General features: G+C 38.4%; 2 protein-coding genes across 2 annotated transcripts; one reads left to right on the forward strand and one right to left on the reverse strand.

Annotated features, from left to right (window-relative positions):
* The first annotated feature begins 34,984 nt into the window (after positions 1-34,984).
* Positions 34,985-36,094, forward strand: LOC129729141 (uncharacterized). Its single transcript, XM_055687624.1, has one exon. It carries the CDS (start codon positions 34,985-34,987, stop codon positions 36,092-36,094), a length of 1,110 nt encoding a protein of 369 aa, XP_055543599.1.
* Positions 36,095-38,770: 2,676 nt separating this feature from the next.
* LOC129729142 (uncharacterized) lies at positions 38,771-40,399 on the reverse strand. Its single transcript, XM_055687625.1, has one exon. The coding sequence runs from the start codon at positions 40,397-40,399 to the stop codon at positions 38,771-38,773; it is 1,629 nt and encodes a 542-aa protein (XP_055543600.1).
* Between the last annotated feature and the right edge of the window lie 31,690 nt (positions 40,400-72,089).

Here is a 72,089-nt window from a genome sequence, read left to right on the forward strand (position 1 = left end):
CGCATAATTTGAGTTAATCTGCCTGGTGGTCAGCTTTGTTAGTCTCGCTCGTAAGCAGCATGCAACACCTCATGTGAGGTTCTCGTTGCTACCGCTATCACACACTAAGAAACTCTCCATTCAAGCTATTTCTCGTTCATTTTCGCTTTCTTTCTTGCTCGCATTCGCTCCCGAGATCATATGCACACACTCCCGTCTTCTCTCCACGTGTGTACTCGTGTGTACCTACTCCCCTACTCGCGAGAACGACCAGCTGAAGACAATTGTTTCAAGATGCTTCGCGATGGTTGCAGAGGGAAAAAAAAATAATAGGGTATAGGTCTACTTCGGCAGCGATTTGCTGAGGCTGGTTTTGCATTAAACTGCTGTAAAAAAAATTACCAAAGCAGTCCGATACCCACAGCTTCTCAAAAATGTGTCGTATCCCAAAAATTAGAACAATAGCACAAAATGACATTTTTTGCCCATACAAATATTTATGCAAAGTTACAGCCAAATCAAAAATGGTCAATTAAATTGGTGGTCCGATTTTTTATGGAGTTGCTCAATAGTAAAGTTGAGAAAAAAATGTAAGAAGAAAATACTACATACTACTACTCACTAAAAAAATATTCAAACTTTTCACATTTTCTTAGTAGAGCAAAGAGATATACATATAACCCGATAAGTTTGCCACGAACAACAGTTGGAGAGGCAAATAGAGAGAGGAAAAGGAAGAGGGAGATGGAGAGGGAGAGGAAGGGGGAAAGGGAGAGGGAGAAGGCGAGGGAGACGGAGACGGAGAGGGATAGAGAGAAGAAGAGGGAGAGTCAGAGGGAGAAGGAATACGATAACTCCTGATAGCTTCACATAAAATTCGAAGACCTAATACTTGCCGTTAGCAAAAAGCTAAAGAGCTTGCAAGTGATGCTCAATTCATAATGCGACCGCCTTTTCAATATATGACCACGGTACGGCTGTAAGATTACTTATACCACAGTTTCAATTGTTCCAATGTTTATACCACAGCGAGAATAAAATTAATGAGCTAAAATTTCAAAAAACCACGTTTCTTTCAAGATATCAGTTTTAAATTAATCTCAACCAGCAAATCAATGTGGTTCTAGAAGAGAGGCTGGCAGCACAGCTGCAATCTCTACTCTGAAACCTCTCCGTTCAAGTAATTGATTTCTACGTGATTTCTACGAAGAAAATTGTTGTTAAGTGTTAAGATGTGTTCTGTGATCAGGGCTCAACTTTTTCGAAACAAAACAATGAAACTGATTATTCCGTGCTATCATTTCGATTCGAACAGTTTCATTTTCACTTGATTCCTTCGGCTGCTGTCATCGAATCACTTCTTTCTCTCTTTCCTGTCTGTTGTTCATCGGATCGTTTCAAATGAAACTGATGACTATTTAAATTGAAGAAAAGAAAGACTCTTTCATTTCCTGCAGCGTCTCAATTGAAACTAGCACCGCAGCGCGTCGTTTGATGATAGTTTTCTAATACCGCAAGCCGCAATTAAAACGGCAATGGCATCCAATAAATACGTCACGCAAATTCCGATAAAAATTTTGGAATTTTTTTCGCTGTTGATCACTGGCGCTGCATAACCACTTCGGGTTGTGAAACTAGTTTCGATGTTCTCCGTTTCATATCGTCACGGTTTTCTTTTCTCCCTCGTTCACATATTTGCGTCTCCGTTAGCGCTCATTGTGATTTTCGATTGAGAATCGTCATGTGAAAGTGACGGTGATAATCTTTTCTTTCAATTGAAACGCATTTGTATTAGTTTCTAGCCCTTCAGTTGTCAAATTCAAAGCAAGAGCTTCCGAGTAGTTTTCGTGTGACTTACGAAGAGCTTGAGAATGATACGAAAGCTTTTCAACTGGAAGCGACGGGTCAAAGCGTCACTATAACCTGATAATTGTCAATTGAAAATGACTTTGTCAGGCTTTGCCTGTGATGCTTTGTTCACGTTAAAAAGAGGAGATTTTGTGATTTAGTGAATGCTTGTGATAAATTTATCAGAATTTCGAAACTACAAAATTGCAAGGCCAGCAAAATTGTGTAAGTATGAGTGTAAACTATATGTACTGTGCGAACAGCATGGTAATGTGAGCGAAAAGAACAGCAAAGCAATACTTAGAGAGCGTTGAACGAGCGTTGCGCTGTGATGTGTCGCTCATGGATGGAAATGACACGAATATAACGCAATCGTTGTTTTATCTCGATCTGCACAACATATGATGTGTAACAGATTGCGACTTAACTTGAATCCTCTCAACAATCTAATAAAATCATGATTTGGTGCATTGGTTTACGCCTTTCGCCTTTCGTTAGGGGAAGAAAGGGTAGCAGAGGTGTGGTACGGTGAGAGGCTAAGTGTGGTGAAAGAGGATACTTCGGCTGCGGCAGAGTTTATGCGAGAGTAAAGAACTATTCGCTTCATGTACATTGGACGAAAAACTTCATATACCGAGTTGTGCACATTGAGTACCAGTCGTAAGAAGGAAGGTAAAGAGTGTGCACTAACACCGATACTTTGTTATTCGCATACTGACGACGATGTCAACCCATCTTAGGCCTGAAACATGCTGAACGCCAACGCGAGCGATCGGGCTATTCATTAACCTACGACGAGAATCTCGAGAAACGTTTGGTGCTGGTCGGCGTCTGCTTCGTCAGGATAATCATCATCAATATGATTCATATGAATATTAGTTATTGTGTCAAATATTTAAAAAGTACATAGACTATGTATCTTAGTGGTTGGTAATGGACTTTGGAGTTGTGGGGTTGTCTGTGAGCCCGCGTTTGGATTTTTTTGTCACATTGTGTGGCCGGATTTGTATCATAGAATCCTATATACTTCTGATAATAACTAGAATAACAACCACACACACTTGTGTGTGGTTCTCAACAACAGATTTAATGTTTATTGGTTTGACTCGATTGTAAAAAAGTATGATAACTTGCATATCTCTCAAGTAAATTCCACAAATTTGTGAAAGGCTGCTACTGCCCTCCGATGGTGTGTCGGTATAAATCAGATACACATCGTGTATTTTGTAATTCACATTTTCGAATAAGTTTTACTTTCATGACATAGAAACCGATAGAGCTCATGACAAACATTAGTTCTCGTACTGGTAGATAATGTCGCAATTGTCTATTGATGTCTATTCTACAATTCACTCATTTATATAACATGTTAAATTAACAATCATGCAAAGTGCTCACTGCTCAGATTATTTGTAAGCAAATCACAGTTGCTTCATTCCAATTTAAACTTCTGTATATTCGGCACAGAATTTGCAAACTAGGGTATAGCACAATTAGTTAGCGCTATGATCCTACTGACACTAAAAGTTTCTCCAAAAGCATGATACGAACAACTGGCTTGGTACACTGACATCGTACTTTGAAAGAATCTGTTAGGCCTAAGGTTGTTGGTTCATCAGCTCCAAGTAGAGTTGCTGATAGGCTTATGTTCAAAATATCCACTTCATAGCAATTCAATGAGTTAGTAGTTAAGCACCGATAACGTTTCGTCACTCCAACAAGACTTTTCTGCTACATTTAAAACGTTTTTATTTAGGGTAGACAGGATTCTAATACACAGATTAGTTCAAATTGTAATTTATAATATAATATCAGAATAAAACTGCAAAAATGTACTTCGAAAGATGGTAGCGCTAATGACAAGTAACGCCACAATGAATAAAGGCTAATAGGATAAAGAAATAATAAAGCACTTCTGTCAGTAAAAGAATACTGAGAGGGCTTATTTCAACCAGAACCGAAACAAAAACGTCAGCCCTTTGTTTCATCACGGCAGACGCTCTCGTTCCGGTGCACCATAACCGTAAACCCTTGCGACGGCTAAACTGTTACGATAATTGCATTCCGATATCAAGCCTGATCCACTCGATTGGTCCCGTGTCGTGTGCCCTCGGCACATTTGTGTAGTTCATCGTGCAGAAATTCACCGGGTGAACAGTTTTATGAACCACGGGTGATTTTTATTGTTATTTGGCATCCTGACTACTGACGTCAGATTTAATTCGATTTGATCGCATACCGCATCTGGTTGCATGCTGCTGTTGATTCAGAAGAATCATGATTTGATTACACGTTGAACGTTATCGTTTTCAATTGTTTTATTTTTATTTGCCCCCGCACGAGGACAGATGGCTGACTGATTTGCTAGCGGAATCGTTTGATCATCGAGAACTATGTACCTACTCCGGGACAAGGAACCTTCGCATACGTGAACACGGTGTTCTAGAGGGAAGAAGAATAATGAAAGCCAACATTATTTATTAGCTTTAACCTTCATACCTACGCTTTGATCGCCTTTCCGTTCTGCCTGATGCCTCCATCATTGGGTTGGAGTTCACTGTTGCTATATAGAAAGCTTCTTTCCCCTTCCTATGGGAGAGCAAAAACCAAACGACGTTGCATTCAATCGATAAAAATGAGGGAAAATTATTAATGGTTTATGGAACCGGCGGAGAATGGCCTTCCTTTTATTTATGTTCCTCACAGCGAAAGCAATCATTATTCACCGGAAGGATAGCACCGATGATATAAAAGAAGCTTTCAAGTGGTAGCTTTTCGCTCTGGTGGAAATGCCGGCGTTTGCGTAGCGCTTTCATTAATGATGACGGAAGTTAATGAAATCCGCTGCACTGATCGATCACTGGATTTTTTGCATGAGTGGAATAATAGGCGGAACCGATTAATCAAAAATGTTAGCTGTAGAAATAAAGGCTTAAAGCTAAAATTAGGTTGAAAAAAAGTATCCAATTTGTTGCAAAGTTTAACAGCGTAATTTGAACACTACAGAAAGCGAGAATCACCAACGCCGAGCGGATTTAAGTTAAAACTTTTTGTATGCACAAAGTTGGGTCAGTTTTACATTGGAGCATAAAATAAGCTTCCCCTCTCCTCCATAGTTGAAGGGGCTTTTCAGGAGACTGTTGCAAGGAGTTAGAACAAAAAGCAGCCCAAGCCAGCTCACTAATCCATTTGCCAACAGATTTCGAATAATTTAAATTTATATTGAAATTTATACTACAGCGCTGCAAATGCTCTGGATGGCGTAAAATACTGGAAAAAAAGAGTTCTGCCGCTCGGTGCCCAGTGAAGCACTGAAAAGATGAGGCGAGAATAAGAAAGATAAATAAAATAAAATACTATCTGCACAAGAAACACAAAAGATGGAAAGTTTCAACGAAGGGCCGGCCCGTGGTTCACGGCAGCCCCATCCATTTCGGATAGAACGTACAGCAACAGCAGGGCCGAAGCAGCTGGGCTAGCCAGCAACGAAGTTTATGACGGTGGGCAGCGCATAGCAAATACGACGGCCATGGTCGAGCAGCCTAGCAGCAGCAGCAGCAGCAACAGCAACGGATAGAAAGTTCTTGCCGCTTGATTCTCGAAACGAAAGCCTGGAAATTACAACAATAGTATATTATCTACTCATTTCGCTTTTAACCAAGCGCAAAATATGCGCTTTAAATTACAATCAAAATACCGCCAGCCGGTGAAGGCATGCGAAACAGTTTACGGGATTACACAACTAGAGGGAGGTCAACTTGAACTTGATGGTATCTCAGCTCGACAGCTGGAAGTGATAGTTATTAGGTAAGACTATGCTCAATGGAAGAGACTGCTTCGTAATTTCGCCACCGTCATTCAGGATTTTCAAACTTTAATGTTGTTGAGAAGCTCACGGTGTCACTATTAAGTTGCATTTTCGCTTAGTAAATCATGAAATTATATTGAATCCGAGAAGCTTGAAAGTAATGAAGCGGTTGATCGAATATTCTTACAATAAGCCAGCAAGGATTGAAACTGCCAAAAGTAGCAATTTTCAGGACATTCGTTCCATGCACATGACACTATGCTGCTGTTCTCATTTCGAAACCGTGTAAGACCGCGTGCACCAGGGACAGCCGTTGAGTGCTACTGAGTGACATAGGAGGGCGAAAAAAAATATTCCAAATAATACGAAAACGTGACACGTCCGCTGCTCATTCGGGTACTCATACCAGCTCGGGTGCAGTGCTTCTGTAATGGGAAGCAAGCTATATACTGCATAATACTTCACCATTTTCCTACCTCTACGCAGGTATCAAAGCGTAAGGCAGTACATTCGGAGTAGGAGCACTGTTGGAAAACTTTACAACATTGGACTTTGAATTTAAATTTGAAAATTTGACTAACTATATTTAATTTTGGAAAATAAGAAGGATTCGTTAAAATTAAATCTTCAATCCCAGGAGTCACATTAAAAATTTCTTAGTTTGGATTTCAACTACGACATTCAAATTTTTCTATTTCGGGCTCAGCAATTCAGTTTTTACACTTCTGAACTCGTTTTTCACATTCTGGGATTTTTGTCAATTAATTTCGAGTTTCGAATTAAGAAACTACAAATCATGTTGCGTCACCATTATTTGGTGGATGTTTAATGGAGGCGCATTATGATCCTTTATATATTCATCATGCAAACAGCAGACTTTTATCGAACCACAATTATAAAAATGTAGGTTTTCTGCTTTTAAATGATCTAACTTTATAAAAGTTACCGTAACAACGTTATTTGAAAAAAAAACCCTACCAGCTTTTTTCACCGTGCAACATACGTCCTCCAGCTGTAAGTGGAATTTTATCGTGTGTACGTCCTGTTTCCTCGGTTAGCCAACATGGAATGCTGGCCTACTGTAGGCGCTGCTCTGGACCTCTGGTTTGTGCAGTGGCACGCTGCATTTGCATGCATTTGGCACACATCAAATGCGCAAGCACAACACCAGCGCCGGAGTGAGGTGACACTTCTCTAGCCGAACAGCGAAGACCGGTCTGCCGCCTTCATCCATCCCGGATTGAAAGTGGCGTACATTATTCACTGGGACTGGGGCATATATTTCTTCTTTGCACCGCGTGCCACTCGTCTCGTAACTACCAGCTGGCTGGACTGTTCAGCTGCAAGTTTGTTTTGGCCGACTGACCGGCACTAAGAGCATTGGAACACACTCTACCCAATATTGATCCCATTTTCACTTGGCATGTTGAGAGGGCTGTATCCAGAAAGTGCCCCTGCATTGGATCTAATCAAGTTTGCTACTTGAAGCCATTTGATTTTTACGACATACGTTTGTCAGAGGTAGGTCAGCAATCGATGCCACTTCTGCCATTGTTGAATGTTATCTTGAGAGGAAAATTAGTTACTTGGAAAGACCATTCCAGTTAAGGTTTGATCGGTTTAATACTAAACTTGTTTTTTTCTCAGCTGATTATTGAAACTAGCTGCCCAATTTCGGACGTAACATACCCTCAGTTGACAGCACTAATTACGGCTGCAACAAAGTAAATGTGGGACAAAAGTTCTTTACCGGAGAGAACGTGCTTGCATATAAATCATTTTGAATAAATTACAAATGCCTGGTATGGGGGAAAAATGAAGGTAAATTTATTCGAAAAGTTGCTCCCACTCAGTTTTTCTCACTTTGCTATGAGAGAGTAGTTTTAGTCTTTTGAATGATGCGGAAAGAAAATAGCAGATTGGTGGTAGTATGAGACTTTATACGGAAAGAAAAAAATTCTAAAAACATGACAACACGGCAGCCAACGAAGAACTTGGCCGGGCTATTATCAAGTCTTTGTTTAGCCTTCAGCCAGGGCCATGCATCGTAGCGCAAAATGACGTGTCGAGCATAGAACGAAGGTATTCAGATAGTGCAAAGTAGAGAACTGCAATTAGTGTTCATTCATTATTCAAAACCTGCTTATTTCTTATACAAATGAAGGGATACCACACTGCGTGGGATAGACGGGTCACTGCCGGTAACGATAGTAATTGCTTCGGTGGTTTTCATATTCGACATAAAACATTTACTCTTTTTTGTGGTATGAAAATAAATTGATACGTTGTAGATATTACTGTTATTTTTTTTTTCTGTTGTGGTTTCACCTTAACTGAATATACGTACCTCATGATTTTAGTTTGCTTCAAACATTAGCAAATAAAATTAGAGTTTGATAAATTCTGCGCGGACTAATTTTCAACTCTAAATAATAAATTTGTAGTAGGTGATTGTAGATGGAACAATAAACGAAAAATTGGGAAATTGAATTTTGTTCACCTTGAATAAACAAAACTTACAAACTACTAACCGGGATTCTAAACATAGATGGTTCCTATTAGTCACCGGCTCTGAAAGTGGTATGTTTCTCCCCATTTCATCTAATTTTCGTGATTTTTTAAGTTTTGTAATTTTCATCCGAAAAATTACAGAGAATCGATATGTGAAGGCTGCATTTAGATTCAGGTTGTTTAAGTGGTATAATTTTTCCTTATTCAACCTAATCTTGTAATTTTTGTTATAAAATCCATATGACATTATTCCACGTTGAATTTTCTGCTCTAACATGAACTCATCTATTCTACAAAGCTTCGGAGAATCGCAAAGTATTTGTTTCATTGACGTTGCGATTTCAATTCACAGTTACAGTCGCCCTAACTCACAGCTCAAAAAAAGAATAAGCTCCTGGAAATCGAATGGTGAAGATTACATCCAGACCGTGTTAGTAGTTTATTTTGTCACACTCCACGTAATTCGTGTGATTTTCATATTAAAATCTATATACAGGTCGGACTCGATTATCCGGAACATCGAAAAAAATTTCATTCCGGATAATCGAGTTTTCCGGATAATCGAAACTCAGGAATAATAAAAATCGAAACTCAGGAATTCGAACAATGAATTTTTTGCTCGAAAGGGGACGATCAATTAATGGCAATTCGTGTTCCTTTTTTCCCACTCTGCATTGTGGAAAATTTGATACATGGTTACCGCTACAATTGCCACAACGAAAATTTTTCCTCTCACTGAAAATATATTGTGAGAAGAATTTCCACGAATTAACATTTTGGATCTATGTAACAAATTTCAATCATTTCATGATTCATGATATCGATGGCGAATACAAAATATGCAAAAAATCCTCATCGATGTTGCTTATCGTAAAATTTCTGACCCGTATTTTTCTGATTGGCCCTATCTGCAATACAGTGACCCAAAAAATCCACTTTTTTCAATATTTTTAATTTTTTTACATTTGTAACATGTGAGCTGTCAATTGAAGCCAATTGAAGGTACTTATTGAGTTTTTAAAAGAAAACTGCCGAAAAGTGCTTCGGAAAACAATTATCATATAATGAATCGTCATGCGTCTCCCTGCCTAATAAATACTGGAATACTTGATTTTTTGCAATGGAGATACCTGGTGGCTCATGGATGGCTTGTGATATATTAATTGTCAATTAAAATTCAGAAAATTCTATCTTTAAACAAAGTCATATACGTCCATAAAAATATAATATTACATAGGCCTTCCTCGCTTTTGCCTTGGTTCCCGAGCACGGATAACAATAACATGGACGGAATAAATTCCACTGCCTACATTTTTTGACTCAGCAAAATGTTTTGTTTCGTTTCTCATTCTCGAGTTTGCGTCGCCCCGGCTACATTGCAAAAATCTACGCGCTACTCGAACAAAAGGCTGCGTATAGAAAATTTAACGTCTTTCTTGTTCGTCACACGGTAGCGAGTGGTGCCTACAGTATAGCTGTTAGAGTTAGAGGTACGCGACATCAGGAAAAAAGAGCTGATTACGACTCAGCTATCAGACACTGCGGAGCACCTTACCTTTATTCTGCATACAGCAGCAAGAGGTACCATCGTATGCTGCAGGATGTTTTACTGGCACAGCTACCGGAGGGCACAGCGCTGAGGAAATTTATTATGTGCGACCAAGGAAAATATTCAATGATACCAGTGGTGCGATCATCAGCGTATTGTAACACGCATTTCCAGTTGAAATTTATTAAATCGATTCTTTTCAGAACTATAATTGGTTGAAGATATGAGTTATGAGAATTTTTGCAACTACTGCTAGTGTAAAATTTTCATGTATTTCTCAATAATCATTTTTACAATAACGACGAGGTACCAAAGGAAAACGACAGTGTTGCCTATGAACAGTTTGAGGCAGTTAGATATAACCTTTATTTTAAGAATTTTCACTGCAAAATTGAATGATTTTCTGGTTCAATTGTTTCTTTGTACCCAGTCAAACACCGTTATCGGTCCAATATTGATAACGTAAATTAGCTAATCTAGAACCAGGGTATTTTTTCTGTGTGGACTCATCACTGCGATCAGAGATTAGATCTATTGTGATTTTGCCCAGCTGCTCCGTACTTCATATTATTGGCAGTATTGCTGTTGAAGTTAGTGATACGTTTATCGTTTCATATCCGTGCTTGTGTGTAAGTTTTACCTTTCCGTTTCAAGCTAACTGCTCTACTATACCGAGCCTCTGTCCATCCTTACAATATCGCCTAGTTACAATTCCTTGGAGAGAACTTTCATACGTTACTCACACCAGTTTTATTATAGGGGAACTGCTCCATTATTCATCTCAGCCCATATATTCATCTCTTACAACATGAAAACACAATTGAAAACAGAAAAAAACGCATATTTTCTAACTAAATCGATCTGCTAATTCATGGAATGGATTCTTCTTAGTTCACTTTAGATTTCTCATGAAGTAGAATCCTCAAAAACTCACTTAAAAGCTCTAAATTTGATATAATAGTCAGGCATATGCACTCGAAAACTCATTTATTTCAATCACCTACCTCAGAAAACAATATCCGCGCATTGTTCTGTACGGCTACAACGGGACTCGTTCAGCAGCCAACCAAAGTTTTTCTAATCGCTAGTGGACCATTTTTTATTTTAATCACTAAACAAAATCACTCACTACACTAAGAATACTTTAATCTTTGAAACGTTCACCTCAAATTTCCAAAAACCAGCTTGAATCAGCAGAAAGATATGAGATGAATTTCTACAATTCCTAAATTTCAACTGTATGTATTTTCATCTGTTTTCACTGCCTTGAAGAAAATCAAAAGTTGCCAAATCGGTTTCTGTTAACACGAACAAATCATACTGAAAATGTTGAATTATTCCGACATAATTGACATAAATGGACAGCACTGCAGTGGTTACCTAGGTTACCATATTTGCACGTAAACAACTAAAGTGGATAAATAGGTAACCTCCTACGACGGGTTGCGGCTACGTTCATTCATGATAATGTGATTCATTCATGATTAATAGTGCACTGCAGTGTGATGAATATGGGGGCGTCGTAAGATGAATAATTGAGCAGTGATTTAAGTTTCGAGATGGATATGGAAGCGTTGTGCAAAATGGTTTGTTTTACAAAATTCAGGATAAATCTAGCTAAGTTTACTAAATATACAATACTGAACGATTCTATAAGAGCACGTAAGCGTATTTTGTTTATTTGTTCAATGATTTCATGAAAATTTGTTGTTTAATCCGTGCATACTTCGTGAATATCGGCTTAATAAGATGAATAATGGAGCAGTTCCCCTAATAGGAACTATTTTTTGTTAGAAGGAGAGCCAACGGGGGTACTATAGAGTTCAGATTGAAGGAAAGGTACGTGGTGGGAGTCCTGAGAATAAACCCATGCTAAAATCCTTTGACAACCAAATGGCCTGATTCAACTAAGATTCGCTTACCAAAGCTGACTCTGTAGCCTTGCGACTACGGAGCTCCGCTAGAACCAGGGTAATTTTCTCATCAGAAAAGCACAAATTTTCGTTTGGTGCTCATGACAATCGCTAAGTAGCATCAAAGGTGTTTTGTTCCGTTTTTCATTCTCGAGTCTGCATCGCTCTGCCTTCATTACAAAAACCTACACTCAACTCGATACAAAAGACTGCGTGCAAAAAAATCAACTTCATTCTTGATCTTAAGACGATAACAAATGGAGCTCTTATAACTCTTGAAGATACATGGTGTAAAACGGGCGTATGGACATATGTTAAATATGTTAAATATTTGTCCTACGCCACCATTCCACACAACCCCTAGGGCTATGTACCTTGAAGTTTACTGTCGAGTCGCTTTGAACATTATCGTCGCTCGGTGTGAGTTAAAACTCGTTCTGACATCTATTATAACTCACAAATCGAATACCTTAGAGGCTCTAGAAACGACTCTAGAAATAACTTGATAAACACCTTTTATGACACATTATTTGCACAGGTTGATAGCGGAGGGATCACCCTAGCCTTCTGAACGTAAACCACGCTTGGGAGAGTTACTGAAGCTGAACCTTTACCAAAATGAAAAGACGCTCCGGAAAAAACAATAAAAGCAAATAGGACCTTTTGAAATGTTTAGCTAGAATTTATTCCAGTGGTACCAATCAGCAAACATGGCTAGTGAGTCTTGAAGCAGCCGACAATCCTTTTCTATGCGCACTTTAATGTAGAGTTTCAAATCGTCAGCACAAAGCTTGAAATCATTTTTCGAAATCTAAGTTGCATCGTTGAAAAACAAAATGAACATTACCGGGCCAAAGTTACTACCTTGAGGCCCTCCCGATTTGTATGAAAACGGTCTTGATATGAAACAGTCAATATTAACGCAAAGTTTACGTTCCGTTAAGTGAGATTCAAGCCAAAACACTAATGGCGAAAAGACACCTAGACGAAACAGTTTGCGCAAAAGTATTTTGTGATCAACTTTATCCAACGTCGACTTTAAGTCCGTATATATTGCATCAACTTAAACTTTTTTCCAGGTTTGAAACGTACTCTGATGTGACATTTACCAGATTAGTTGTTACTGATCGACCTGGTATGAATCCATGTTGGCCGACAGATATATAGCATATGATAATTCAATAATTCCATCCAAAAAAATCGCTATAACTGTTCCTTATCGATAAATATTTAAAAAAGGATTTAAAATTACCTTTTTGGTCGACCGGTTTCAGGCTACGATCTTACCCATCAGCTGGACAATGCCTGACTAGTTGCGTGCAGAAGTTAATATTTTCCATATATCACATTTCCACACTTGTCACGTATTAACAGCTTCATCAGGTGGAAGAGGGAGGACAATATTGGGGGATCGCGACGCGTATCATGTCATGAATATTAGTGCTAACAGAGTTCTTGCGTTGGTAGAAACACAATTCCTGAACATTTGTAACATGCGAACATGTGACCCAATTTGAATTTTTTGGCGTCAAATTGAGAGCATGGGATATTGTATATAAATGTAACATTTTGGAGAAGGCAATTTCTTTTATTTTGGATAAGAATTTTTTTATTTCTTGATTTTGTTACGAATACTTTAAAATATTCGAAACAATATCAAGAGATAAGGACTCCTATTCCTATGGTTTTGAACGATACAGATATTCATTTCAAATCACAAAGCTTTCTGGATTCAAACGTTTTCAAGTTATTTTGAATTACAGTTTGGAAACAAGCAAATAAGCAATAAATTTTCCCAAAAACGAGTTGAGTTTTTCCATGAAATTTATTTATCATTGAAACTTGACATTATTGCAAAAATTAAATGATACAAGAAAAAAAAACATAGATGTAGAAATGTAAGACTATGCTTCAAAGTTGAATTTTAGGATTTTTTTCAATTTTATATATTAAAATATAATCAAACTCTAGTGATTCTATAGTAATTTCCGATCTTAAACCTTCTAAATGCATCCGTTTTTAAGATATTTTAATATTTGGTTTAAGCGATTTCAGCTTTTGCTGGAAATATGTTTATTTTGTTGGAAATATATGCTAAAGATAACACAATTCTTTCTCTGATAGCAAAGCGTTTTGATAAATTATTCAGAAGTTATCGTTATATTCACTTTTACGACTATTTATCTTCATGGGTTGAATAACACTCCAAATAGCAGCAGAAAGCGAAAAAAAGTTGCCCTGATGCTCAAAATAGTTGCTTTGAAAAGATTATAGCTTTCCCACCATTTCTGTGATTTTTGGTGCCTCTAGTGTATGCAAAAGTACGTCAAAGTGAACACAGTAATTGCTCACCGGGTTCGTCGCTTCTAATTTGGCTTATGGGAAAACTCATTAAAGTCTGCAAAAATGCAAAAATTTTCTTTGTAAGGGGCAGCAAAATTCACAAGAATGGTTTTGAAGCCATAATCTTTAATTTATTTTCCAGTTTGAGCTCTAGGTCAAAACCTGTAATTACCAGTGTAATGCACAAGGCTAATGTAACTTTCAAATTACTTAACCGCTCTTTTTGCTGTGGAAGAATGAACTGTGTTCTTTTGAACACACATTTTAATGAACTGTAAAACTTAAACGTCAAGAGCTTCATAGTTTGAAATTACTTAGAAGAACATTCTTCCATAGCCATAGTGCACATATTCAAGTTCAAAAACATCTGTAAGGTGAAATTCAAACAGAAACACTTCTATAAATTGCATCTAAAGAAACTGCTTGGGTCAAAATAGTTTCGATCATGTTTTTGCAGCTTTGGAAACAATGTGCGATGACCATATGCTTAGAATCGTTTCGTTAACCGTTTTGATGTCTATGTTAGTGAAACTAAAAAATAAATAATTTCCACATTTTTCAATTTTATATTTCTTCAAATAATCAGGATGCAATAGGATTCCTATAGTAAATAATAGGATTCCTATAGTAAATAAAATAATTCCATACTCATAGCTAAATATGGCTAATTCCAGTCTTTAAGGTGGATCAAAACGCTACTATGTTTTATGTCCGACGTTTCGGCCTTTTGACTTGGCTTTCTTCAGAAGATCTACAAATTTATTAGAACATTTTATGATATACATTAGGGTGCCAGCGAAATGGTCTTGTCACCGACCATGTACATTTGGTTTATTGACCTAAATAAATGTTCTGTTCAAAATTTCAGCTCAATCGGACATGATTAAGGGGTGCCTCAAAGTGGTCAAAGTTTTGATGTTTTAATCCTCCTAGGCATCCTTATTAGGCATCTTAAACATAATTTCCTGTTAGGAACAGGGTTGATATTTGTTGACATTCTTGAGTGAAAGTGAAAAAGAGCATCCATAAACGTTATTTTTTTACAATCCTTTCAGAGTTCTCGCTTCCCGCTTTTTGCATGGAAGTGAACTGTCAATACACCTCATTATATTTCATGCGATGGAAGCAAGACAACAAAATCAGTTTATCAGTTAACGAAGATTGTCAAGCATCGGTCAGTGTCAGTGAAAAAGTGTTTCGGTGAGGTTCATTTTGGTTGAGTGGACTGTTTGTTTCTCTTTTTCGCTTTGAAGTGAAGATCATTTGGTTAGGTTTGTCGTTAAATTTTATTCCGTAACCGTGAACGATGCGCGCTATCTATTTCATCTGAGTATAACAGCACGTTACTAGGACGAAAATCTAGTGTATCTGAAAGAGTGCTGCGATCATTGGAAGTGAAAATTGAAAATGATTGGCTGTAATTTTCGAAGAATTTTGCTGGGGAAAATGACTTTTATCAGCACTGGTTAGGAATGTTAATTTTCGAGGGTCAAAACACTGCAATTTTGACACCCCCAAATCATGGCTGATTGAACTGAAATTTTTCACCGATTATTTTTTCAGACGAATAAACAAAATGTACATGGTCAGTTCTTGAGAGAGCTTCGTAGCCGCAAGGTTACAGAGTCCGCTTTGATAAGCGGGTGGTCGTGGGTTCGAATCTTAGTAGAATCAGGCCATTTGGTTGTCAAAGGACTTTAACATGGGTTTATTCTCAGGCTTCCCACTACATACCCTTCCTTCAATCTGAACTCTGTAGTATCCCTGCTGACTTTAATCCTAACAAAAATGAGTCCCTCTTATAATAAAACTGGTCTGAGTAACGTATAATAGTTTCTCTTCAGGGAATTGTGATTATGGCACGATCTTGGCTGGAGGAACGAGGATAAGACTCCTTCCTCTTGACAAAAAAAAAGTTCTACTTATAATAAAACTGACCAGAGGTAAAGCACTAAATGCCTCTTCAGGGAATTGTAATTGTGACGCGATGGATGTAGGTAGGAGGAACGAGGTTTCGATAAGGCTCCTTCCTCTTGACATAATAAGTCCCTCTTAGAATTAACCTGGCCAGAGAGGAACGTTAGGTGAAGTCTCACTCCAGGGAATTATGATTTGGCGATATTAGTAGGATAGAAAAAAGCTCGGTATTTAGAGCAGGAAGCTTGAAACGGAAGGGTAAAATCTCACACACACAAGCACGGAGATAAATGAAAAAAGCGTATCATTCATTTCAATAGTGATACTGGTCAATAATATAATAAGTATAAGTTCGGAATACATAAAACACATGGGCAATATCACAATAGATTAAATGTCTCTGGTCGCTGCGATGAGTCCAAAAAGAAAAAGGAAAGGTTGGTTCTTTAAATTCGATTTATCCATACATCGCATTGCCACCCTAATATACATAGTATATTTTTCAAAAAACTCTAACATTATTTTGCCCAAAACAATCATCTAAAGTAAAACCGTTTTTCGTTCAGCGTAAACAACTTTACGATTGGTTGTCATAGCTATCAACAAGTTCTCCTTCAAGATACCTTTATTGAAAGCATTAGCTAATTTTTAAATGGTAGGAATTTTCAGATAGTTCTGAGCTCCAACTAACTGTAACGTTTCAATATACTATACTTAGATCATTTGATACGGATTTGCTCATTGTTCATGTTATTTAAATTACAGTTTGAAAGGCACATTTGAGACCTTCAATATAACGTCAAAATTTCAATATAGGTCAAATGGCTTAAATTTTAAAATTTTGGAAAAAGTTTCTTTTTTGGGTCACTCTACTACACAAGGAGTCAAACAAAAAATTACGGATTTCAAAACTGCGATACAAAGCAGTTGGAGCTGTTTTGAGCATGATCGGCGCAAAAAAAACGGATCGGACTATTTTCTTTGAAATCGCTGATTTATTATCATCTTTAATGTGGAGGGGGGATGCAGAAAATATTTCAAAGTCGGATATTCCATACATTTACCGAAGCATTGCCTCGTTTCTCTAACCTAGACAACAAAACGGCAGACGAAACTATTCCAAGCATATGGTCATTGACTAGCAATGCCAGCCAATCGGCATCACATTCAAGCAAAACTTTTAGCCAGAATATTTTTGGTACATATTGAAAGCAGCGAACGGATTCTGAGCTCAAATTGGAATCATTTTCTATGTTGGCGTTTTCTGGCCTTTAAAATGCGCTCCTGGCGATTCTAAGCTCAATTCGGGATCATTTTCTTTTTCGGCGTTTTCTGGCCTTTAGGAGGCGTTTTTTGCGATTCTGAGCGCAATTTGGGATCATTTTTTTTGGCCTTTTAAAAGGTGTTTTTGACGATTCTGAGCTCAATTTGGGATCAATTTTTTAGCCTTTCTGGCCTTTAGAAGGCGTTTTCGGCGATTCTGAGCTCAATTTGGGATCATTTTCTTTTTTGGCCTTTTCTGGCCTTTAAAAGGCGTTTTTGGCGATTCTGAGCTCAATTTGGAATAATTTTCTTTTTTGGCGTTTTTCTGGCCTTTAGAAAGCGTTTTCGGCTATTCTGAGCTCAATTTGGGATCATTTTCTTTTTTGGCCTTTTCTGGCCTTTAAAAGGCGTTTTTGGCGATTCTGAGCTCAATTTGGAATAATTTTCTTTTTTGGCGTTTTTGTGGCCTTTAGAAGGCGTTTTCGGCTATTCTGAGCTTAATTTGGGATCATTTTCTATTCTGGCGTTTTCTGGCCTTTAGAAGGCGTTTTCGGCGATTCTGAGCTCAATTTGGGATCATTTTCTATTATAGCATTTTCTGGCCTTTAGAAGGCGTTTTCGGCGATTCTCAGCTTAATTTGGGATCATTTTCTTTTTCAGCTTTTTCTGACCTTTAGAAGGCGATTTTGGCGATTCTTAGCTCAATTTGGGATCATTTTCTGTTTTGGTCTTTTCCGGCCTTTAGAAGGTGTTTTCGGCGATTCTGAGCAGCATTTGGGATCATTTTCTTTTTTCTGCCTTTTCTGGCTTTAGGAAGCACTTTTCGGCGATTCCGAGCTTAATTTAGGTTCATTTTCTATTTTGGCGTTTTCTGGCCCTTAAAAGGCGTTTTTGGCGATTCTGAGCTCAAATTGGGATCATTTTCTATTTTGGCGTTTTCTGCCCTTTAAAAGGCGTTTTTGGCGATTCTGAGCTCAATTTGAGATCATTTTCTATTTTGGTATTTTCTGGCCTTTAGAAGGTGTTTTCGGTGATTCTGAGCTTAATTTGGAATAATTTTCTTTTTTGGCGTTTTTCTGGCCTATAGAAGGCGTTTTCGGCGATTCTGAGCTTAATTTGGGATCATTTTCTATTTTGGCGTTTTGTGGCCCTTAAAAGGCGTTTTTGGCGATTCTGAGCTCAAATTGGGATCATTTTCTATTATGGCGTTTTCTGGCCTTCAAAAGGCGTTTTTGGTGATTCTGAGCTCAATTTGGGATCATTCTCTTTTTCAGCCTTTTCTGGCCTTTAGAAGGCGTTTTGGGCGATTCTGAGCTCAATTTGGAATCATTTTCTATTTTGGCGTTTTCTGGCCTTTAGAAGGCGTTTTCGGTGATTCTGAACTTAATTTGGGATCATTTTCTATTCTGGCGTTTTCTGGCCTTTAGAAGGCGTTTTCGGCGATTCTGAGCTCAATTTGGGATCATTCTCTTTTTCAGCCTTTTCTGGCCTTTAGAAGGCGTTTTGGGCGATTCTGAGCTCAATTTGGAATCATTTTCTATTTTGGCGTTTTCTGGTCTTAGAAGGCGTTTTCGGTGATTCTGAACTTAATTTGAAATAATTTTCTTTTTTGGCGTTTTTCTGGCCTTTAGAAGGCGTTTTCGGCGATTCTGAGCTCAATTAGGAATCATTTTCTATTTTGGCATTTTCTGGCCTTTAAAAGGCGTTTTTGGCGATTCTTAGCTCAATTTGGGATCATTTTCTTTTTTAGTCTTTTCTGGCCTTTAGAAGGCGTTTTCGGCGATTCTGAGCTCAATTTGGGATCATCTTCTCTTTTGGCCTTTTCTGGTTTTTAGAAGGCATTTTTGGCGATTCTTAGCTCAATTTGGGATCATCTTCTATTTTGGCCTTTTCTGGTTTTTAGAAAGCGTTTTTGGCGATTCTTAGCTCAATTTGGGATCATTTTATATTTTGGCGTTTTTCTGGCCTTTAGAAGGCGTTTTCGGCGATTCTGAGCTCAATTAGGAATCATTTTCTATTTTGGCGTTTTCTGGCCTTTAGAAGGCGTTTTTGGCGATTCTTAGCTCAATTTGGGATCAGTTTCTTTTTTAGTCTTTTCTGGCCTTTAAAAGGCGTTTTCGGCGATTCTGAGCTCAATTTGGGATCATCTTCTTTTTTGGCCTTTTCTGGTTTTTAGAAGGCGTTTTTGGCGATTCTTAGCTCAATTTGGGATCATCTTCTATTTTGGCCTTTTCTGGTTTTTAGAAGGCGTTTTTGGCGATTCTTAGCTCAATTTGGGATCATCTTCTTTTTTGGCCTTTTCTGGTTTTTAGAAGGCGTTTTTGGCGATTCTTAGCTCAATTTGGGATCATTTCCTTTTTTGGTCTTTTCTGGCCTTAAAAAGGCGCTTTCGGCGATTCTGAGCTCAATTTGGGATCCTTTTCTTTTTTTCGGCCTTTTCTGGCTTTAGGAAGCACTTTTCGGCGATTCCGAGCTTAATTTGGTATCATTTTCTATTTTGGCGTTTTCTGGCCCTTAAAAAGCGTTTTTGGCGAATCTGAGCTCAATTTGGGATCATTTTCTTATATGGCCTTTTCTGGCTTTTAAAAGGCGTTTTTGGCGATTCTTAGCTCAATTTAGGATCATTTTCTTTTTTGGCCGGATTCGGACGTCAAAATTTTCGCTTGTGCAATGATTTTTCGGAAGTAAATTTGTTTAATATCGCGAAGTGAGTGTTTTCAAAAATGTTTGTTATGTTGTGTTTGGTGCGAAACTTTTACTTTATTTGTATCGTAGTGCCGTGAAGATTATTCGACGAAATAGCTGAATTAGCATATGGGATTGGAGCCACGGTCGTCTGCAGCGGGTTTTGTCTTCTTTTATTGCGTCCGAAGTTGTCGCGTATTGTCGTGATTTATAATACGTGGAGGGTATAATTCGTGTTGTAGCAATAGTTGAGAATGCTTCGTACAAAGTCCAGTGTGTTTAAAGGGTATTACGAATGAAAGGATTGATGAACACTGCTTTGAGAAGTGTATCGGCTCGTAAAAAAACTAATTTTAGTGGTTCAATTGGGACTACCGAATCCTGTGTAATAGAGGAAGTGAACATTTAAACGATGCGGCTAAAGATAAGTATAGTGAACATGCGGGAGGTAGTTTAAAAGTGATATTTTTGTTACTTTCAAAATTGTTCATGCATAGAAAGTGACAATTGGAACGAGCGTCGCTTGCTTTCCACATTTAGGCTTGCATGAAAGCTTGTGTGAAGGTCCGAGTGGACAGACAGTGCTGCTGTTTCCATCGTAAAAGGGCCAAATGCAGTGCAAATAAATGTCTTTTTTTTTGCTTATATTTTTCAATTTATCGTTATTATTTAAAGTTTAATATTCTTATTGTAGCAATTGCGTAGGCGACCGATTCACACATTATTTATTACAAGTTTAGCAATTTGTCATCAGATTTGAGGTAATATTTTGGTACATACATAGGTTATATTTTGGTACGTATATATGGTAAGATTATTCATTTTACTATTTGGCACTCCTCTTATCAGTGGGACAGTGGGATCTAGAAAGGTTCCACACAGACACATATTTAAAGCAGCGAACGGTTCATTGTTGAATTTGGTTGCAGCAGCCTTATAGTATGAATAACACAAAAACACTTCAACAATGCGACGATTTCTTATTGGGGTCTTCCCGTACAGATTCGTACAGTCTTCGAATTTAATTTAATTTATTATCCTTGTATTGAAAAGTTAATCTGCAATACACTCTCAGTATGCGAAAACCAATATAAAGGCGAAGAGTGGAAATTCTTGAAAAGTTCATTGAATATATGAGTTTTGTTAATGCGTGTGATGCCGATGTGATAGATTTGGCTGCGGTGAATTTCCATCTAGTTAAAGAGAACTAACAAATTTTGTAATTGTTAAACTTGGACTAACTTAATAATTTTTTTACAAAAAAAAAAAACAACGGCAGTACTATCTTGTACAATTGTGTATGGTCGATGGTTTTAGAGTCTTTGTATTATGCAAATTTATGGCAGTTAACGTCGGCCGGTTTACCCATACGGATGTGTACGGCTTTCGTAGCAAACTGAAGAGCTGATGCCATCATATCACGAAAGCCGAAATTACATCAACAGCACCACCATCCTGTACGCCTTTTGTATAAGTAAGCTACACAGTGTGAGTGTTATAAAGAGTTCAAAGTCTGAATTTCATATGATTCACCATCCATAGTCAAACTTGCGCTTGTGAACATAGGTACAAATTATTGTACTACTCTTTTAGGTTTTTTATATGAATGCTATAGAAATTGTCTTGTTGCATAGAAGCGCCTTTGAAGACTATATTTTTAGAATCTTAAAATATACACAGAGAGAGTCTGTGAAGAACTTATAAACGAGAATAAAATTGTCATAAACATCATGTACATATGCAGCCCCAGCATAGTTTAATAACAATGACGTTGGTCCTGACAATTTTATCATCAAAGGATTGTGAATAAAGAAATGTTTAAAGTTAGGAAGCTTCTTTCTAGGTTACCAAAAAATTTTAATACAAATCACACTGCCTTTGATTTCACGATGAACGGTTTATGTGCTGAAAAATGATGTCCAAGCAAATCGGTAATATTAATTTAAGTTTCTTTTGGTTCTAAATAAAATAGATAAATAAAACTATAGGTCCATAAATATTAGATGAATTTTGCATACTTTTCATTACACTGCACAAATGAATTTTAAGCATTTTCTCTTCCAAAACTCGATCGAAAAATTGCCAGACTTTCGGACTTTTGGACAAATAATTTCCCCATAATTTAACAATGATATTACCTCCGTATTCTGAGGTATTCACAGAACAATATTAACTTAAAGAATTTTAATTTTCAACGAAAATTTGAAATATCAATCTGTTAATTTTCTGAGTATATTATCGAATTTATACCTAAACTGTTTGGATGTTAGTACACAGCTCAATCCCATTCTTAGACTTCTCTTTAATTCACCCAACTCCCAGTTATAAATTCGCATGCAAGTTTTTCTACACCAAGACGCTGCCAATATTCCGTGCAATCGCAATTCGAGCCAAGCAACCCTTCCGTGCCTATGATGAACAAAAAAAAAACAGAATTCAATCGCAAAGCTGAAACAATTTACAGCTTGTTCCGTAACTTTACAATTATCCGGCACGCCACCACAGACCCACACACACTGTCCGCCGCGAGGCAGCCAGCAGCAGCGTTATCTTGGCAACAACAACCCAATCGTTAAGATAATATTCGGGTTCGGTTGGTTTACACAAAACCTAATTGAGCCTATTAGTGCTTTCCATTTATCTGCACGAACGGACATCGTTTGTTTGTATTAGGTGCCTTGCAGGCTCTACATAGGGTGGCCGTCAGTGCATTTCCGATTTCTTCAGTGGTAAATATATGATTATTCCATTGAGTCAACCTAGCGCATGGCTCAACGCTTTATCGCGCGAAGCAATAATCCTTGCAATCTAGACGTTTTCGCTGGAGGTCAGCAACAGTCGTACACTTTACCGACTCATTATTTTTTTAACGAGGCTGCACAACACAGCAGGACAAGCGGAAAACGCAATCACTGCGGTGTAAGGTTGGGCAAGGAAAGCCTATCGGCCTCTTCCGCCTTTCTGGAATCATATTTCTCTGATAACAAGAGTAGGAAATGGTAAAATTTTTACGCCCCAATCAGGGGCTCACGGCACGCGAAGCATTCACGCTTCTGAAAGCAGTACTTCGCAGCAAATACTCCAATGGCTTTATTACACAAACCAAACCGGCAAAGTGTAAAATCTTAATTTCGTTCACCCCATAAAGTCAAACAAAAATTTGCCCATCCTACGTTCGAACATTCATTCAGCCCACTGGGAAGGCAAACAACCAAAGCGACTCAGCACAGTCTTATAAATTCATTCCAATACACAATCATGCCTAAGTAGCTCCCTGTCTGCCACCGACCTCAATTAGGGGAACCGTTTTGCTCTTTACTACTGGTCGTAACTGTGAGGTGAGACTTGTTCCGCCGATCGTCTGGTCATCGAATATTGCCGGTGAGAGTACGAAAGCATGTTGTTGTTGTCCCTTTTAACATTGTTAAATTGTACGGTCTGTTTCATTCAAGAGCCACAGGTGGGACCCCCGTTCAAGCAGCATGATTTTCCTTCTTCCGAAAATCATCGAATCAACGCAGCAATTTTCGCTTAGTAGCTTTCCGACCAGCATTGATAGATTTCGACTCCAACGTTGGCTGTAATTTTTCTACGTTATGAAAAAAAAAACATCTTCTGTCTGGCCATTTCAACAGGACTGCGTGTCTAATGGATATAAATTATCCTGCGCTAGGAATTGCTATGCGGCACCACCACCGGTTCGTAGCGGTGAAGGCAATAATCGCCTCACAGACGGGTCGCAGCTGGTTGCGTGAAGGTGATTACTTTACCGGCCTGCGATTGTTTCACGCAACTGTATTCATGGCCGAGACGCAAAAGTTGTGACCTGAATATTAGATATGATCGTTTGTTGTGACTGACTAAGGGTGTAATACCAACAAAAGTAACAATTATTATCATTTGAAGATATTTAGGCGGCTGAATGTTCATCAATTTGAGGTAGTAAATATCACACTATTGTTTTCCAGCCAATTCCGGGTAGCTTACAATCAAGAAAATGTCCTGGACTTATTGCAGCAAATTCAAATTTTTGTGTTAAAACTACTCAAAAAAGTTGGAGCATGCAAAGCCACATATTCTGCGAAATTAGCGTAAAATATTTTAAAACCTGGATAACGAATATGTTTCAGCTAAAACGTATCTTCTGCGTAATTATATTACGCTGGTTCATTTGTGGTCCACAAAATTAAATAAACCAACAAAATATTTAACACTAATTGTTTGTATGTATTGGTGAAAGAAACTGTAAATTTACTCCAAACTGATTAAATGTATTCGTGTTATTCTTTTTACACTATGCTCATGATAAATCAAAACTAACCATATGCCAATTGGAAGAACGAAATAATTTCGTAGATTCGAACTTTTGCATGTAGGAAATGAAGTTGAACTTCGCTTCCACAAAACTCCTGAAGTGCCCAACCAAACCGCAAGCACCAACAACACACATTAGCCTTTTTACTGTCCTCCTCGGAGCAATTATCACTAACCGCACAACGCGTGGTTGAGGACATTGTACTGCAACAGATTACCCCGTAGAGGGCATAAGGTAAGAAACCAACTCATAGGTTCAATTCTATCACATTCACTAAAGTGACAGTCACCTATTGGCAAAGAAAAAAATATTGAAATTAAATTAGCTTCAATCTTCAAACACTCGCTCTTCCATCATGTTTCCTGGCTTCACTGGGGCTTATTAGGTTTCTCGATGTATAAATCCGAAATATTTTGTGCTTTAATCACACCTGTTACGACAATACCGAACCAAACGATACATATTGCAACTAGCTTCTATTCATCCCCCGGTCAATGCACTTTGCCAAGCGAAGCCCTGTGAACAGCTTTTGGGTGGCACTCTCACACTAAATGACTCTGAGTCATGCGATATTTTCGCTGTGTACCTGTTGAACGCTCTGTTGCATAATAAAGAAGCAAAAATTTCCACATGAACGCGATAAAAGACACACATACACACTGGTAATGTGACTTTGAACAAAAAACAAAAAAATAAAAATTAACAACATATTCCGAAAAATAAGTCATCATCCGGAGCTAGACTACACTGGCAGCGGACGGTTCGATGGCTCACCGTGTCACCACCACTATATCGGGTAGGTACTAATAATCTATTTATGCTCGAACATCGTCAATATCCGTGCATTGCCGGTGGTTTATGAATATGGAAACGTGCTTCTACATATTTTATGGGCACACTTTTACAATGTCGCCGAAAAGCAAGCTACAGATGAAATATGATCATCCCATCGTCCGTCGGTTATCGTCCTTCCGGTTGGGGGAGTGGGTGGTTAGCCTTTGATGGGATCATGTACATTATTGGATTTAAAATTGCAGGTTTCAGCGGCCAGACTAGTGCACCTATATTGCGGATGCACATTCTAAACTAATGGAGCCTGTGGGAAATTTATTCGAGTGCTATTTCTGTAAAGGATTACTTTAATTTCTTGTACTGCGATTCTGTTTTGTGACAAAATTGTGAGAATCTATACATATAAAAATGCTGCTCTGCCTGTCTGCCTGTCTGTCTGTCTGTCTGATTCATATAGGCTTGGACACTACTGAACCGATCGGCGTGAAATTTTGTATATAGGGGTTTTAGGGGCCGAGAAAGGTGACTAAGGCAATTCGAGACCCCTCCCTCTTATGGAAGGGAGGGATCCCATACAAATGAAACACAAATTCATGCACATCTCGAAAACAAACCAAGCAAATGGAACCAAATTTGGCAAGTGGATGTTTTTAGGGGTAAAAAATATATCCATGATGGTTTGACACCCCTCCCTTTTCTGGAAGGGAGGGGTCCCATACAAATGAAACACAAATTCATGCACATCTCGAAAACAAACCAAGCAAATGGGACCAAATTTGGCAGGTGGATGTTTTTAGGTGTAAAAAATAAATCCATATTAGTTTGACACCCCTCCCTCTACTAAAAGGAAGGGGTTCCATACAAATGAAACACAAATTCATGCACATCTCGAAAACTAACCAAGTAAATGGAACCAAATTGGGCAGGTGGATGTTTTTAGGGATATCAAATATATCCATAACAAATTGACGCCCCTCCCCATTTTAAAGGGAGGGGTCCCATACAAAAGAAACATAAATTTCGCACAGCTCGAGAACCAATCCACCAAAAAGAACCAAATTTGGCATGTAAATGTTTTTAGAGGTAACAAATATGATCATAAACTTTCGACACCCCTCCTTCTTCTGAAAGGAGGGGTTCCACACAAAGTTCTGCACATCTCGAGAAATAATCAAGCAAATGGAACCAATTATGATATGTTGAGGTTTCTGAGAGCAAGAAAATTTTTCGATTCCAGACGCCATTGTTAAATTTAATATGGAAACTTCCGGTTTCTATCCGTAAAATGTCTTCAAATATCATTTTCAAATCAAAGATGGTGACTTCCGATTTCTGAAAAACAGCGGGATATGACCAAATACCGTCCAATATGGGTATTTGCGAAATCGTGATGATGCATTGAAACCACAAATCGACCTCAGACAACATTTTGAGTTGTGATATGGCAACTTTTGGTGACTGGAAAACTGCCGAAAATGAACCAAAAATAACCAAATATGGGTGTTTCTTTAACCAGAATGATGCTCAGGGGCCAGAAATTGTCACAAAATGTCATTTTGAAATACAAGATGGCGACTTACGGTTTCTGGAAAATAGCCGAAAATGACCAAATACCACCCAATATGATTGTTTCTTTAACCAGAATGACGCTCAGAGACCAGAAATTGTCTCCAAATACAATTTTGAAATCCAAGATGGCGACTTCCGCTCTCTGAAAAACAGCCAAAAATGGCCGATTTTCATCCAATATGAGATGCTTCGATACCAGAATGATACACAGGAGCTAGAATCGACCACAGACACCATTTTGAATTCTACGATGGTGACTTCCGGTTTCTGGAAAACAGCCGAATATCACTAAATAATACCTATTATGGGTGTTTCTTGAACCAGAATGACGCTCAGGGGCCAGAAATTGCCTCCAAATACCATTTTAAAATCCAGGACGGTGACTTCCGGTTTCTGAAAAATAGCCTAAAGTGACCAAATACCACCCAATATGAACGTTTCTTCAACCAGAATGATGCATCAAGCTAAAAATTGACCTCAGGCACCATTTTGAATTGTAAGATGGCAACTTCTGGAGAACAGTCGAATACTACTACATATGAATATTTCCGTAATTGAAATGATGTATAGAAGCCAAGCATTGACCCTGGACACCATCTTGAATTCGAAGATGACCACTTTCAGTTTTTGAAAAACAATAAATATAACTGAATACCACCCAATATGAGTATTTCCGGAGAGGTCATGTACTAAAGGCAGAAAACGAGGATGTTGTCATTCCGATAAAATCAATTATTTCAAACGATATAAACAAATCGCAAGAAATCAATGAATTTGGAATGTTAAAAATCATTAAATCAAACACAAAAATAGGCGGGACGAAGTTTGCCGGGTCAGCTAGTAAGAAAATAAATAATTGGTGAAACATATTCCTGACGCTAAACTGGCAAAGCACCAATTGAAACATTGCGCTTGACATCACATAGGCCATCGTTTTTGCAGCTTTCAAACTAAAAGTCGTTGTTTCAAACATGTCATTTTGTAAGCTTAACGATATACTTCATGGGATGTTCAGTGTGGTGTTTATATTTAATTAGTTGCTTCATGTAAAGTAAGGACATCCACGTTGTAAAATGTTAATTGCACTTTCGAGGTAACTTTTATTCATTCTGTATAATTTTATCTGTGCTGTAAAGGAAGTATAGTATTACTGCCCCTGTTTCAATAGTTGACGTAACAACCAGTACCATCATTGCGAGAAAAACGCGTTTTTGTTATTTTAACCCAAATATTTATATTGAGATACAATTTCAACAAAATAGTCTGTCAATTTTATGAAGATTGATGTTTGAATAGAGGGCCCATGGATTATACGAGTCTGCCCATGGTAATTAATCCTGAAAAACCGCTACGCCAGTTTATGCGAACAAACATGCATTTTTCTCGCTGATTGTTCGTATAGCTTGGCGTAAAAACTCGACTACTTCCTACTCTGCCTTGCAGTTTAATCAGTTTTATCACACGTGTTTCAGTCAAACGTCAGTGATGGTCCATCGGCAATTTCATTTAGACAAACACGCACAAACACACATACGAACACACACATATACACACAAACACATGCACAAAGACTTACATTTACGCTAAGGTGAGTAATCGTTACATAGAAAAATGCAAACTTGACAGCACAGAGCCAGGACAAACTTTTTTTTGTTCAATTTAGGCCCCTAGATAATGCTAAACCTGTCGGATATGGGTTACTCGTGCCTCTGATTGGCGCATTACATGTGCATGTACATGAATTTTTATGAAAATTAGTATAGGAAAACTTCTTCGCATGTTTCGAGCTATCGATCAATCCACTTCCGGTAGTGTCAGGATTGTTCGGGGCCCCAAATAGAACCATAAAAATGTTCTGGCAAATCGATTAAATTTACCCACCGTAATATACACACACGTGTTTATTATTTCATCTGATGCAAATATCCACTAGTAGGGGGAAAAGACACGGTGACTTTAGACCTTCTTGAGGCTGAGTGTTTGTAAAAATATTAATATACAATACAAGAATTCAATCCCCCTTTCCCCTTTCCCCCTTTCCATGGAATATTTGTCGAATTAAACGACTTAACTTAGACAAACACACAGTAGTTAGACAGTCGAGTAAACCGACTTAACATAGACAATTGCACCTTGTATGGAGTGACGCCAGTTTTTGCAACCAATTGGCAGTTACGCCAAAACGTTTTTCCAATATTTCTCAATAGTTTTAGAACAAAATAGTTTTCTTTTCATTTGTAGTGTATGTATCTTAGGGAAAGGAAGCTGAATCAACGAAAAAGTGCATTTTGGTCATTTTGGCTCTTACGTCAACTATGTAAACAGGGGCAGTATAGCCCAATGCAAACAAAAAACAGAAAACTGAAATGTTTTGTTAGCACAATTTTGAGGATAACAAAAAATTCAAATTTGATTTAGGAAGTAACAATTTTTGACTCTTTAACTCGTTAACGTTAGAATTTTTTAAACTTTTCAAAGAGTTTAATTTTTTCGACTTTTTGACTTATTGAAATTTGATATTTTGGCATTTTAGCTTATTCAGGGTAATCGCTCCTATAACCATCTCAACAGCTATGTTCGTGTGTTTGATATAGGTACACATTTTCATGGTAATCTGTTCAGTAATTTTCGAATCTATAAGACATTCTCATTTCCAGGAAGAGAAGAGGTCTCGAATCAGTTTAGGGACCTTACCCGGTTCCGAAAACTCATCGCCGATCGGTTCAGTTTTTCAAGTCCATACGGATCAGACAGACAGAAATCCATTTTTATAAGTTATTATAAGGCTTTTAATACAGGTTAGAGCGACAGTTTAGGTTCACTCAAGTTGCAGTTTCAGATATGTTTCAAAATAGTTTCAATTTAATGTCGGGTGAGTTTCAGTTCGGTTCCAGTTTACCTTTAGTTAAGATTTATTTAAGTTTCAATTTAGTTCTAACTCAGTTTCAGTTTAGTTTGAGTTTAGTTTTGGATTTTTTCAGCTCGGCTACAATTCAATTTCAATTCAATTGTAGTTTTGTTTCAGCTCAGTTTCAGTTCAGCTAAAGTTAAGTTTAATACAGTTTTAGATACCTCCTCCCCCTCTGTGGACAACTTCCCATATAAATTCTAAGAAAATTTGTATAGACTGTGGACATTACACAAGCCATTATTTAATCTATTGTGATGAGTGTCGGTATTAGTTCAGTTTCAGTTCAATTTCAATTCATTTTGAGTTTAAAGTCACTTCGGTATAGTGAAACTTCAGTTTCCAAATAAGTTTTATTTCAATTTAAGTTAAGTTTCAATTCACTTTCGGTTTAGTTGCAGTTCGGTAACAGTACAATTGTAGTTTAGTTTCAGTACAGTTACAGTTCAGTTTGAGTTTGGTTTCAGTTTGGTTCCAGATCAATATGACTTGACTTTTATTTCATTTTTAGTCCAGATACAGTACAGCTTTAGTTCAGATTCAGTATAATTTCAAATCAAGTTTAGTGTCAGTTCCGTTTCAATTAAGTTTCAGTTAAGCCTCTGTGCAGTTTCAGTTTAGTTTTAGTTCAGTATCAGTTTAGTTTCAGTTCATTTAGAGTTCAATTGTAATTTGGTTTTAGTTTAGTTACAGTTCCGTTTTAGTTAAGTTTGATTTAGTTCAGTAAAAGTTCAGTTTTAGTTTCCGCTCAGTTTCATTTGAGTTTCGGTGCAGTTTCAGTTCAGATTGAGTTCAGTTTCAGTTCAGTTTCAGTTTCGTTTCAGTTAAGTTTTAACTCAGTTTCAGTTTAGTTTCATGTTCAGCTCAGTTAGAACTCAATTTCAGTTCAGTTTTAGTAGCTTCAACTCAGTTTTAGTTTAGTTTCAGTTCAGTTTCAATACAATTAGAGTTTCAACTCGGTTCCAGTTAATTTCAGTCCAGTTTCAGTTCAGTTCCAGTTAAGATTCAGTCCAAATTCAGTTTTGCTTAATTAGTAGTATCAGTTCAGTTTAAGGTAAATTTTAGTTCAATTTCAGTTCAGGTATATTTTGCGCTCAATTTCACTTGAATTACAATATAATTTCAGTACAGTTTCAGATAGGCTTCAATTCTGTATAGTTGAGCCTCCTTTGATTTCAGTTCAGTATCAGCTAAGTTTCAGTTTCAGTATTGACTTTCAGTTTAGATTTGGTTTAATTTTGAGTTAAAGTTTAGTTTTAGTTCAGTTTAAGTTGAGTCTAACGAGTTAGTCAAACTTCAGTTTAGTTTCAGATAAGATTCATTTCAGCTTTAGTTAAGTTCCAATTTAGTTTCAGTTCGGTTACAGTTTAACTGTACTTGAGTTTCAGTTTAGTTTAAGTTCGGTTTCAATTCAGTTTCAGATCAATATGAATTGACTTTAAGTTCATTTTTAGTCCAGTTACAGTCCAGTTTTAGTTCAGATTCATTATAATTCCAGTTGCGTTTCAACCGAGCTTCAGTTAAAATTCAGTTTAGTTTCAGTTAAGTTTCAGTTCAGTCTCAGTTTAGTTTCAGTACAATTTCAGTTTGTTCACAGTTCAATTGTAATTCAACGTATGCGTTAAAAAATGGACCGTTTTCGGATTGTGGTATAAAAATAACTAAGACAGACTTATTCACTTCTGTTCGAGCATCTTGATAGAAAATTTCACTATTTCACTATTTAATTCTATTACTTTTATTTTATACAAAAAGTGATAGAATAAAATAGTGAAAGTGAATAAAAAGTGTAAAGTGTAACTAAGACAGATAATTGAGTTCGATAAATTTTACATGGTAGGTAGTTATGTTTGGCTAAGTCGCTAAAAAATTCTACTCCCTTGCGTGCGGCCTTCCGGCAGTTAACCGGAACGTTCGCCATAGCGGACGAAAACATGCGTAAAATAAATTTTACCTCGGTGCTCACTTCCTTCGTGGGGGAAGCTCAATTTCAATTTAAGTTCAATTTCAGAGCCGTTTTAGTTTTCGTTCAGTTTCAGTATAATTCCAATATAGTTTCCGTTCAAATTCAGTTCAATTTTAGTTCGATTTCAGTTCAGTTTTAATTGAGTTTCAGTTGAGATACAATTTAGTTTCAGTCTCAGTTCAGTTCATGTATTGTTTCCGCTCAGTTTTATTTGAGTTTCAGTATAATATCAGTACAGCTTCAATTTAATTTCGATTAAGTTTTTGTTCCGTTTCAGTTGAGTTTCATTTGAGTTTTATTTCAGTTTCGCTTCAGTCTCAGTTCAATTTCAGTTCAGTTTGAGTTTAGTTTAACTTCAGTTTGGTTAAGCTACAGCTGAGTTTCAGATAAGTTTTTTTTTAAATTTCAGTTAAGTTTAAATTCAATTTTGGTTAAGTTTCAGTTCGGTTACAATTCAATTGTAGTTTAGTTTCAGTTTAGTTTGAGGTTGGTCCCAAATCAGTTTCAGATCAATATAACTTAACTTTTAGTTTATTTTCAATCTGTTAATGACCAGCTTTAGTTCAGATTCAGTTTAATTTCAGTTCAGTTTCAGTTTCAGATACGTTACAGTTGAGTTTCAGTTGAAGTTCTGCTCAGTTTCAGTTTAGTTTTAATTGAGTTTCATTTTAGTTTTAGCCAAGTTTCAGTTTAGTTCCAATTCAGTTTCAATTCTTTTTCAGTTCAATTGTAATTTAGTTTAAGTTTAGTTGCAGTTCAGTTTTAGTTCAATTTAAGTTCAATTTCGATGCAGTTTTAGTTTCAGTTCAGTTTCATTTCAGTTTCAGTACAGTTTCAGCTCAGGTTCAGCTCAATTTTAAATCAATTTCAGTTCCGTTTCGGTTCAGTTTTAGTTGAGTTTCAAGATAGATACAGTTTATTTTCAGTTTCAGTTCTGTTTAGTTTTAAATTAGTTTGAGTTCAGATTTAGCTAGATTTCAGTTCAGTTTCAGTTTAGTTTCAGTTCAGTTTCAGTTCAGTTTTAGTTCAGCTTCAGTTCAGCTTAAGTTCAGTTTAAGTTGAGTTTCAGTTTAGTTTAAGTTCAGTTTCGTGATCACGTGATCATGGGAGCAGCGTAGCCGCAAGGTTACAGAGTCCGCTTTGTCAAGCAAATTGGTCGTTGGTTCGAATCTTAGTAGAATCAGGAGATTCGATGTCAAAACAGAATTTTAAGTATGGGTTCATACTCAGGCTCCCCACCACTTACCCATCCTTCACGCTGAAATCTATAACACCTTCGCGTGACTTCCTCTAACCAAAAAAATAAGTCCCTCTTATTGATAAAACTGGCCAGAAGGACGCACAACGAAACTTCTCCAGGTAATTATAATTGGTGATATTTGGTAAGAAGAACGAGCATCGGTATAATAGAACAGTAAGCGTGTGGAAAGAAGAGTATCACATTATACACAAGCACTGATAAACAATAATAATAAGCATGCCACTTCTAAATTGAGTTTCAGGCGTAGTTCAGTTTCAGTTCTGTTTTAGTTGATATTCATTTTAGTTTCAGTTACGTATTCTTTCAGTTAGGCTTCAATTCAATTTCGGCTTAGCTTCAATTTATTTTTAGTTCAGTTCAATTTAGTTTCTTGTCTATATAACTCGAGTTCTGGCTCAATTCTAGTTTAGTTTCAGGTTGGTTTCAGTCCAGGTCTAGTTTCAGCTTGGTTTCATTTGAGTTTCTGAATAATTTCAGTTTAGTTTCAGTTTAGTTTAATTCAGTTTCATTCCCATTCCAGTTGAGTTAAATTTTCGTTATGTTATAGTTCAGGATCACTTCAGCTTTAGTTAAATAACAGTTCAAATTCAGCCCAGTTTCTGTTCAGTTCAGTTTCAGTTCGGTTAAACTTCACTTTAGTTCCCGTTAAGTTTTATTCTAGTCTGAGTTCAATTCCAGTCCAGGTTTAGTATCCGCTCAGTTTCATTTGAGTTTCAGTAAAATTTCATTTTATTTTTCAACTTTAGACCTGTTTTTTGACTTATTGTTTCATTCTGATATTTTGACTTCATGCATTTTTGACATTTTCCTTTTGTCCTTTTTGTTTTTGTCCTTTTGATTATTTACTAAATCATGTTTGGCCATTTGAGCCTTTTGAGCTCTTGACTATTTGAATTTTTGGTTTGGGTTTCAGATATTTTATTTGTCGTGATTATATTTTGTTATATAATATAATATATATAATATATTATATATTGTAATATATTTTATATTTTGTTTCATGTGACTGTTTGTATCTTTTGACTCTCTGACTCATTGATTTTTTGGCAAATTGACTTTTTTACATTTTTTTGTTAACACTTTTTGATTTTCTGACTAATTCACCCGTTTAGCTTTGCAGATTAAGTTTTTTTTGGTTTTGTTCAGCTGAGTTTTTGGTTTTATAACTTCTTTACTTTTTGACTTTTGATATTTTATCTCTCTGACTTTTTCACTTTTTGATTTATTACCTTCTTCATTTTGGCGATTGGAGGAAAGCAGCCGAAGACCGACTTGGCGACGTATTCTGGATTCGGCACTGGGTCGATAATCGGTCTGTAGCCTTAAAAGTAAAAAAAAAAAAAAAAAAAATTCAGCAGCTCCTTCGTGTATCTGCGGCCCACACCAACCCACCTACACCTACCTGCAATGCCAAAGCTATACATAATGCTACCACAGTTACCATACCACCGGAAACCGAAATTCTTCTTAGTCTCGGTCCACAGTTTGCCCTACCGTACACATCGCTACATGACATTCCTTTCTATCATATCATCGCTGACATAGAAAATATTCTTACGAGCATCCCTGAGAAAAACATTAGAGAATACAAGCGATGCGACGCAGTAAATATCATACAAAATTTCATTCATAGTTTTGATGATAATCCAAGAGACTCGCTATCATGCTTTCTACAACATGCATGCAAAACTACCAAACGTTTTATCAAAAGTCATCCCGATATAATCATTGTCAACTCAGATAAAGGTAAACAGACAGTCGTAATGTATGAAAAGGAGTACGACAGTAAGATGTGCGAAATGCTATCAGACCAAAATACATATAAACCTATCAAACAGAATCCCACATCAGGTTACCAACAGCAGAACAACTACCTAGTAAAAAGGCTGCACAACCTCGGACTAATAGACAAGAAAACAGCAAACCAACTTTCCACCCAGACAGCCCAAAGCCCACGAATTTACGGACTCCCCAAATCACACAAACCGAATCTCCCACTTCGACCAGTTGTGCCCAACATAAACGCGCCGTCATATATGCTATCCAAATTCATTGGCCGCATACTACAGGCATCGATCAACAGCCGCTATAACGTATCAGACTCTTTCTCCTTTTGCCGTTTTATTAACTCCGTTCAACTACCTGAAGATCATATCTTGGTTTCATTCGATGTTGTATCACTATTTACATGCATTCCCCGAGAACTAGTCACACACACAATCATTGAACGCTGGACAGATATTAAGCTGAATACAAACATTAATCTGGATCTATTTCTGGAAGTAACCACATTTTGTTTGGAATGTAGTTATTTTTCATACCGTGGAAAACACTTCCGGCAAGTCTTCGGAACAGCGATGGGCAACCCTTTGTCCCCCACTGTTGCCAATTTAGTCATGGAAGCGCTTTTAGACTCCGTTATTGCTAAACTTGATTTTCCGTTTCCTGTCTTGAGGAAGTACGTTGACGACTTATGCCTGGCCCTTCCGAAGGACAAAGTGAACGACGTTCTTTCCACATTCAACGAGTACAACAGCAACATTCAATTCACCTGCGAAATCGAGAACAACAAGAGACTCCCGTTTCTGGATATGGTTTTAGTTCGACAGCCTGATCAGACCGTTAAAACCGAATGGTATGCCAAACCGATGGCATCAGGACGGTTTTTAGATTATTTCTCTACCCACCCATTGCACATGAAAAACAATGTTGTCACTAACTTTATGCGACGTGTGAAAGATTTTAGCACTAATTTATCACCAAAGGAAGTTAAAACAATCATCGATAGACATCTGAAAATTAACCACTATCCCACCCATCTAAGAAACCGATATACCAACAGAATCAACGAACGATCATTACCAATCAACCAACCACACTCGCAAGATTCGCCCAAAACATATAAGCCACTGATTTATGTTCAGAATCTTTGCAGTAGACTAACAAAGCTGTTTCGAACAGATTTGCCAAACACCACTTTAGCAACACGGAACGAACGCACGGTAGGAGCTATGTTCACAAATATGAAAGACAAATTAGCAGCTGAAAACCAACACAACGTGATTTATCGTATTCCGTGTGGCAATTGTGATGCCTCTTATGTAGGGCTAACGACAACACAGCTCAAGAAAAGGCTTAGCAACCACCGTTCGAACATTAACAAACTGGAACAACTCCTAAACCAGGAACACACTAGAGACACCAACACTCACGAAATAGCACACCTGAAGGAGAAAACAGCACTTCTTCAACACAGCATAGACAGCAATCACCGGTTTAACCTGGAAAAAACAATAATTCTGGACCATCATCGCCGACCGTCTGCACTTCCTATTCTCGAAGTTTGTCACATCATGAACACCGAGCATACCGTAAACAAACGCACTGATGTCGAATGTCTTAGTTCGACTTACGCAGGGATATTACACACACTAAAGACCAAAATAGGTAATAGATCAGAATTATAATCCACATCAGTATACTGTGGTTTTCACACAGTTCATCTCACCAAACCAGCTCACCGAACTAGAATTTAACAATTTGAATATACAGTTATACGCAGTGAGAAGTGCTACTACGAATTCAGCTTAGAGTGATATATTTTTTTAGTTCAAGTTTATTTTATTTCAAATGCAAAACCGGTAATACTTTTTTTAGAAAAATTTGCCCTATAATTATAATTTTTTGTCCTCACAACCCGGTTACAGTAAACGAATGCTAGCCACAATTAAATCTCTGACCGTTGATGCTCAAAACATAAAGCTATTAGACAAAAAACGATATCCTTTCTGTAAGTGACTGTTTTCTGATTATTGAATTTTTGTAACAACTTGTATATTTGTAGAATCCTTGAAAAAGATTTTATATTAAATCGAAACGTCGGAAATAGAAAATAAATTTTCGTTTTGATAAGCAGATGACTGGAAAGCCGATATACTCAATTTTACTAAAGCAATTATCAGTCGTAAGTTGTTGAATCACTTAAAAGTAAAGTAAAGTAAGTCATGTAAGTACCCTCTTCATTTTCCTGATTATTTTGACATATTCTTTATTTCTGACATTTTGGAACTCATTTTTTGATCCCTTAAAATTCTAATTCTTTGGCTTGTTGTCGTTTTGACTTTTTCACAATATTAAACTGTTTAAGTGTTCTATTTTTGACGTAGAACTACGTTTTTCTTCAGCCTACCACATAGGGATGTAAATAGGAAAACTATTACCGAAAAGGGGACGAAATATGTCCCTTTTCAAATGCTTATAAATCGGTTTGTTTTCAACCGATTTCCTTCATTTTTGTTGCAATTGTTTGGAAAATTATACACGCATCTACCCAAATGTAGAAAATTGTTGATTGATTATGCAAACTATTGTACTATTGATAATTGTCAAGCCTTGTTTAAACGAAAATTACGTCCTCTGATTGGTCGTTATATGATTGCTTCCCAAGCACGGTCGACAGAATCATATACCTTGCAATTGAAAACATGCTATTTGGCCTATATAAGAGCCTGTTTCAGCCGAAGCCGCTCATAATAGTTCTGGACAGCAACAAGTCGTCAACAGCAGTCGTCCTTCCTTAGCAGCAGCACTAGCCCCGTGGTTGGTCACCACGTCTCAGGAGCAGCGCGGTTCTTCTCAGCGTGTGTCGCCAGACTGCCATTATTCCCCCGTGTTAGGGCAGCATGAAGATCGTCATCACCAAATCCAATTTTGAACAGCAAAATGCCTTTTTTCAAGGCAAATAAACAAGTCATTGAAAGTTGCCATTATTCCCCCATTGTTGGGGCAGCATGAAGATCGTCATCACCAAATCCAATTTTGAACAGCAAAATGCCTTTTTTCAAGGCAAATAAACAAGTCATTGAAAGTTAATAATTTTTGACAACGTAAGCAAGCATTCTGTGCGGATTCTAGCAGTTACATCTGTCGCGGCCGTCTAATTTACAGAAGGTGAAATAGCTTCCACAGTGCATGTTGTCCGTGTTTCTTAACTCCCCCACTGTTGGGGCAGCACAATGGTTGCGATCAGCAACCGATTTTGAACAACAAAATGCCAACAAAATTACGTAGTCTCCCAGCTGCCAAGTTGCAACATGATGCAACACGCAACAACGAGCAAACGAAATCGCTTGATGTTACAAACCGCAATGAAATACGGGTTAAAACCGTTGCGTGTGTGAGAACACCATCGGTGTTTATTCGCTGTGTACAAAAATCAATAAAACTGAATAAATAACTTGCCCAGTGGTTGGTCACCATATCTCAGGAGCAGCGCGGTTTTTCTCGCTTCTCAGCGTGTGTCGTCAGACTGCCGTTGTTGCCCCACTACTGAGGCAGCATGAAGGTTGCCATCAGCAAATCCAATTTTGAGCAGCAAAATGCTTTTCTCAAGGCAAATATACAAATATTTGAAGGTTAATAATTTTTCGACAACTCAAGCGAGCAATCTGTGCTGGATAGTAGCAATTTAAATCTGTAGCAGCCATCTAATTTACAGAATGTGAAACAGCTTTTACAGCTCATGTTTTCAGTGTCTTTATTACCCCACTGTTGAGGCAGCACAAAGCAAGCATTAGTAGACTTTATGATTCATTAATGAAACACCTACAACAATGCATTTGTTAATAGTGTGCGTAGTTCTACGTCAGTTATGCGGTCGTGTCTTGGATACAACCTCCTAATTTTTTTTAGGTTTTCTATTTCATTTTAACTTTAGTTTTGTTTTCTTTCCAACTCTTTGATTTTTCGACGTTCTGATATTTTGGACTTTCGACTGTTCATCTTTTTGACTTTTTTTACAATATGACTTTTTGACTTCTTGATTTTTTAATTTTCTTACTATAGACTTTTAATTTCCATGACTTTCCGATTTTTTGACATTCGACTCTGAGACTATTTACATTTCAACTTACTGACCTTCGGAATATTTTAACCTTTTGACATTGGTTCTTTCAGCACTCACTCATACGACGCGACGCGGGACAAAACACAACACTTATCGTTCTTACTACATTTAACATTTTAAAATTTTTACCTTAAAACTCGACCGGTTTCGGGCGTAATACTGCCCATCTTCAGGAGGAGAGTCCGACTGGTTACACTTCTTTATACGTTGTTCGTATACGTCAGAGAGCAAAGAGATGCTACGGGATTCTCCGCTTTAGTATGTTAAATAGGCAGGATGTGATGGGGGGATCGTCTTCGTTCATCAGCGGTTCTGTCGAATTACTGATGTGAAGCGATTCCCAAGCGTTTAAGTGGGACGTTTTCCTTATGTTTTTAATAATTTTCGCGTTTTTCCAGTCTATTTGGTGGTCTAAAGTTACGGTGTGGGCGGCTACACTAGATTCGCAGGACTTTGCATTATCAACGGCATGTTTATGTTCTTTGATTCGCACTTTCACCTTGCGTCGAGTTTGCCCGATATACACCGAGGGACAATTCTGGCATGGAATCCGGTATATTCCGGAATGCTCATCTGGGGGAACTTTGTCTTTTAAATTGCATAGCAAGTCCCGCAATGTGTTTTCGCTTTTGTGCACGATTTGAAAATTAAGTCTTCTCAGTGTATTTTTTATTCGGTTGGTTACTTTGGGGTAGAATGGTAAACTGATCCTTTTTATTTCACTACTTCCGGGAAATAGTGTGGTGATTTGTTGTTTCTCTTGTTTGCGTTTATGTTTTCCTAGAATTTTGTCCACGAATCTTTTGTCGTAGCCATTTATTTCTGCTGCTTTGTATATTTGTTGCTGTTCTTTGGCAAACTCCTCGGCTTCCATTGGCACATTAAACAACCGGTGGGCCATGGCATGAAAGGCTGCTTGTTTCTGTCCCCCAAAGTGGTTGGAATCGGACGTTATATAACGGTCGGTAGACGTCGGTTTTCTGTAGATCCCAAACCTCAATGTGCCATCCTCCTTTCGGGTGATCATCAGGTCTAGGAAGGGCAATTTACCCTCAACTTCCCGCTCTACCGTAAATTTGATTGAGTTGTGGCGGGAGTTGAGCAGATTTAATGTTTGGGGTAGGTAGCGTTCTTTCACCGGGGCAAAAACATCATCCACGTATCTTTTCCATACTCGTGGGAAATAATTCTCTCTTCCCGCGGCCTCTTCGAAATCGCTCATGAAAACGTTGGCTAACAGCGGTGAAAGTTTGCAGCCCATACTTAGGCCGAACGTCTGTTTGAAGTATTTTCCTCTAAAAGTGAAGTAGTTTTGGTTCATACATACCTCAGCAATTAAAAGGTAAGCTTCCATGTGGTGATGTGGCACCCGGCTGCGTTCTAAATGCCGGCGCAAGCTCTTTAACGCGTCGGTAACCGGTATGCTTGGAAAAAGCGCTGTGACATCGAACGATACCATAATTTCCCCTCGCTTAATTTTGAACCCTTCTAGTTGCTGAACCAAATCTACAGAATTTTTCACGCTTTTTCCGTGGGTTATCGGGTACTTTTTCATTTCTTCCACCAACCACGCTGCCATTTTCTCGGTTGGTGTGCGAATGTTGGAGGAAATCGGTCTCATTCCAACTGGATTTTTGTGGATCTTCGGCAGGCAATATAGCGAAGCCACCATCGGGTTGGGGACGTGAAATTTCCTCTCGAGTCTCTCTTCACCCATTAAATGTGCTACTTTCTGTCGCGCGAAATTTACTTCCTCGACCATCGCATTCAGAGGATCCCTAGGTTTGCCGTTTTTAAATTTATGTTCCTCGTACGGACCGGCTTTGATCATGTCACAGACGCGGGACTCGTAGTCTTCCTTGTCCATAATCACAACAGCATTCCCCTTGTCCGCACGAGAAATGCAAAGTCCTGCGAATCTAGTGTAGCCGCCTACACCGTAACTTTAGACCACCAAAAAGACTGGAAAAACGCGAAAATTATTAAAAACATAAGGAAAACGTCCCACTTAAACGCTTGGGAATCGCTTCACATCGGTAATTCGACAGAACCGCTGATGAACGAAGACGATCCCCCCATCACATCCTGCCTATTTAACATACTAAAGCGGAGAATCCCGTAGCATCTCTTTGCTCTCTGACGTATACGAACAACGTATAAAGAAGTGTAACCAGTCGGACTCTCCTCCTGAAGATGGGCAGTATTACGCCCGAAACCGGTCGAGTTTTAAGGTAAAAATTTTAAAATGTTAAATGTAGTAAGAACGATAAGTGTTGTGTTTTGTCCCGCGTCGCGTCGTATGAGTGATGTTAGTTCTTACGTTGCACGAAAATACCAAATATTGAAGTCTTTCAGGACTATTTAACTTCTTGAGTTTTTGTTTTATTCGGTTTTTGTTTCTCTTAGACTCGTTATTTCTTCGAAATGTTGATTTTTGGTTATTTTTTGTTCTTTCGACTATTTGATTCATTGATTTTCTATATTCTAGATTCTCTGTCTATTTGATTTTTTTGGAATTTCGACAACACTAGAGTGGCACTAATGATGATGTCTCGTGAAGACAACATTTATATTAAATAAAAAAGTTTTTAATCTTGTCTCCTGGATACTATTAAAGAAGACTAAAGACTAGAGGTCATTTACACCTTCGAATCAAGATCAAGAAATTCGATTTCTGTCATTCTACCTTCGGCTTTATCGAGATATAGTTTTTCGTTATCTAAACATATAAAAATGCAGCTCTGTCTGCCTGTCTGTCTGTCTGTCTGATTCATATAGGCTTGGAAACTACCGAACCGATCGGCGTGAAATTTTGTATATGGGGGTTTTAGGGGCCGGGAAAAGTGACTAAGATAGTTCGAGTCCCCTCCCTCTTCTGCAAGGGAGGGGTCCCATACAAATGAAACACAAATTTCTGCACATCTCGAGAACTCACCAAGCAAATGGAACCAAATTTGGCAAGTGGATGTTTTTAGGAGTAACAAATATGTCCATGTTGGTTCGACACCCTTCCCTCCTCTGGAAGGGAGGGGTCCCATACAAATGAAACACAAATTTCTGCACATCTCGAGAACTAACCAAGTAAATAGAACCAAATTTGTCAAGTGGATGTTTTTAGGGGTAACAAATATATCCATAATGGTTTGACACCCGTCCCTCTTCTACAAGGGAGGGGTCCCATACAAATGAAACACGAATTTCGCACAGCACGAGAACCAATCAACCAAATACAACAAAATTTGATATGTGAATGTTTTTAGAGGTAACAAGTATGTCCATAGTGGTTCGACTCCCCTCCCTCTTCTGTGAGGGAGGGTTTCATAACAAATGAAACACAAATTTCTGCTTATCTCGAGAACAAACCAACTAAATGGAACCAAATTTGGCAGGTGATTGTTTTTAGAGGTAACAAGTATAATGGTTTGACACCCCTCTCTCTTCTATAAGGGAGGGGTCCCATACAAATGAAACTCAAATTACGCACAGCTCGAGAACCAATCAAGCAAATATAACCAAATTTGGCAGGTGAATGTTTTTAGGTGTAACAAACATGTGCATAATGTTTCGACACCATTCCTTCTTCTGGCATGTCTCCAAATACCATTTCGAAATCCAAGATGGCGGCTTCCTGTTTCTGAAAAATAGCGGCAAATGAACAAATACCACCCAACATGAGTATTTACGGAATTGTTATGATGCACTGAAGCCACAAATCGACCTCAGACAACATTTCGAATTGTAAGATGGCGACTTCCGGTGTCTGGAAAACAGCCGAAAATGACCAAATACCACCCAATATGGATGTTTATTTAACCAGATTGACGCTCAGAGGCCAGACATTGTTTACAAATGCCATTTTGAAATCCAAGATGGCGACTTTCGGTTTCGGTTTGTGCCGACGGAAAAAAAATTTAAATTGTCTTTAGACTGTTTTTTGACGTTTGTTATAGATATATACCTAATTATAAATAATGTTATGTTGATTATCTCGAAGATAAAAAAACAAAATGAAACAACATTCATGTTTTCTTTTCTAATTCACGAGTGACCTATAACGACTTTGATTTTCGCTTGATGAATTTTGGTTCAATAATCCGAGAGTATCCGAACAACCGAGACAGGCCTGCTTGTGGTTCTAAGTACTGCAACGATCATTGCCATTATATTACAGGAATATGTTCCTGCCATAAATGCGAAACCAGTTTACCAATAGCAGTTGTCCTCATTGGCAAAACCATAACTAAAACCATAACTAAAAAAAACCATAATACCTTGCTTTTGGAGGTTGTTGAGTAAGAATTTGAAAGAACGACGACAAAACCACCAAAAACGAACTGCTTAAACAAAGCGGGGCTTATACCGTTACAATTATGAACAACCTCGAACCTTTTTTTTTGACCCGGAAGACAAAAGTGCGTTATAGAAATATAGAAAAAAAATACTCCGGATAATCGAACCATTTTTTTCCGGATAACCGAGTCCGACCACCCGATATGAGTGTTTCTTCAACCAGGTTGACGCTCAGAGCCCAAAAATTGTCTCCTAATGCCATTTCGAAATCCAGCATGGCGACTTCCGGTTTCTGAAAAACAGCGGCAAATGACCAAATTCCACCCAAAATGGGTATTTCCGGGATTGTTGTGACGTACTAAAGCCACAAATCGACCTCAGACAACATTTTGAATTGTAAGATGGCAACTTCCGGTGTCTGGATAACAGCCGAAAATGACCAAATACCACTCAATATGAGCGTTTCTTCAAGCAGATTGATACACGGAGGCCGGAAATTGTTCCCAAATGCCATTTTGAAATCCAAGATGGCGACTTCCGGTTTCCGAAAAACAGCGGCAAATGACCAAAAACCCTTCAATATGCGTATTTCCGGAATTGTTATGATGCACTGAAGCCACAAATCGACCTCAGACAACATTTTGAATTGTAAGATGGCGACTTTTGGTAGCTGGAAAACAGCCGAAATTGACCAAATACCACCCAATATGAGTATCTCTGGAACGAGAATGAAGCTGAAAATTGACCTCAGACACCATTATGAATTGTAAGATGGCAACTTCTGGTGTCTAAAAAACAGTCAAAAATGGCCGATTTCCATACAATATGAGTATCTTCGGAACCAGAATGATACACAGGGGCTAGAATCGACCACAGACACCATTTTGAATTCGAAGATGGTGACATCCGGTTTCTGGAAAACAGCCGAAAATGACCAAATAACACCCAATATGGGTGTTTCTTAAACCAGAATGATGCTCAGTGGCCAGAAATTGTCTTCAAATGCCATTTTTAAATCCAAGATGGCGACTTCCGGTTCCTGAAAAAAAGCCCAAAGTGACCAAATAACACCCAATATGAGTATCACCGGATCCGGAATGATGCAAGGAGCTACAAATTGACCTTAGACAACAGTTTAAATTAAAAAAATAACAACTTCTGGGAAACAGCCGAAAATAACCGAAAACTACTACGTATGGATATGTCCGTAATCAAAATGATGTAGAGAAGCCAAGCATTGATCCTGGACACCAATTTGAATTAGAAGATGATCCAGAAACTTTTAGTTTCTTGAAAACAACGAAAATAACCGAAATGCACCCAATATATATCCTGAGTAGAGGTCATGTACAAAAGCCAAAAGTCGAGGATGTTGCCATTCCGATAAAACCAATCATTTTTAAACGATATAATCCAATCGCTAGGAATCAATGAATTAGAAATGTTTAAAATTATTAAATTAAAAAGCAAAATAGGCGGGACGAAGTTTGCCGGGTCAGCTAGTATTCTATAATTATATTGCACAGTGAGAGTTTTTTTTTTTTTTTAATGTAAATAGTGTTTATTTCTGCATTTCTTGGTTACTTTTTATTACAAATCTAGTTAAAATTACAATATTTACCAAAATGTCTTCTAAATACATGTCTGTTGTTCCATCGCATTTCTCTCACCTGTTTTTTAAAATTAAATAGATCACCTTCTCTAAACAAATTGTAACTTATGGCCCTACACACTATCCATAAGGCAGCTTTCTGTCGTTGGTTTTTTGGGTTCACTTTCCACGCAAGAATACTCTCTGCATTCGAAAACTTTAGTTTTAAATGCTTACGTAGCACTTCATTGACCCATGCCCAGATTTGATGTGCATTTCTACATGCTATAATGCGATGCTTGTTGTCATCTGGTAATGAACATATGTCACAAATGGAACTTTGAAGACGACCAATGCCGTAGCTTAATAGCTTTTCTTCATTTGGCATCAAATCGTTCACAAAAAAATACATCGTGACTTGTCCTCCATCGACAAAAAGCAGGATTTGATATTCTCCCAAATGTTTTCCCACTGCACAAGGGGAAAATTAATTTCAACCTTAGGAACCACACACTTGCTGTTAATAAAATACCAATACATCAACATAACAGACTTCGAATCTATGATCCATTCTTTACCATTTCAAGATAGATGGCTCAAATGATTTAACTTTAACAGGTATTCTTCATTTGCATTGTTGTTTCCTGACTGGTCATAAAGGATATTTTTCATGAACAGAGCTTTGCATTTGCTTTCTACATCAACCATTTTTAAATTTATTTACGAATAATTTCTTCCGTGAATTTTTGAGAATGTTAATTTGCCATCTTCCACGACGCATGTTTGTTTTTTTTTTTTTCATTTGAATAAAATAATGAAAAGTGCTCGTTTTAAACTTAATTAAGAACATTTCAATCCATCCTTCTTAAAGTTTCAAAAGTAAGATTGGTAGTTATTAGATAATACAAACTCACACTACTATATCCATATAAACTAAATATTAAAAGCAAACGAGTCTTTTTTATTTCTACTAGATATTATTCTCTTCAACCAAATCATATCTAAAATTGATTCCATTCAGAGATCATAATGCTTCACGATTCAGGAAGCAGCATCTGAATGTAGGAAGCTAGCGTTTTTGCAAAAGCTCAAAGGCACATCCCTCCGTCGACAGCATGTGTCGCACGTTACAGAATTTATACTTTCGATGTAGCGACCAATTTAACGCAAGGTTGAGAAGCGCCGAACAAAATGTTATTCTCGCTAAGCATTCACCATCGGTCAGTAGCGTAGCTAGGGGGGTGCGGTTGGTGCGGTCCGCACCAGGCCCACCACTCAAGGGGGACCCAGAATCTTGCGAACACCGAACCGGTCTAACTGCCCATCTGAACTTAACCTCATGCTGGGTGCTTCGGTCGACGATTCGGCACGCGAAGAATGAAGAATACCACCACAGAGCGGGTATCTCTTCGTTGGTGTTTTTCTAAAATTACATAGAGCGCACGGTGTAGCCTCGAATCATTTTGCTTACTTTTTTGCTTCGTGGCATCTCCGTCTTCTTGTACTCTGCTTCTCTTTGCTATGTATATTACACGTTACAGCTAGTGCAGAGGGTGAGCGCTGACGACGTATGCGGGTGAGTGGGTGACTATATATTGGTGTTGTTTGTGAACTTAAATGTCATGTATTCAATGAAATGAAATTAAATGTAATGAAGCAGCAAAATAATGTTCTGTTTAATAGTTTCAAAAGAATTTGCCGTGAAATTTTTTTACCTGCAGCAGTTGCAATTACTTGGATTTGTTTGTTTCGTTTAAAGAAAGCATGCGTTTCGGTAAATATTTCCTGTAATATGAGGTATAAATTGCTTTATATTTTTGAGCCTTCAGCCAGAAAATACAGTGGAATATAATCAAGACACTATTTTGATACTTTCCGTCGTTTTCGGAAGCATAATCATAAATCTTTATTAAAAAAACGATTTTTTTTTTTTAAATATATTACAAAATTCCTAATCAAACTTGGTGCGCACAGCATCTCAAGCAGACCTTAATTGTAGCTCTAGCTCACACAGCATCACACAGCAAATATCTCTTCACAGATCAAAACGAAACGAAAAAGAAAAAAACGCTCAACGTGCCTACAGGTGAGATGAACACAAGATTATCGAGTTGCATTCGTAGCTTTTTTAGCTCTTGCGCCGAGCAGGTGCTTGCTACGAATGTCACATAAGACGATAATACGCTCGTGGTGCTTGGTGTCTATAATTTGGCGATGATGCCGAGCGGCTCGAAGCGGTGCTTTTACCAAGTCTGGAAAACGCTGTCTATCTGTGTTGCTGTATGGCTAACGAAAACATGAAACAGAGCGAGGGAAATAATTTGCGTTAATGCGAGACTACACAGTGATAAAAAAGTCCGGTCACACTTTTTTGGGGTCGCCTGTAGCCTACGCGTTGCATCTCTCTGGTGCCATCTATATGTGAAATGAAAGGGTTAACTTTGCTGCCCAAAGTGGCAGAGTTTCGTTTCTGTTTGTTTACATTGAGTTGTGAGCCATGGCCGAGTTAAGAGCAGCTGTTATCGCTGAATATGTGAAAGGGTACAAACCCGGACACATATTCAAACACCTAAAACCGCTCGAAATCAACCGGAAATTCGTGTACCGGACCATAAATCGGTACCTAGAGACCGGAGGCACCGAGGACAAGGCACGATCTGGACTACCAAGGTCTGTGAGAACTCCAAGGCTGAAAAAGATTATACGAGACCGGATTCGCCGGGATCCCGCCCAATCTGCACAGAAGCTGGCCAGGAACCTTGAAATGAACCGAGAATCAATCCGCCTGCTTCTGCGCATGGATTTAAAACTTACACCGTACAAAAAACAGGTGGTTCATGGGGTTACCAAAGCTACAAAGGACAAGAGGTACCAACGGTCGCGGGAGTTGCTCGGTTGGCGCGCAGATGACGAGATTATTTTTTCGGACGAGAAGCTGTTCGTTTTGGAGCAAACAGTCAATTGCCAAAATGATCGAGTTTGGAGTGTGAGCCTCCAGCAAGCTCCTGCGGACAAGCTGAACGTTTCCCGGTTCCAAAACAAGCCGTCAGTGATGGTTTGGGGAGCCATTTGCAAGAGATGTAAACTGCCTCTTATTTTTATCGATAAAGGGGTTAAAATCAACGCAGCGTACTACCTGGACACGGTTTTGAATAAAAATGTTCTGCCTCAAGCTGAACTATTGTTTGAAGACGAATACTGCTACTTCCAGCAAGATGGCGCCCTATCCCACACCGCAAAGGTTGTTCAGGCATGGTGTGAGGAAAACTTGACCGATTTCATTTCGAAGAATGAATGGCCTCCGTCGTCTTCGGATCTGAATCCACTGGATTATTTCGTGTGGGGATATATGATGTCGAAGCTTAACGACTATAAAATAACAAATTTGGAGCAATTCAAGCGAGTTATCACGAAAATCTGGGACGACATGCCGATGGAGCACGTGCGCGCCGCTTGCGACGACTTTCCGAGACGTCTGAAGCTGGTTCGATCAGAGAAAGGTGGTGTAATTCCGAGATATAGTCTGTGAAGTATCTTTATGAGTTACTGAATAAAGCTATGAAAGCCAGATTCAGATTTTTTTCTTATTCTTTGAAATATTGAGATTTTTCTGTGTGACCGGACTTTTTTGTCACCCTGTATATGCACCCGAAAACAGTTGGCTTTAAGTTGAAGTTGATCAAGTTTCTTTAAGTTAAAGTTGATCAAAAACTATTTGAGGTCAACGATGAGTAACTTGAGATTAACAAACCTTGCCATTTTATCAATCGAACGTGAAATCACTGATTCCATTGATTTTGAATCTGTAATTTCTGATTTTGCCAACCAAACGGCTCGGAAAGTGAGTATCTAAATTCCTTATTATTGATTTTGCGGACAACGGAATAAATAAGTAGAAAAATCTAAGTTTTTTGTTTGTCCCAATTCCTTTCATGGAAGAAAAAAACTGCCCAGTCATTTTCATTGGGGGCCCACATTTTTGTTACCGCACCAGGCCCATTAAACCATAGCTACGCCACTGCCATCGGTATGCGAGCACCTTTACTCCCTCTTCCTCCCATCGGAACTGCCCATCGGCTACGTGTGCTGTATTCGGCAATAAACGTTTATTTTTCGGGGTGTTGTAGGAGGAAACTTGATAAATTTCGTTATAACATGTTGTCTCGATCAAGTGCCGGTATGTTGCTCCGTTGCCTGCCACTGCTTCTGCTGCCACGCTGCCATGCATGTGTGCCGAGCTGAAGCCAATCAGCAGAACCATACGGCCTATAGAGAGTAGCACTAGGCGCGTCTTCCTGATGTTTGATGCCTGCAGCCAACAACCGATGACGGTATGTTCTAGCAAGAGGTTACAAATTGTGTGCGATTATGGAAAGTTTGTTCAGCTGTGAAAAGTTGCTCTTCCGGAACCTTACGGTAAACAGTCAACAACCGGGATGGGGTGGGGGGTTCACGCCGGTCTGATTTTTCCTGTACGACCTGGATGTTATAGCCGATGGGTGATTCGATGTTGTAGTAATACATTTGATATAAGTTAAGAAATAAATAATTCTGACACTAATATAAAACCGTTAACTCGACTCATGCTAACAGCTGTGCGTAGAGTTGCAAGTTTGGAAAGAGTTTTAACCAAATTAATGTTTCTTCAGCATAAGAATAAACGAAAAATTTATACCGTACAACGGAGTGACCAGAAACAGTGAATTTGGGAAATGCTATTATTTTTTTACGTAAATGATGATCATTTTTTGTCGATTGGCGCCTTCATTTTTTAGATTTTTCATTATCGATTTTTTTTGTTTCATTTCGTAATACTTTGTACATCAAATAGTTTTGATTCCAAAATTCTGCCTGTTGACTGCCAAAGAATCCCCTGTTAACAGTTCAAACATATTGTATTTTTTTGAGTTTTTTCTAATTTTTTCATTCACTGAAGTAGAATGCTCTGCGGAGTTTTTCTTGCGCATGGCTATGTTCGAGCTATCATTATTGATCTTTATTATATTTATAAATAAACACGAACCTTTTTCGTAAAAAACGTAAAAAAAGTCTATAAATGTATACATAATTCTCCCGTCGCTTACAAACCAAATGCCAAATAAGTAATTAAGCTTTTTCAACCTTCGCACGGTTCTCTAAAAGAGTCGAGCAAATTGATTCAATTCGAAGCAAATTGCCTACCTTGTCCTCTTTCCATTTAGGGTTTTTGTTTTCGACGGCGAACACAACCTTTAATGCTTTTGGTCTGATTTACGTGTCGTAATAATGACCAAAACAAGCCCGCTCCAGCGAACCGCTTGCTGGTTTGGTTGGCACCAGGTGCATACAAGTTCGCTATCGCGACCTCATTATTACCGAGCTGGCAGTATTATGGTGGCCAACACGCTGAAATGAGGAAAAAAGGGTGGCACTCTATTTGTTAAATAATAGATTTTTTTTTTTAAATTTAGTCTCTAGTAAACGATACCAAAACGAAACTCGAAAAAGGACTAAAAATTGTTAGCACTGCAACTACTCGTAACACCGAACACTTCGCTACCCTAGCCAACCGGTTTCGATTACATGCAATTTGCAGCTTGGAATTCACTCGGAAAAATAACGTTTCCAATGTCCACTCGCTACGAGGTACCAGGTACAGTTGCCCGACAGCAATTGGCTCGAAAGAAAATTTTAATGAAAACCAATAAATTAGTTATGGGAAAATTGCAGCTAATTGCGGGTAGCAACATAATTAACATAAACTCGAAATTGAGCCGGCACGAATGACCAGTGAACTGGATGGTTCGTGCCCGGTGCCACCCGGTACCTGTGCGCCAACCAGAATGAAGTGCAATAAAGGTAATTCGGAAATGAGCATCCAACTAATGTACCAAGCAGTGCCAATCGATTGGATGATGTTTTGAGGAACCAATTTTCGTTTTATATTTTAGCAATATCCACGTGACTAATCATCGTTTTTTATTTTTGAATGAGCAACAAAAATTATTAATTGGAGCTGAACAGAAAATGTAGAATCAATTTTACACGGCCTAAAACTGCTTTATACCTCGTTTTGCAGGAAATCCGTTTTTAATTGAATATCTGTGTTTTGCATATGGTGTCGTAGCGAATCGCGCGCGCGATATGATATGAAATCACATTAATTACAATGTAATCATCTGCTTCGGAATAATTGTTTTCGCTTCTGGGAAGACTAAACTGTGAGGCTTGACTTTCCAGATATATTATTGTGATGATTTAGTAGCTTGTTCAAACAACTGTACCGTTCACCTTCCAGATGCTGCTAAGCACCAAATCCCGTTTGATCTATTCATAGCAGTTGCGTACACGCAAGGCACTTGTTTAGCATACCCGAACCGGTTCGAACGATGTGCACTTGATAGATTGATCAAAGGAAACGGTTGAATCAAATAACATATTAGGGAAGAGAAACGCCCGAAGATGCTTGATATGCCATCGAGCTAATGAACAGATGATTTGTTAATACCGTCAGCTTTCGAAGATTGACAACCGCACCAGAGAAAAGTTCTCGCTTGATTTGTTAATAATCACTTTTTTATTCTGATTATATCATCATGCAATCACAACAAACAGCGTGTATGATTGGATTATTATTGGAATTTCTCATTCGCTTGTTAGTTCAAAATTCCCTACTGTAGGTAATATATCAATAGTTAATTGATGCATTGCACTGGGCGTTCATTCAACAACCGCAGGAATATTGAACTCAGAGAATACAATTAAAGTTCAGAATTGATAGAATACCAACAGACAATGATCCATAAAACTGAAAAAAATACTGCAAAATATATTTTACGGCTGACTAAATGTGATAAATTTAGTTAGTCTCGTTTAACCCCAACGAAATTTTCAAAATTCATAACCATATTTGCGTCGAAATAGACTATCGCACGGTGACGTCACGCATTTGTGTTTGACAGCTACCTTCGGGCGATGCAGTTTTGTTCTCAATAATAGCAGATCATTTCAATTGCGACCAAAATACCCTGTAAATGTTGTGCATGAGGTGCCAGTACACTAAGAACAATTATAAACTGAGCATCATTTCCACTACGCACACGATCGCTTCACCAGAAATAAGCACTAAGTCCAAAAGGTCAGCAAATTCTGAATTCTGTTTTTACACGACTTTTTTTACGTGATTTTATTTTACACGATTTTTTTTACGTGATTTTCGCGAAATTACGCGATATGTGACATGGGAAATATTCTTCATGAGCCAAGATGTAACACAAACACATACATACACATACATGCACACATATAGACACACAATTACCACATAGCGAAAGATTTTGTAACGACGCGATCTTTTTTACAAGATTTGCTTCAAATTACGTGATTTGTTCAAAACTCCGCGATTTTTTTAAGCGATTCTTTTTTCGCGCGCATGCATCAATCGCGTACAAAAAGAATCTAGTGTATTTTATTTACATCGAGCTTCAAAAAAGCAAAATATATGTACATTTCTGTGAGCTACTAAGCTAAACTATTCTAAACAATATGAGCGCAGTTGAATGTCAAATCCAAAAATTCAAAAATGTGTCCAAATAAATTGAGTTTAACAAACTTCTTTTAAGGTCGGTACCCACCATATGATCCTATAAAATGATGATGAAAAACAGCCTTTCAATATTCTTATAAACTTACAGTGGTCGCTGAACTACGTCAACTTCGTGCGTCAATTCAATTCGTCGCATCGTCAATTCGATCGAAGTGTATTCCGAAGTGGAAAGTAGGCACGATTTCCAGCCTGGATGCGTCTCTGGATCTCTTTGCGGATGTTATTGTCAGCGTTTACCAGTGACCACAAATACATGTACTCGTCGATCACTTCAAGCTCATCGCAGTCTACAGAAACTTTAATTGGGGGCCGATGCTGTATCCCTTGGAGTTTCTCGCTCGCATGTATTCAGTTTTCGACGCATTAGTACACAGTACGATTCGTCCGGCCGTGTTACGTTTTATGATATCAAAGTCATCCGCGAAACCTAGAAGCTGAACCGACCTTGTGAAATCGTGCCCTTCGTGTCGATGCCCGCCCTCTTCGGATCACACTGTCAAGGGTGGTGTTGAATAGCAAACAGGAAAGTCCATGATCTTGTCATAACCCTCTGCGCATTTCAAACGGACTCAAACATCTTATCGAAACACACACGTAAGCACATCACTTACCTCCATGACAACCTTGATCATTCGCGTAAGTTTATCCGGGAAACCGGTGTCGTGCATAATCTGCCATAGATGTTCTCGATCGACTGTCATACCAGTCATTTCTGTCGATCAGTGCCTCCCGTGCCTGTGTCATGCGTAATACACGGTCGACAGATTGTTGTCTATTCGTAATATTCGTAGTCCCGGATTACATTTCCACATCCGGTTTCGGGTCCATTCACTACCGAAACCATTCCGTCGAACCAAAACTCGGAATCAGTTTCGTGCTACTGCTTTAGTGTAGTATCCTCAAATAATAACGAAGCAGCTTCCCCGAAGCCGATGAAATCCTTCTCGGAATTATCGTCCTCTCTTCTATAAATCTTAAGCAATAAGCGAAGAATGCCAAAGGAATTAACAGAAAATAAACAAACTACCACTCTCGAACGTAGGAATGGTGTGCAGAAAATTTGTTGATTGATGAGTAAAATATTCGCTGCTATTTTTTCTTAAAAACACATGTTTTTTGTTTAAAAAAAGTTAAAAAAGGATTTGTAAAGATAGCAATAATTCTCTTGCAAAATGATTATTCTATCGACATAATTTCCATCGCGTTTTTGTCGACTGCTCAGTTTTCGACATAGGACTGTAAAACTAAAAGCGGCAGTAGGTAGGTACTTGTTTCTTCTGCATTTTCTTTTAATCGTATACGCCGGGATTGCAAGGTGTACACTGAAATTGCGAATATCTCAAACTGGTAAAATTTAACACAAAACAAACACCTAGACCTTAATGCAATTGTACCAATTTTTGATATGTTGCTTATTGAACCCCCTTTTTTGTCTGAGAAAACATGCCCCGTAAACATTCTTGAGCTTACCAGGTTAGACTCAACGGTGTGTCATTTCGACTAATTTACGCAGCTTCCAGAGGCGGCCATGGATCTGTGCTTGGTCTATTTATCCACTATTTTTGAACGACTTACTATTCAGGATAGCAGACTGGCGAGGGCGTTTACGGATGATGTGAAAATTGCTAAGCGCATCGCGACAGTCCACGACGCTTTGGGACTGCAGAAGACGATCGACATTATTACACAGTGGTGTGCGGCCTTTACCCTTAATGTTAAGAAGAGCAAGCAAATCACTTTTTTGCGCCAGAGACGTCCCGTCGAATCATCGTATTCTGTGAACGGAGTAGCGCTTGAGAGGGTATCTGAGAAACGCGATCGGTAAAGCTAAGCAAAGTCTTGGTGGGTGCTACATTCCGATTCGGAACTCGGCCTTCTGTTTATTATACACAGACTTCGCAGCCAACTGTTAAGTGTACAGGACAATTGCGGGGCTAGCGCTACGATCCTACTGACACTAACAGTCTCTCCCGAGTCGTGACTCGAACCTATGACGACTGGCTTGTTAGGCCAGCATCATACCTCGAGACCAGCTGGGATGGTAAGCGATCGATATGATAGTTGATACTCGCTTGAGCTTTAATACTCATACTGATATGATCGTACGAAAAGCGACGCAACTATCTGGTTTCGTGATGAGGATTTGTAGAAACTTCAACCATCTTGAACCTATGATATCGTTTTGCAATCGCATCGTACGCCCTATATTTATTTATTTATTTATTTCGTCAAGCAAATGTAGATTACATACAATATTTCATTACACTTGTTACTTACAGTGTTTTACAATGTTCTTCTTACGTGCTAAGCATTACTTCTAGTGTATTTCAGACAGTTTTTAATTTGTTCTTTTGACATTGTTATGCCAATGGATTCAAAATGTAAATTATACTGACGCATCATTCGGTTTATGGGACCATTTTTTGCATAGTTAGTTCTCCACTGTTTTCCCGGAAAAAGTTTTCTTGTTCTAAGATGCCGTGAAAGTGTATAGAAGCTGAGTTGTGATACTAATGCAGATGAGTCTATACGATTTGAAATAATGTCATTAACGAAGAATAGCATTGCAAATTCGCGGCGTTATTTAAGTATATATTGATGAGCATGCAACGTGCTTCATACGATGGCAGAGGAAATGCAGTCCAATTCAAGTTGCGAAGCGCGTATAGAAGGAATTGTTTTTGGACTAATTCTACACGTTCATCGTGTGCGGCAGCATAAGGATTCCATATGAGATTACAATATTCTACAATTGGTCTAACATATTTAATATACTATAGTTCGATAGTGTACGGGTTTTGAAAGTTTTGGATGAACCGCTTAATAAAGCCCAGCATACTATTTGCTTTACTTATGATGGAGTTATAGTGTTCTATAAAGGTTAGCTTGGTGTCTAGGATTACTCCTAAGTCCCTAACAATCTTGCATTTTCGTACAGTTTGATTTCCTAGAGATGTTACAATAAGTGGTATTTCAATTTTTCTACTAAATGTTATTGCGTAATAGTTCTTGACATTGAGTTGGAGTAGGCTTTTATTGCACCAAGTTTAGAACAAATTGACTTCTTGCTGGAATTCTTCTGCGTCGCTAGAGTTGCTGATTTCCATGAAGAGTTTCATGTCGTCTGCGTAGATTAATATGTTTATTTCTTTAGGTATGAGGGAAATGTCATTTACATACAATATGAAAAGAAGTGGACCCAAATGCGAACCCTGGGGCACCCCAGTGACTAGCAGTAAAGGACTGGAATGGGTTTTAAAAGTTTGTTTTGGAAGAGCATTATTTGTTTGCGATTTGTTAGATATGACTGGAGCCAACTCAGAAGTTGAGGCGCCAATCCAATTTTTTGCAGTTTGAAGAATAATAATGGTATGTCGATTCTGTCAAATGCTTTACTGAAATCAGTGTAAAGGGCTTCTACGCGCCTACCATTATTCATTGTGTAGAGAATAAAAGTTACAAATACCAAAAGATTCGAGGTCGTTGAACGACCTTTAAAGAAGTCATGCTGTTTACTAGTAATATAGTTTTTTACTTGCTGAAAAATTTTGTCACAGATACATGATTGGAGTTTTTGGAGATGAACGCAAAGAAGTCACGATCGCGATCTTCTTCGGAGAATGTAGTGTAAACTTCCTGAAAGAAATTTGCAAAAAGATTACAAATTTCGGATGAGTTCTCGCCCTAATTTCCATCAAAATGCATTCGTGACGGGAAATTAAAACTTTTCAGTTTCGTGGTCACATAGTTGACAACATTTTTTGGGCATGATTTGACTTCATTTTTGATTTTACGATTATATTCTTCCTGTGCGGCATTAATGACAAAGTTGAGTTGGCTACATATGTCTAGGTAGTTTTGCAAGTTGGTACTAGTTTTTTTCTTTTTTGTACTGTTTATGTGCTTTTTGCTTTTAATTTTTCAATTTTTTCAATGTGGAATAATCCATAATGGTAGTTTACTCTGCTGTATTCTTCTTCTTCATGTAAAAAGTCTACTTTTTGCTTGCTCATAGTGGCTTTATTGAATCCCGGCACTTCTTCATACGGAAAATCGCACGGAAAAGCAATTTTAAGGATGAAAATTGAATATTCTATTGCTGTGTGAAATACTTCATTTTTCCATAAAGGTAATAATGATGTGTACACACAGAAGTCTTCCGTACAGTTTGTAAATAAGAGGTCTAGATATGAATTTTACTGATTTTTTACATGGTTTATTTGGTGTAGAGCAAATAGTGAAATTTTGTCGAAGAGATATAGTAATGTTTCGTCTTTTCCTACGACTCGGAGTAATAATGATTCGTTCTAAATGTCTGGGATGAAGTCAGCATTTCTTTGATTGAAGTCGCCATATATGTGCAGCTTTACTTCTGGTTTCATACTTGACGTGATAGTTTCTACGATTTGTACGATTTGAGAAAATAATTCAAAAAATTGTTTGTGAGCATGTTCCGATGGGAAGTACACAAAAGAAAAAATATGAGTTTTTCCTGCAATAAGTGATTCAGCGCACACATGTTTAAATTTTTTGTGCTTGGTTGTTTAAATTCTTCCGAAGTAAATTCTGCATTATAGGTTATGAGGACCCCACCCTCAGACTTTTTTTTTGAGATGTATGTAAGTAGTGCTGGAATACATTGAAATTATTTCCAAAAATTTCTTCACTTCTGACGCTTTCGTCCCAGCTAGTTTCAGTTCCTAGAATTACTTTGAAGGTGGATGATAATAGATTTTGATGAATTTCCTTCGTTTTAGCTGGACTTTTCATGCGGTTGAAATTCTGGCAGTATAGCAGTATTTCAGTCTCATTCTGTTGTCCGTTCGAAGAAGTTTTTGGAAAAATATGTTGACTTGAAATAGTATTTTCTCCCTCGAGAGAGGGTGTCGTTTCAGCATTCTGTTCAGAATGTGAAATGTTTTTAATTAAATTAATACTTTCTTCCTCCAAAGAGGGTACCGTTATTGCATTCTCTATAGAATGTGGAAATTGTCTATTTATACTTACACTATTTTTTTTTCCAAATTGAGCGTCTTTACTTGTGAAAATTTACGTGACTCACGCGCAATTGCTGCAGCCGATGTGTATACTAGAGTACTGCTCACCGTCATGGAATCCTTGTTATGCGTAGTATGTTGAACAAATCGAAACAGTACAGCATACGGTCACACGCATTTTGTTCAGGAAATTTCATTACCTTTACGAGCCATACCGAACAAGAATTACCGCTTGCAAGTTACATTATTAAGTAACCGTCGGCGTATTTTCAACGTGCCTACGCATGATCGACTCCGTCCATGGTGCTATTCACGGTAATCTTATCATCGATCTCAACTACCGATTTCCCACGTATGGTCTGCGCGATGAATTTAATCAGCGTTCTTAGATCAAGAAAATCAGCGCCTTTATCTCGTTTATTCCAGACTTACAACAAGAGCTACAACAACGTAAACGTGTTTCTGAACTCAAACTTTGCGCATCGGTTACAAAAACGAATCCTACCCAACAATCGAGTGATTTTTCGTAGAGGTGCAGAAATGTTCTCGGCTTCCTCCAATGAAATCCTATACACACTCCATCGTAGACCTGCAATCGGGTGCGGTCAGCGCCTGATAAAAAAAATTAAGTTCATAAGTTTTTACACATTTGGTAGTCTTCGATTCGTGACAGGTTGGCACATTTCAGTGAAATATATTTAAATCGTAACCGTCGAAGTTAAAACCAAACCGTTTGCAATCCCGGAAACTATTTTCCGGAAAATGCCTTTTTCCGGGAGTCTTAGATCCCGGGAACAGAAATCTTGATTCCCGGGATTCCCGAGCTCCTCGAAAAATAAGGCGAATATTTGCTTCATCTTATGTCGTTCTTTGCTAGTTAACTCACTACTGAGCCAATAGTTGCTTGAATTTTTTCTTTGTTCATTGATAAAAGTTTGTAAAACTTGTAAATTTATAAACAGTTGCCTGCCTAACATTTAGCTTTATTTTCAACAAACTGAAAGAACTGGACACTTCAGTTTCAAATGATATGTAGCAAGAGCTGAAATCGGTGATTTGGAAGTTTCCTATAAATCAAACACCTGCGGTGATTCAGCGGGCTTATCAAAGTTTGAGGAAAGGAAATTACATTATTTGGGCTCATTGAATAATTGTCAGCGGATCGTAAGCGACTGTTTGACGACATGAAAACCTTGAAATTTTCTCTTTTGCAGAAATTTGCAGCATGAATTGATCGTAAATTTCTGGTATGATCTTTAGTTTTTCATGCGAATTGATAATAAATTGTTAATTATTTTTTGATACTCTTTATTAAAAATACTTTATTTGAAATCTCATTTTTGCTTGGATTTAATTTTCATTCCCGGTTCCCGGGAATATCGCAAACCCTAATCTGCAGATTATTAGAGCACCAAAATTTACAAGAATGGTTAAAAAGCTATAATAATTCATTTTTTTCCACTCTTTACCTGTTTACCAGTATTATTGAGCACTAAACTAACAAGATAATTTTGACCTTGGTAGAATGTTATTTGATGGCATTCAAAGAATAGTAATGTTTAAAAAAAAGAAAAGAAACCGCGTGAATTGCTCTTCAAAACGCGTGGTCTTCTGTAATATTTTGAAAACCTTCTCCCCCACCCAAGTTTTTCTCCTAATGATTTCTTATCTGTTATTAGAGCAAAACGGTTACTGCGTACAAGAGGAAGTCGCAGTTTTTTTGTGGAGACTTTCGTTTTGGGGTGCTGCGTTCCTAGCGTTAGTGAATTAAAACACAAATGAATATTCATTTTCATTACCCCTCGGGGAGACACCGGCCTTTTTTTTTCTTTCAATACCATCGAATAGGGGAAAACAGGAAAACGGAATTTCCAGCCCAAAGCGTATGGATTGCGCGAAATACTTTTTCGACGTTTTCCCTTGGAGCACGAGTTCCGATAAAGGTTCTACCATAATTGGGATCTACCATGCAAATGGGAAGTCATTTATGTAAATAGCAAACTTCCGCATTCTAGCGGCTCACAGTATTATAACCAAAAGACTCAAGCGACTTTCAGTCAGTAATATGTTCCTACAAACAAATCGTGAAATTGTTTTTCTATGATAGCTCCGCTCGACGAGTAGCATCGATTTCGAAAACGCGCCAAAGCAAACTGTAATTGAACAATTCGAAAGCGAACATTGAGCCCGTTTTGATTCCGTTCTTGTGGAAACGACTCTGCAAAACAAACCATCGTTTTAATTATACCCGCAAAGGAAACAAACTCGCTCCTCTCTTGTGGCGAAAGCATACATATTGCAGCATGCTTCTACTGTGGGTACTAAAAGCAAAGTGAGAGCTGCATTTTGTTCAGAGCATTAACTTTCGATTTATGCAACCGCACAACGTCATCGATGGAAAGCTTGGCAAACCAGCTGCTCTTCGTTCCCAGCAAACCCCCAACAACGCCCGCCTGCTACTTTGCCCTTCTCGGTGTAGATAGGAAGCCCGTATCTGATGGGCAGCATCGGTACAACAAAGTTGGATAGTCTCGATTCAGAGTCTTCTGTCAGGGTCAACTAACCGACTATTGACGAAGTTGCATTCGAACGCGTCTAGGAGCAATCATTGGGAGGAGTACCTTTCATTTGCGAAACATAAAGTAAACATTAACGAATATACCATTTGGCACAAACGCAGCAACTGTTGGGCACTTGCAAAGTTCTCGAATCTTGAGTGCTAATGCCACCACTGCGCTGCTGCTGCTGCTGCGTGTGTAAGCCACTCTTCGAAGTGTGCAATAAGACCAACTTTCAGAAACCGTACGTAAAATTGAGCTTCATTTGCTCGGTTATCCGCTTGAACACATGACCTGCCGAGGCGAATGTATTGAGTCCCGGTCAGCTCCTTTCATAACTGACGGATTACTTTACACACCCGAGCAGCGTTGCCAGGTATCCAGATTTAGCTGGATTATCCAGATTTTTTAACATGTATCCAGGTAGACAGCTTTGATGTCCAATTATCCAGATTTTTCATGGATGATCCAGTTTTTATCCAGATTTTATTTTCTCTGTTCCGCAAAAAGGTCATCACTTCAATTTTGGCGCGAAATTTTGCAATTTTGTCACCACAAATTTTGCGTACCCCAAGACTTTTATTCGAAAAATTAACCTTTCACCCCACGAAATGACTGCCAGATTTTTTCCAGATTTTTATTTTGCCTTTTCCAGATTTTTGAAAAAATGACCTGGCAACGCTGCACCCGAGACAACTTTTGCCATACCCACCAAGAATCGAAAATCGGTTTTCCTTGCCATCGGGTGTAATAGCTGCGAAACCCGGTGCACGCAAAACCATGGGGGCAGAGTTTCGAAATTCTCCTTTCGCCAAATATTATCCCGTTGTCTGTTTCGATAGTGCAGCGCTGAAGGGAAGCCACCGAACCGGGCAGAGCTGGCTGACGCGCAATGTGTCGGAAAGTAAGTCGAAGTTTATGTTTGTACTTATTATGGCTGTCATCCGTAATCGTCCTCGAGGCTGCAGAGACATGAGCGATAGGGGGATGGTTTTTTTTATTACCGTGAACACTTAACTTTCAACACAAGTCCTTCAATGGTTGGCAGGTATCAAGAACGGAAAGTCTATTTCGAAAGACTCTGCGTTTAAACCATTGGTTTTATCGGAATGAGAATATTGTCGTCCAAGCTGCTTCTATTTACAAACTATTGATTTATTCATACAATATATTTATTTCCACGAATTTCGTTTTGAAAAATATGTTTGTTTTTGCCGCAAGTGCACTCAATCATTATCATTGCGATATGCAGAAACACATTTTTAGTGAGTTTCTCTTTCGTCGATATTATGCGTTCGAAATATTGCGGAATCGAAAAGGCTTTTTTCTATTCTTATTCTTGTTCTATTCTATATTTTATATTTCAAACAGGAAAAATTAGAGCATATTTGCATTTCCGAAATTTAATTATGTTGAACGTAGAACAGATCGCTTTAAATAGAATTTTTGCACTTGGGAAAATTACTAATTACACTAAACGTTTGTTGTACTCACATTAAACTATCAATCTCTTTGCACAATTTGCCATTATAAAGGTGCCATGTATAAGCTCTTCACGAGATTACTGCACCTAACATCATCTTCTGAATAATCTAAGCCTTGTTCAGCATTGCAAACTGCTACTATTCAATAAATAACTTACATGCCAATTTGCGCCGCATCATCAGCTAACCAACAGCTCGCCATTACTAGCCTCTGTATATAAATTAAACGTCGAAACAGCCAGCGGGTTGCAGCGATCTGGAAAATACGATCGTTCTTACGTGTCAATTTCAATTTCTCACAAAGGACCTCCTGGGCAGCGGCCAATTGCAGCCATCCTGTAGCTCCTTCTTACTGTAAGACTGCTTCAGCGAGTCATTTCATCCCAATCCATTATAGCGTAGCAATCGCATTGAGACGCTCCGTAGCGGCAGCAATTTTCCACTAGAACTCTGCTAGGAACATCGCTGCACAATCCGCAGCCATCAGCTTGGCGTTCGTAATTGTTATTTTCCACATCGCTGACAAGATGCACACAGTGAGTAAATTATTAAGTCTGTAGTTCGAATGCAACTCTTGCCATCGCATAACAACCATCACCATCGCAATTGTGCGTTGCATCTGCCCGGCATTGCTGGCTCATATAAATTTTCCATTTTCCTGCTCTAGGTTTACGGAAGGGATGATCCGACCGTGAGTTTGTACGCTGTGTTTGCTTGTCCTCGAATCGTTATCGCGCTAGTAGCAAACAAACTCTCGCTCTAAGGTCCTTTAGCTTCTGCAGCTACAACAGAAAACACCCTGTTTGCATATCCAGTGTATTGAACACAGTGGCAACAAATGGGCCGACACTTGTTCAATAACATTATGGGTATTCATGTCAAGCTCGTAAACAAATACCCAGCCGTAAAAATACTCACCTCCATTGACGAGTAATGGAAGATACACAGTTAACGGCAGGGTATTCGTATACGAGCTCGATGTGAAGACCCCTATTATTATAATTGGCCGGGAAAACAGTTTCGCTCCATGACAGTACGGCTTCAAAGAGTACAGTAGAGCGCAAATTATCTCTCGGGCTATACCCCCTTCTGAAGTGAATTCATTCATGTTGGTTGAGAATAAGGTGATTCAATCATCCTTACATCACGCTATTGACTGTTTGTCTATTCGCAAGACATTTGATGATTACAATTCCATGCACATCCCAGAATACAGCTGGCATTTCCTCTCCAACTGATTAGAGTTTTTCACTCTTATTAGTCGGTTCATCGTGCCCTGTTCACACAATCGATTGCTAATTGGACTTTAGAGTAAAATAATGTAGTATATCAAACTATCAAATAAGTTTAGTATAACTAAATATATTTAATCTAATCTTTCAAACGCAGTACAACCAACCGCGTAAAAAGCGACCCCAGTGTAATCGCTTGTTTACATCAATGTCAATTTCAAAACTGAAACAAAACAGCCAGCCAGCCGATTATCAATCTTTCAACTTTCCACAGAATAAAGACAATTATCCCTCCCGCAAATGCAACTCTTCGTTCAAGAAGCACCGACAGAACGTTCACGTTCCGCAACTCCTTCAACCGGCAAATTCCACTCGCCGACTAGCAGAACTGGTCCCGGTAATCTAGTCTTTTCATCCCAACCAATATATTGGCAAATCTTCTCACGTTTCTCCCATAGCCGTGTGGCAATAGCTCATCTCAATGGCAGTTACTTAGGTTCCCTCTTGTGTACCAGACACCCTGCTTCCCTGTCCTCCTCATACCTACTATATCGTCATAAATTGAATGCAGCCTGTTTTCCCCATTTCCAGCCTCAATCAGCCCATCAACTCCGGCGGAAATTTGAGCAGTCATCGAGGGGAAGCAGAAGAAAATGACACTCACTTCCCGCTACCTCATTCAGAATTCGGTGTGAGGTGGTGGGAAAGGGCGGCGGTAAAACCCAGCTGAATTCACGTCAATTGTTTACGATCCTTTCAAAATATTATTCACCAAATAATCCATCCCCTCCCTTTGTGGCACATGTGTGTCTGTCTACCTTCTATTCAATAAAAGCAGAAAAATCTTACTTCCAAGCAGGGATACAAACGGAAAAGCACTACTCTACTCTTGTTATTAGTCCGTCTTATCGATTTTACACCCCAAAGCATGGGGATCTCTCTTTATGTGACTGCTAAAGAAACGACCTCAATATGGTGCAGTACACCCAAAGATTACGGACTGGCCAGAGAACTCGAGGGAAGAAGCAGACAGAGAAGCGGAAGCAAGTGCACAGCACGGGTAATCGGTCTCGGTTCACCACGTTTCCAACGAGGTTATACGTATGGTAATTTTTGGGATTTTATCAGAATTTATAGCTCCCAGTGCTGACCGTCGCCGGGGCTGGTTGCCACGCTCCCAGGAATGCTGAGAACAAATGAATTATTTTGAAACTTTCCGTACGGAGCGCCCGGGATCTGGACATTTCTTTCTCATGGTTCGGCTCTTGACCTGTGTTATTCTACTTGCGACCCCTTTTCCAGCGGGGTGGTGGACCGTAAATCAAAACCCGGGCCGGTAGGGGGGAGGGGTGACGCAAATCTGCTACCGATTGCCGGCGGGTGACTTTGAGGATATTTATGAACATTTGATATGTTGATTCGTTGCCGGAAACGAAGTGAAATTGAATAGATAATGGAAGTTCTCAAAGTATGTGTATGTTTGCCGTGCATTGTTCGGTCAGAAAGGCTTTGATTTCAAAAACATCTTGTTTTTGAGATTGAAAATCGATAACCTCGTGGGAATTTGCGGGGAAATTTGTTTGTGAATCGCATGAATTAAGCTGTTCCCTATCACAAGCAATTTTTCCAATCAAACCAAAGGTTTTCTAATGGTACGCAATCAATAATTTGATATAGAATCTAGAATTCGTGTTTCAATTTTATACCATAAACTGTCTGACACTGGAATGTAATTATTTGGCTTCCAATTTATACAATCGTTTGGTAAATTTCAACTCAAGCTGGGATACGATCTAATACGAGTTCTGATGCCAGTGCAGAGAACTTTGCGATTACATAATCATATAGGTTTTTCCTCAAATTAATCAACATATTTGCGTGAGAGTGACAATTGAAATTTCTAGGATTTTGAAAAACTATTCTAGAATAAAAAAAAAAATCGCTCTCAAGGAGAATATTTCCACAATATATGTTTAACTCATGATTTTGGAATTGCTTTTTTTAAAAACATTTTCCGTAATTGTAGATTGTATTTGGGTGTATGCTCCGATACAATTCACAATCAGTAACACTAATGCTGTTCGAAAAATAAGCAAGGTCGACCACACTTCGTATTTAGTTAGCATTCTTCGTGCTTTTTTTTGTTAGGGAATTAGACTTTCTGACCGGAAGTGTTGCCAGATAGATTATTTCAGTATTCAAAAACTAAATTTGCATTTTACGGCAAATATAGCCAATTTAATTTTAATTTTGATAACTTTATCATATTTCTCGGCAAATTCCCAGTAAGAAACACTTATCAACGCATCTCTGTCTGCACGCTTAGCCTTGGAGCTAATAGCGGTCTCGATCAACTAGATTAGTTGAGAGAATTCGTTATCGATATTGTTTTTGGCATATTTTGCATGTGTATGATAAGAACAACGATACACCGTGCCCCAGTGCTGAATCAAGAAAATTTCCAGCTCGAAAAGTTCCTCGACTCGATCGGGAATCGAATCCGATATCACAACCGTGTAGGAAATCTAGCCGACCAACATCGCTAACCACAGAGCCACGGGGACCACTTATGAACCCTTATCACTCAAGGATAATATGAACCGATCTCGAGATATAGCATTTCTTACGAAAAAAGTTGTAAATTTCGTAATTAATTTTTCTTACGATTCATACACGTAAGACTTCCAAAAAATAGACGATTTCTGAAAAAATAAATCAAGGAATCCAGAAGAAATATTATTTTTGACCGGATGCGTCGTCAGATAGATTATTTTTTGTTATTTATAAACTAAATTTGCATTGTTTGACATATGTGATAATTTTATTTTAAATTTGATAATTTCCCTTTTCGGGTTGATTGAGCAATGCTTTGAACATTCGATAAACAAATAATACCTGTTTCTGGAAGAAAAACTTCAAGAAACCCTCAAACGTCTCCCAAGAAAAAAATGATGAAATGTATTGGTTGAATGACTATGCAGATTAAAACCCCTCACTAAAAAAATATTAAATTACAACTATGTCGCTTCAAAAATCAGTTTGAACAAAGATTGAAATCCTTGAAAAAACAACTAAATTTGTTGAGTTAAAATGGAAATATGTAATACTGTCTGACCAGAGTTGCCGAAGTTGCGAATATTATCTGGATAGGCACGAGTATTGTATTTTCAAACAGGTGCAAATGAGTTTCCATGAACCAATGAGTATGTGTTTTAGATATCTTGCAGGAAAGCGTATGTTTTTGTTTTTCTCTAACGCAGTTTACAAATCGTGATGTCATTTCAAGACGCATTTCAAGTCTTTGAAATCGTCAACGTTTGCATACTCTATGACGGGGAAAATGCTGCTTGGCAGCTCTTGTCATATTTTTTCTCTACTCCGTATGCGAACTAATACACGCACACCGGATGAATTGGAGATTGAAGAAACTTGTAACATGTGCAACATATGCGAAGGTGTGTGATTTTTTTTTTGCTTGAGATGGAAAGGGAGCAGTTTTCGACAGAAAAAATCTTGCATGTGGTTGAAACGACCATTATTAGATAGTCGTACTCCCGTAACACGTGCTAAATATATGGCAGTATGTGTTGTTACTTGACTGGGGAAGAATTTTATTGCCTTTTAAGTAATAGGTTTGTTACCCAAAAGGCAATTTTGCGCTATTGCTTCTAAAGTAATAAGGAAAAGTTTTGCGTGTAACCTATTCTCAATATTCAATTCCATTCTACTGAGACGCTCAAAACGAAATTCATTTGAATAAATTAAATTACATAATTTTGATGACTCAAGCATTTGCTGGGAGCACTGCGGTTTCCAACATTATTATGAGCATATTTGACGATCCTTCTAAAGCGGATGAACCAAACAAGGCTTTGAAAGCTGTAGAATCTATTATGGGCAAAAAATATTCACAAAAACAAGCCCTATTCGAAGAATTTTTTTTTTAATTTCTTGGTAATAGCTTAGAAAAGCTCTTATATCACTGCTAGGTGATCTAAATTAAAAAATCTTGTGAATAATAAGTTTTTATGTCTAAATAGAGCTTAAGAAGTAATATCTACCAAAAAAAATTGTTTTGCCTTTTTTTCATCGGCCTAAATCCTGCTAAAACTATCCAAAAATCAAAATCTATTTCGCCCAAGTACAGATCTAAACTCAAAGTTCGTTTAAATCAATTTTTACCGAACAACTTTTATGCTTTAAAATCACATTTTTCGTTCATTGCATCTAGTTTCGATCGTTACAGCTTCTCTACAGAGCGTGTTTACTCACAATTTCCCTTTGTTTAGTCGATCAGCCGTTCTCGTTGTGTACATTCTTTGTTTGAGTTTTTCTATACTTTTCAACTGTGAATTATATTCAAAAGTACTTAAATATGAGTGACAAGTTTGAGTTTTGCGTGGGATCGTGCGCCAACTGTCTGATATCGCGAAAGAGGCTAGGCGCAACCATACACCAGATAACAAAAAGGAAGAAGAGGAAAAGAAAACCCAGGAAGGACAACTTTACGGCGCAGGGATAGCTGACTAAAGGTAAAAAAATTATTAGGGACTTTATTATTGCGATTCTTAAGATTTATAGCATTTTGAAACTTTAAACGCGTTTTTCTCAAACCCATGTTTTCAAAATCGGCGAGCAGTAGAACTGAAAAAGTTTACATCCGATTGACTTGAAATTTTAACTGTAGCTTCTTCATTAGACTATCTAGTGAAGTACACGCGATTTTGGCGATTGATTAACAACAACTAAAGTTATAAACAAACAAAGTCGATTTTGTTTTGTCGAAACAGAACTTTTTTTTCAAACCGTTGCCATTTTGCGAAGAAAAATTCTAAAAAAATAATCATGTGTACTTCACTAGCGACACTTATGTAGATAATGAAAAAAATTTTGTTTTGGTTAGAAATGGTTAAAAAAAAGCTGTTCACAGCAATCACTGCACAGCCACCATTTTGTATCAAAAATAGCAATAAAAGTATTTTTTCTATTCTGCAAGAGTTGCTCAATCCAATGATATATTATTCATATACCTCACATCTCAAATGTCCTGTAAAAAAATTCTTGAAAAAAGCCTTGTTTTTTGAGTATTTGGTAGATATTACCCCTTAATAGAGATAAACCCACTCTAGGACACATATGCGATCTGAAAACCCCTTATGATAATTTTGGCCAGGTTTTTATTTATACGTCCCCTCTATGTACGAATAGATTATAGACCAAATTTTCATGAAATCATCGAAGAAATAAGTAAAATACGTCTACCTGCTCTTATGGAATCTGTCAGCACTGCAAATAAAGTAAACGAACTTTATCTGATATTTTATGCATCAATTCTAACAGTTTTTCAATATTCCATTTTTTATTCATTTTTAATCCTAAAAAAAATCATAACGCTAGAGCAACAATCCAACCAGAAATTCAACTCTCAAGGCACGCAATAATCTAGGATAACATTTTGAAGAAAATGGTTGAAATAATTTGGAAACTACTCGTAAGTTTACTCCTTACGACTGTTTAAGCATGTCACACAGTTGTTTAGTTCAACTAAAAACTAATATTAACAAAATACTTATTGAACTATTGTGTTGTTCTCTTTCAACATTTACACATTCGAATCCCTGTATGATCATTTATATTTTCACAAAATTCCTTTTTCTACGAGAAACGACGACTACACATAAATCCTCAGCGGGGGCCTAGTGTGGTTGGTAACGTCTCCGCCAACCACGCTCGACGCCTGAGTTCGAATCCCACCGCCGACATAGGTGTCGATGGTTGTGAGGTGGCGTGATCCACTCACAACCAACCCAACTGGTCTAGATTCAATCCTAGCCGACACCGGGAGATTTTCTGAGGCGAAAAATCTCGGGGATCACGCCTTCCATCGCATGAGGAAGTAAAGCCGTTGGCGCCGGTCCGTTAATAAACGGGTCGTGAATTAGGGTCCTGGGTGTGGAGTCGCCTCCCTGGGCGTCGGTGATTGGCCACAACAGTGGCGGAACTAGACCGACGGAAAATAAGCGAGAATAAAAAAAAGGTTGTGTGACTATTCATACCAGCAAAGAAAGCAAGTACCGGTTAAGGAACTCATGACAACGTTTGTTGATCAAGTAGGCTAGAAGAATTTCCAAAACTGTTAAAAATTCCTACTTACGTATAACAATCTCACATTGTTGGTATTATTCCTTACGTGAGACCAGTGTTTTCACGAAGCTAAAGAGCTCGGCTCCGCTGTTGCCGAAGTGTGAAATACCAGGGCCGAAAATATAACACCGACACTGGCTTCGGTATTTCAATTGTCGCCCTTCGTGCCGTCTGTCTAACGCTAACACCGAGTGGTAGTTGCAAATCACGTCGTGTCGTGTTTCTATGAAAAAATGCACCCGGCATCATGGGCGTAGCCAGAATTTCGAATTTCGGTGGGGCAATTTCTTCAGAATTTTAGAAGTAAAAAAATTTATTTTTTTCAACACTAAATTAAACTAAACTGTAATTTAATTAACACTAAATCTACCGTAGAAAGATAACAATAACAACGTCGTTAACAAAAAACCATCTTTTATTTATCCTCTGCAAATCGCTTCAGCGCTAATTCAGTAAATTTTCCACGATTGTTGTTAACTATCTGCCGATGAACACTCAGCAAGCAGAGAGCACTCAACCATTGTTGATCTCAGCTAGGTTTGCACCCGACGTAATGTGCTGAACGAGAGCTCAATGGTGTTGGTTTACATGGTGAAGCAAGTGCAATTTTAATTGCTTTCTCAGTCGCAGGGAAGAACGAACGGGCTTCAGCAAGCAAGTCTATAAGATCCCGGTCTTCCAAGTTCTTACCGTCTGCTCTCATGCTGTTGCAATGTTGATACCAGACTTCCATCTCTCCAACAAAATTGTCAACTTTATAAAAAATTACGAATGTTCCAGTTTTGCACTTTAACTCTTCCAACGACATGCTTATTACGTTAGCAGGATGCAGCGAGGTCAACGCGTAGGCAAGTGCACTATCTTCACTGAACCGTGTTTCCAGTAAGGTTATAAGAGAATCAAGGTAAGGAATTGTCACAGCTCGCTTCCAATACTCCAAGCTAGTTGGTGCAGGTGGATTTGCCTGGTACTTTTGGCGCTGCAATGTCCTAAGTGGATCAACTGAAAAACCTGTGCAATTCCACGTAACATAGGCCAAGCATTTCAATCAATTATTTTTTATCTGGCTGATACTTTACACAGATGTTTCAATGGGCTAAAAACGTCGTTTTGTGCTAACGTATGCGTTGAAAAAATGGATTTTTTCGGATGGTGGTTAAAAAATTACTAAGACCGATAATTAGGTTTGATAAAATTCCTATGGAAGGTAATTATGCTAGCTTACGTGCTGAAAAAATCTACGATCTTGAATGCGGAATTTCGGCAGTTAACCGGATCGTTCGCCATGGCGGACGAAAACATGCGTGTAGGCATGTTTTTAAATTCGTTTTTTCATTTCATTCATCAATTCCTCCTCAAATTTCGCGACTAAATTGTTGGAGTAGATCTTACGCTTCAGGCTTGCCAGAAATCCTCGACGAGACGCAACTTGGGGACGTTGGGCTGGTTCACCAACTTGGGTACCACATCGACATTTAGCCGTTCCATCTCCTCAAACGATCGCCTCGAATAGTGAGCCGACTCCAGATCCGGCCAAAACACCGTGTCTTCGACTTTGTTTTTTTTTTTGGTGAACGACGCAACTTCCGGCAGGTATTTCGTACTATAAATTCCCCCGTTCTCGGCCAGTCCGGAGCGAAAGGAGAGCAGCTTTGACATCCCCTTAGTGATTACTTCTTTCGTGTGGGAAGTAAAATACAAAGTGCCCTACCAGTCGTTGCCATCCAGGGTGAGACAGGTCTCGTCGTCCATCACCACCGCCACGTCGTGAATTGCCGGGAAAATCGGTTTGACGATCTTATTCTGGCGCTGCCGCTGCGTCATTGCTTGCAACTCCGAGACTAGTAAACGGGACTTCCTTTTAACATGTATGTCCATGTTCGCCAAGCACTGCCAGGTTGCACCGACCTCCAGGCCAAACGCACGCAGCGATGTAGCCACTTTTCCCTAGGTCTTCCTCTTTAGCATTCTTTGGAGCTTCTTGTCGCTCAGGGTCGTCGGCCATCCGGAACCAGGCTTTCTTTCAATGCCCTGATTGTTGTCCAATAGTGCCAAGATGTTGTAGATGCCGGAACGGGCGTATCCGGTGTCCACGAATTGCCGCACGATGTCTGTTTTCGACGCGGCGTGGGTACCGTGATTTAAACGGGCAAATCAAATTTTTTCTGATGGCTCATCGGTTAATACGATTGATGCTGCATGCGTAATTTCTTCAGTGTGTGTAAAGGTAAACCCATGAAAAATTTGCAGTTTTTGTCCATTTTTTAGCGCAAACGTTATTAGAGTCATTGAAAAAAAAAAATCTGCACCAATGCCAGAAATTAGGGGGGGGGGGGGCAACGGCCCCCCCTGGCTACGCCTATGCCCGGCATAGTTTAGTGTTTTCATCATGGCAGCTCTTTGTCACGAACTGATAAACTGTTGAGCTATAAACTAACGTATCCTCTTTGAATTATCTGATTTCAATTAATCAAACGTGACAACAATTATATTGTACCTCCTGCGTCATTCGAATCAGCTTAATCAGTTATATCGAGAAACAATGTTCAATCTTTATTTCCCGCAGCCTATCAAACTTTACTGAGTCGGATGCCGTCTTAAAATCCGCAAACAGATGGTGAGTATGATACCAATATCAATCTGGAGAAAGGAAAAAGCGCAAGCCCATCAACTCATAACACAAACAAGACCTTTTACCCAGTCCTCAAACATTTGTTCGTCCGTCCGCGTGCATTCTTTTCTGGACGACAGACTCTGTTTTCTATACTGATGCGTAGCCACAGTGAGAATGAGTTTTCTTGTCAAAATCGTTTGTAACGCTTATCTTCTATGACTATCTGCGCAGTGGATATGCTATTTACTATTAGTCGCGCTACTAAGTTTTATAATTTGTTCAGAAAAAATAGTTACCTATGAATCATTACCTATCGCTAGTTACATGTTTGTCCAATCTTTCTGAGAACTCGAGTACCGTTACGATGAAAGTGTTCGTCTTTGAAGGGTCTTAATATGAGCAGAACCGCTTATCAGCCAGTCCATGTGTTATCGAACGGAACATTAATAATCGGAAGATGCAACATCTTAGGAAAATGGAGGGTGAGTTGGGATTTCCCATTCGAGCTCCTTTATGTAAATATCAACGACTTCAGCAGTATGAGACCGAGCGTTGTCATGCAGTAAAATCCGTTTTCCATTCCTCTGCTCGCATCAATTGAAATCGATACCATTCATATTTTGACAGCTCTAGGGAAACTGGAGTCCTCCGCATCCCTGGACCAGATGGACTACAGTCATTGTACTGAAAAAAAGGTCCAACACTGCTATGCGTACTTCTTATAATTATTTTCAGCAAATCGTCATCACAGTCGGAGTTTCCATTTTTGTGGAAAAGATCATTCCTGTTCCTGCTTCTGAGCACGACGAAGAGCATGGAGCTTAAATCATAAGAGGATACAATATGCACAGATTTCAAGGCAACATTTTATCGCGTTGACAATGCTATCCTTTTAATGAGAGACTTGGGGTAGCATCTCCTCTTGTTGATAGGATGAAATACTATCTCACAGATCGACCTTTATCGGTGAAATTGATAAGTGCTGAGTTCTACGGTTTTATAAATAATCTAGTGTGCTTCAAGAGAGCAACCTTGGTCTATTACGTTTCTTGTTATTTTTCA

Source organism: Wyeomyia smithii, chromosome 3 (assembly GCF_029784165.1).
Source record: "Wyeomyia smithii strain HCP4-BCI-WySm-NY-G18 chromosome 3, ASM2978416v1, whole genome shotgun sequence".
Classification (NCBI taxonomy): Eukaryota; Metazoa; Arthropoda; class Insecta; order Diptera; family Culicidae; genus Wyeomyia; species Wyeomyia smithii.

What these genes read in the sequence shown, in the direction of transcription:
- LOC129729142 (XM_055687625.1), bottom strand. Translation starts at nt 40,399, where the DNA reads ATGGACAAGGAAGACTACGAGTCCCGCGTCTGTGACATGATCAAAGCC.
- LOC129729141 (XM_055687624.1), top strand. Translation starts at nt 34,985, where the DNA reads ATGGGCAACCCTTTGTCCCCCACTGTTGCCAATTTAGTCATGGAAGCG.